This window comes from Sarcophilus harrisii, chromosome 2, assembly GCF_902635505.1.
Source record: "Sarcophilus harrisii chromosome 2, mSarHar1.11, whole genome shotgun sequence".
Lineage (NCBI taxonomy): Eukaryota > Metazoa > Chordata > Mammalia > Dasyuromorphia > Dasyuridae > Sarcophilus > Sarcophilus harrisii.
The window spans coordinates 392,997,772-393,069,860 of record NC_045427.1 but is presented as its reverse complement, the minus strand read 5'-3'; positions in this window follow the sequence as shown (position 1 = coordinate 393,069,860).

The window sequence follows — 72,089 nt, the reverse complement described above, 5'->3', positions numbered from 1 at the left end:
AAGAGCTGCTACAAATATTTTTACATATGTGGGTCATTTTCCTCTCCTTTATGATTTCCAGAAATGGCACTTCTGGATCAAAAGGTATGCCCAGTTTTATAGCCCTTTGGGCATAGTTCCAAATTGTTCTCCAGACTGGTTGGATCATCTCACAACTCCACTCATAATGTATTAATGTCCTACTTTTCCCAAATCCCCTCCAACATTTATTATTATCCTTTTCTGTCATCTTAAGCAATGTGAGACGTGTGAGATGGTATTTCACAGTTGTTTTAATTTGCATTTCTCTAATCAATATATTGTAGGATTTATTGAGGACCATCCAGGCTTATTTGTGGTAGTCACATGACTAAAACTCCACCACTAGGGAGATTCTTTTGAGTTGAGGCATCAGAGTTCCAGAAGCTCCCTTTTAAAAATGCAAATCCATTCACACTACTATGAAAAAAAAAATGTGTGATGACCAGGGAAAATGGAGTTTGTTTCCTAATCTATAAAATGAGGTGTTTGGACTAGATGACTTTTAAAGTCCCTTTTAAATAAAATCTAGTGATACTATGTTAATTCAACATTGATCACTAGTCCTTCATACTATTACATTGGGAGAGAAAAATCAGAACAAATGGGGAAAAACCATGAAAGAAAAAAAAAAAAACAGAAGAAAAAGAAAAAAAAAAAATGAACATAGCATGTGTTGATTTATATTGAATTTCCAAGATACTTGGGTTGGTACATGAGATAATGCAAGTAAAGGATTTTGCAGGCCTTAATCTATATAATTATTTTTATTATTACTAGAAAACTAGTAGATATAAATGAGTTTTGATGAGGAGAAAGATCTATAAACAAGAATGGAAAGCAGACTTGGATTAAGATCCCTAATGTTGGTCTTTCATTTCTAAGAGAACTGGTGGGATCATGTGGTGATGACTGGAATTGAACTTAAGTGAAGCAGAATTCCACAGTCAGCAGCCTCATTCTTTCTTCCAGAATCTTTGGCAAGATAAAAGTCAAGATGACTGGAGATGGATGACCTTTGCATTTTTGATGTCTGACCAAGCTCTCAGTGCTCCACAGCACCTGCTTCAGCCACCTTTATGGCTGTTGGAACAAATTGTTCTTATCTATCCATTCTATAGAGCAAACTTTTCACATGCTTGGGGTGGATATATCCCTAAGTCACTGAGAGGTTTGAAACCTATTGGCTACCCTTAACCTGGTTTAGCCTATATATCTAGACAGGTTTACTAGGTTATTGCCTATAATACAGCTTCTTGGAGCCACAGGTGAGGGTTGGGGGTAGGTAGACACCAAAAGTGGATGAGCATCCCTGAAAAGGGCTTAGCAAGCTTTCATAAAAGAGGTGTTAGTCCTCTCCAAATACTCTGTATGAAGGAGCAATGGATGTTATTTTGGAGTTGCTTAGGAACATAATATCATAACAATGATATTACAATGAAAATTATCTTTTCTCTAAATACTTGTTCTTTTGCCACCTAGGTTTACAGGGACCATAGGACCAGATACAGATAATTTCCTGATTCCCAACATGAGTGACATCTACTCTTGCCTCTAAGGCCAGATAGAAAGGGTTCACAACCTAGCACAAATTTAGCTTTAAAACCAATTAGAGATGTTTTGTCTTCTGTTGTTTACTTCTTGTTTTTTGAGGATGAAACTTCAGAGGCTTCAAGAATTCTTATATTGGAATTAGATAAATTCTCACTTATCTAGGAAGGAAAGGGTGAAAGAATGGGGACAGAAGAAAGAGAGAAAATATCCACAAGAGAATTGGAGAAAAGATCAGGAAGAAGGAATATATGATGAAGGTGAAAAAAAGCATGAAGGGATATTGAAGAAGAAACAGATCAGGAGAATGGAGGTGCAAAGGCAAAACTAGTGAGAAAAATGGAAAGGAAATGGATGTCCTAGGAGAATAGAGGACTGAGAGCCTTTACTAAGGAATTCAGGATATGGGTCAAATCACACAGTACCTGTGGCATACAATCAATAATTAATAAACCCTTGCTGATTTGACTTGACTTCACTGTACACTTGGTATCCTCTACTACCTCCACTTCATTCCCCACCCTATTCCCATTGTCAGTCTTAGCCTCCTCATCCAACACCATTTTCATGCAGATTAAATCAAGTTAAAATAATATCAAGGGTATACTTAAGAGAGGGAGGAAAAGGTAGAACAACTTTTAATTTGTGGAATGTATATAGAAGGAGCATAGAGCTGGAGCATCTAAATCCCAAACCTCTTATTTTACCAATGAGGAAACTGAGACCCAAGTAGGCAAACTGGAACTTGTCTAATTTTATAAAGGTTTAATGCATCAGAAGAAAGATTTGAATCCAAGTCCACTGACTTGGGAAAGTTCCTGGGAAAGGTATTCCCTTCAATTTTGTTATTGTTCAATCATTTCAGACTAACTAGTCTGTAATTCCATTTGGGGTTTTCTTGGCAAAAATACTGGAATGGTTTGCTATTTCTTTTTTCCAGCTTATTAGACAGATGAGGAAACAGAGGCAAAGAGAGTTAAATGACTTGTTCAGAGTCATACAACTAGTAAGCATGTGAGGTCAGATTTGAGTTCAGGTCCTTCTGACTCCAGGGCTGGTGTTCTATCCACTGCCCCACTGCACTGCCTTGTTCAAATCTGCCTGGAGGTTAATCATGAGCAGATTGTATCTATTTATTTGTTTTTGTGAAGCATTGATTACTGGAGCCAAGACTATAAAGTGCAGATAAAGCACTCCTTCCCCCTACACTGGTAGAAGAAGTTCTTACTTGGAACCTCTACCCTGGTGGGTATTAAGCTCAAATAGAAATAGGGGAAGGGGTATGAATCCAAACATAAAGATCACTGTGAGCTATATATTGATTTATTTGAAAAATATTATCTAGGTTTCATTGCATTTTTATTTGTTTTGTTAAATATTTTTCAATTACATTTTAATTTCATTGAGGTTATACTCAAAAGCATCCCTGAAAAGGGCTTAACAAGCCTTCATAAAAGAGATGTTAGTCCTCTCCAAACACTCCAAAAACTTTGTGTTTGACACTTTTACTCTTTTGACCAAGGAAACCTCAGAATAAGGCACCTCTTCTTCAGTCTTCTGTCTTCCCAAATCACTGCTAAGTTTTCCCCTGAAGTGGTGGCATAGGGCAATGATTGTCCTAATTTATTTTACTTTGAAGAAGGTTCTGGGAAAACGGAATAAAAGAAAGAACAAGGAGAGGAGGGAGAATTTCATACATGGAAAGATAATGGATAAGATTCAAGGCAAGGTGGGGTGAGAAAAGCAATAGGTGAAGGATAAAGGGGAGTTGAGTGTCAGACCTTATTTGGTCTCTTAGCTCCTTCAGTTGCTTTGAACAAGTCACATAATGTTTTGGGGCCTGGCACTATCCTTATTAGTAAAAAGTCCTATGAACAGTCACATCATCAAATAAGGAACTTTCCACAAGGCTGCTCTGAGATTAAATCAGATTGAGATTCTTAAAAGAATTAATCAAAGGCCTCTCCCTATCCCATCCCATTTATATTAGCTTTCCTGACTGATTGGTTTAATATTTATTGAACCAAGATATGCATTAACATACAAAAGATATCATATCTCTCTTCTTCCTGCTCATAATAATCTTGTGAAAGAAGGGGGATGTACTTGCAGTAAGAGTTTTTATTTTGAAGCTTTATTAGAACCTTAAGGAGAACATCAACAAAAGTTTACATAAACATGACAACAGATCTTATTCCTTTTATGTAAGAGTAGGCCGATAAATGTTTTAACAGTTGACTCTCCAAATATGTGTATTTATATACACATACATATATGTGTTTATATATATATACTTATAACTATATATATATATACCTGTGTGTATACATATACCCATATATATATGTATGTGTATTTACATATAAATATGCATATATTGCATACATTTATATATATGAATATGAAGGCATAAGATACTTTTAAATGTAATCTGAATTATGAACATTTTCATCACTTTTTAAAACTCCAACAAGATAAAAAAACAAGTTCAAATCTGTAGTATTTGATAATTATTGAAATGTTCATGCTGAATATTTAACAACCCATTTCTTAATAACCACTTTGAGGTGTCTCTAGCCCCCTGCTTATAACCTAATACTGTTGGTTTTGAATAATATTTTGTTTCCAAAAGGCATTCTCTTACTATAGAAATTTCAGGATTAAATAAGCTGTTTTCCCCCCAATATTTTGCAAGGAATCAATCTAAAGCTTTTTCTTCCTCATTCTCTTATTGGTAGGCAGTTTGACCAGTAAAAATATGGAATACTGTAAAAGAAGTTCAGTTTTATTACTTTCATATATGTATACTAAATGGAAGTAATCTAAGGAAATGCTATTTTAGGAGCCTACTTTCATGAATAAGATTTTTTTTTGTAATTAGCACACTATTTGGATATAGAAGTATTTTCAAAATGCATCTGTGAGGAGTTCATTCTTTTTGAATAGTCTCAATGTTTCCACTTTGATTTTTTTTTTGTAAATTGCTTAAAAATCATAAAGTATATATAATCAATTTTCTTATAATTGCTACTAAACTGATTATGGAAGAGGGATAAGGATTTTGTCTGGATTTAGGTATAAGACAAGTGGGACTCCTAGATCTAAGGTTCTAGTTCTACTGTTTCTATTTTGCATGACTGAAATTTGCTTGTAGGGGTGTGTGTGTGTGTGTGTGTGTGTGTGTTTGGGAAGCTTGATGAGGACTGAAAGGATTAAGAGAAAAGGGTGTGTTTACTCCCAACTTCAGAGACAATGGTCAAATGCTTCCTATTACCCAAAATAAAGGAAAGGTAAAGATGAAAGGAATTCACTTAGGAGAATTTCCCTTGGAAGGTGGGGATGGGAGGGTGGGGATCAGTAATCTAGGCTACCTAAGTGTCAACTAGGTGGAGATTCTGAGACTATTTATCCAGCATATCAGAATGAAGAGTAACTAGTTAGAAGTATGCATTAAAAATTGGTAACACTTTCTAGAATGTTAGTGTATGGCAGCTGAGAAGCCTGAAGAACCAGCCAAATAATGGTGAAGGGTGGAGAATAGCAGAAAGGCAGAACTTCCTTCAGCAGATGACACTTGCCTAGGAAGAAATTTACCAGTAGAGCGGGAAGCTTGTGACCCATGGTAGTAGAATGGTGCCATAAAGAGAGCTTCAGAACCCCCAGCAGAGCTGCAAGAGATGGAGCTGACCAGACCATTTTGAGGGGGTGGGTGGGAGGGTGGGGGGAGAAACAACCTGGAGATGGAATTATGAGAACTGGAGGCAGCTGTAATCCCTTCCTGGACACAAGTCAAAATGAAAGAAGCTCCCCACCCCCCCACCCCCTTTTTTTAACCTCAGAATAGATGTTTTCCAGGGATTTTTTTCCCTACCCACATGGGCACACACATTTTCAGAGAGATTGTACCTATTCATGGTTGGAGACTGAGGATCTGTTGCTGAATTTTTTTTTTTTATCTTTATCAATTAAATAACTTGCCTTTCCATATTGTTTTATTGGTACATAAAGTATATTGAACCCAAGTAACTGGAATGGAATTTCAGCATTCATGAATTCCTTCAAAAATTTTTATTGTATTTATATATCATGTTTATATAATATAAAATCTCTCTCCCATATGTGTGCTATAGATTATAGTTCCAATTTACAATAGTATATGTAGAATATATTATATTGTACATATTATATAAGGTATATGTATATATTTTATTATATTATACATACATATGCCAAAATATTACATTATATACAGCATATATATTGTACTATATATTATATTTATATTTACATAGTATATATACACAGTATATGTTCTTGTATATTATTAAATTATAATATAATATAATATAATATATTAATTACTATGTGCAAAGAATTATGGTAGGCATTGAAAGCAAAGGAGTTCCTGATCTCAAGGAGGATTTCTTTCTCATTCTTATTGGGACATTTGTTAAAGATAGCAAACCTTTTCTTCATTCATTCAGCAAAAATTTATCGAACACATCCCATATTGTGCAAAGTTAATAGTACAGATTCTGTCGTAATTATCACGTACTTCTGAATTTATAGAGTTAGAACTTAATGCATATTTTCAATTTCTGAGTTCACCAGCTTTTATCTATTTTAAAAATGATTTGTTTCCCTAAAGAGGAAGCACTGTTGTATATATGGAATCAAGAAAGCTATATAATAATGATAATAACTACAACAATATGTTTGCAAAGTTCTTTGATACATTATTTCATTTGATAAGAAACAATCTCAAATATGTGCTTTATAGATACTATGTATTTGGGATTAGTATTAATAGGTATAGATACTATTATTATCTTCAAATGTACAGGTATGTAAAATAAGGTTGACACATGTTAAGAGGCTTGCTGGGATCACACAGCTAGAAAGTATTTGGGATAGGATTTGCAATCAGAGTTTCTTGACTCTAGATTCAACACTCTATCCACTATACAAACTATCTACTATTTGTCTTTGGTCTCAGTTTAAAGTTCAAAGGACCATAGATTTAGAGTTGGCCAAGTTCAGTGCTTTAACTTTAAAGATCAGGATTCTGAGGCTCAGGGAGTTTATATGGGTTAAATGGGTGTCAAACAAATGGTGACAGAGCTAAGGATTGAATGGAGATCTTTTGACTTCAGATCCAACACTTTTCCCTCATCCACATTTTAGTATCTGTAAAAATGAGTCTGATAGTGCCCATAGCTTGGGGATGTTGTGAAGCATAATGATTTATAACTGTTATAGGGATAGCACTGAACTGATGATTTCTTTTATATAAATATCATCCCAAATGAGAAAACTCTCACTCTCAACACTGATTGACATACACTGGCTCAGATTCACGGCCCATAAAACTTCCCAGCTTAAAATGTAATTGGGAAATATTTAACAAAATAAAAATATAACACAGAAAAATATAACCACAGATGTGGTTTTCTAAGCCACTATGCAAGCAGCAAGGATCCATTTCTGTGTGAGTTTTATACCACTGGCTTAGAGGGTCTTACCCGGAGTCACAGGTCAGAAGCAGACTTCCACCCTGGCTCCAAGACCAGCTCTCTCTCTGTTCTGCTACATTCCTTGATTAAAATAACAAGAACAAGACCAATATCATAAACAGGTTATTTCTGAGCTCCTCAAAGGTCCTCAAATTTTCTAATTTTAGAAATTGTGACTTATCTTTTTGTTTTTCCTTTCTCTCCCTCCTCTTCCTCTCCTGCACTATCAGCATTACAGCTCTTGGAAGCAATAGGCAGAGCTGTACCAACATCCTGTCATCATTCTTGCCTGAATCCTCTCAATGTTCCCAGATTATCTAATAGCACAAGTAAGGGCAGTGACTGGGCTGCTCCAAACAGCACCGGGCCCCAGGAATTCTGTCCCCTGATGTATCTGCCTACATGTAGGTCATCAAGGCAACATGTTCTCTTCTGAAACAAGATCCATAGCATCTGTCACCGAGTGGAATAGCCAACCCTATCAGAAAGGCCTTTTTCTGCAGCCTTGACCTCAAGTGCAGGAGAGAAAAATTATTTTGGCCAAAACCAGGGGCAAAATGTCAAGACCTCACATTGCATTCTCTGGACATTGTTCAAGCTGGGAAGCAGGATAGGGGACAAAAGTTTACTCAAGCAGTTTACAACCAGGATGTTTTTGTAGTGGGACGAACATTTGGGTCTCTGGAATTTGGACATCTAACACATATATTGGGACAGTCAGGTGGTGCAATGGATAGAGCACCAGACCTGGAGTTAGGAAGAGCTCAGACATTTAATAGCCATATGATCCTGGGTGACAAACTTAATCTTGTTTGTCTCAACTTCCTCATCTGCAAAATGAGCTGGAAAAGGAAATGACACACTCTTCCAGTATCTTTACCAAGAAAACCCCAAAGGAGGTCATGAAGAGCTGGACACGACTGAACAACCACTACTATCACCACTACCACCACCACATATATTTATTTTGCTCTACTTGTTTGGGATGTCATCCTATGTACTTAAGGGAATAGAGAGAAGAGGGCAAAGATCTCATTGTCTGTTTTTGTAGCTCAGGAGATATGCCCCTTGGTGACTAGGCCCTTTTTTAAGACTTTTCGCCAATGAAATTCTCAAGGGTACATATGGAACACAAAGGAAAGGAAACAGTGAGCTGGTCAGACATCTTACATGGCATATGCTACAGCATACTCCGCATCAAGACTCTGGCAACTGGTCACTGTCTTAAATAGAGGTAACTAGCTTTTTTTGCACCTAAGTCAAGGATCACCAGATGCATCAAAGACAATCGGTAGAAAGCATGCTATCAAGTAAACTATTTTTCTTTATCAACACAAAGTATTTTTCTTTAAAAATAATTTAGTATCTTCTTACCTCCAATTACATATGAAAACAATTTTTAACATCAAATAAACTTTTAGAGATAACTTAGGTTGATGGAGGAAGCAGGGGAGTGTGAGGTCAAGGAGCAGATCACCTGGGTTGTAACCAATATAGCAAAGATATGTGGGAGAGAAGAGATGAAAAAGGGAAAAAAATATAAGGTACTATAGTTACAAGGAACCTTATAGATCTCTTGCAAATACAATTTAGACTTCCTTTATATTATATCCCTGAAAAATGTGCATCCATTCTCTGTTTAAACATCTCCAGTGATAGGGAATTGACTATCTCACAAAGTAACTCACTATTACTTTCTACTCTTAGATCTAATGGTTAGAAAATTCTTCCTTTGAATTGAAATATGTCCCTCTATAATATTTTCCCATCAATCTTGCCTTTTAGAGTCACACAATACTAGTTTACTTCTTTTATTTAGTCATCTCCTAGGTATTTAAAAGTAACTCCTAAGGCAATCATAAGTCTCAACTTTATACCTAATAAGAAAATAGTCTAAAAGTCACCTGTATAAATTATAAGCCAAATTACAACTTTACAAAAGTGATTCATTAGCTCTGGGATGAAAGATAATGTAATCTGAGGACAAAGTGATATCCTTTGGCTTCGATTCAAGTCCTGTATCTGGCACATAATTGTGTGATTGGTTAAGAAGATACTTAATTTCTTAGTACCTTAAGCATCTCTCTATACTTAACACTACATCAGTAGAGGAAGTTTGCACACTGGGAGTTCCCAATGCAGGTGAAATCACAGACCATCAGCAGCAGCAACAACAACAAATAAACAAACAAGCCCCAATTCTCCACCTGCATATAGGTCATCCAGGCAATATGTTCCCATCTGAAACAAAATCAGCAGCATCTGTTGCTGAGTAGAAGTTATTATTATTATGAGGTTAATAATGCCTTACATTTTATATAGCCACTCAAGGATTATAAAACATTTTCCTCATTACTTTTCCATGAGGGAATGTAAACATTACTTTCTGTATCTTATGAATGGAGACAATTTGTTAAGTGGTAAATATCAAGGCTAGGAGTTAAAGTCAGGTTTCCCAGATGCCGGTCCTCTGTACTTCCCATTAAGTCACCATGCTTTGAGTAGGATTCCAGAGTAAGAGAAACTAGGAAAATCATAAGCACTGAACTTAAAAATTATAGAATCTGAGTTTGAATCTCATCTCTGCTTATTTACTGTCTGTGAGATATTAAGTAAATGACTTAACCTCTCTGAACTTTGGTTTCCTTATCTGTAAAATGGAGTTGGTGTAACTACTATTAGTTAGAAGATCTGCTGTTAAAAGTCCAGTCCAATTATAAAACTACAATCCCTCCATAAATGGAGCAAAAGAAAAAAAATGTAACAATAGTTACTTAATGACACAGAATTGAAAGGAGTAGAATTTCTATTCTTCAAGGACTTGAAATGAACTGTGAACCTAAAACATGAATGCACCATGCTAATTTTCTGAAATGATTGAACCGGAACAAAACCCTCACATCCAAATAGTCTCCCAAATGACCCTTAACTACCCTAATATTTCATTTGGTTCAAGTCCCTGCTTTTTTCTGCCCTAAAGGTACCAAACTAATTTAGTGGGCAGCATGTCTTTGCACCAAGGGCCCTCAGAAACAGAAAGGGAAATATAAAACACATCATTTTTTTTTTTTTTTTTTACAAAGTCTCCATTTTCAAAGTTGTAAAACATTTCAGTCAGGTTCGTTACTTTCTCAGTGTTTAGCAAAATGATTTCATGGGCTTTGGGGACTTTTTGGTTGTTATTTTGGTTAGAAAAACCAGCCCAGCTGCTGAGGACCCTCCCATACAATAAGCTGAGATGGATCTTGTCAGTTGAGTTCCCAGATAAAAGAAAAACAAAATGAGTGTGCGGCAGTTTATCTTTTTTGAAATAGGATACATTTTTCCCATGTTCAGATCCTAAAATACACAACTGTAATTGAATCTACCTTTATTAGATTATCCAGCTATGTCCACAAAATTGTGGAAACCGTCTTAAATTAGCAAGGTCAGTATGGGAGCAGACTGGATGTGAGAACTCTGAATACTGAGGTCTAAAATGCCTTCCAATGGAAACCTAAGCTGCCATGCACAGGTTGGAATTCAGGGTTCTCTCTGCAAGCAACAGGAAGTTCTCATATTACTCTGAATGCCAACAGGGGAACTTTATGGAATCATTAACTCATAGAATTTGAGATTTGGAAAGAAAAAAATATTCATTTTTTTTGTCTCCTCAGTTTTTTATATTATGCCTGATATTTGGTAGGTCATCCATGAATATTTATTCAATTTAACTTAATTAAAACCCATAACGGGTTTTAGGAAGATATGGTTTAAAATCCTACCGCTGACTATTTTCTGGGAAAGTCATGAAGCTCTCTAAAACTCAGTTCTCTCAAATACATTACATTCTTCAAAAGAAGGAGGTGAATTAGATGATCTCTAAAGTCCTTTCCAACTCTGTGATCTTATGATGCAGGAATCATTTCTATAACATTCTTGACAGACTATTTGAATGCTTCCCACCAATCTACCTTTAGGTGTCATCCTCTTGGAAACCATCTCTGACTTGATTCACATGACAATGATTCTGTCCTTTCTTAAAACATATAGCACAAATAGTCTGTGCCACACAATTTCATACTTGATTGTATTTGTTTTTATGTTATTTTCCCGAGGGTAGGAGTAGTTATCTTTTATATCTTTGTGTCTCCAATACTTAATTTGTCGCTCCATATATAATAGTCACCCAAAATATTTGTGTAATGGCATATTTTGCATTTTAATATCCCCTAGTTGATAAATATGCAAAATGTGACTATAAAATTCATTGGGGCTCATTTTTAACAAATAGGCTACTTCACAATAACCATAATTATGTAACAGTTTCAGGAAATTGAAAGACTTCAGAACTTTGATCAATGCAGTAATCAATCATTCCTGCAGAAGATTGATAGTGAAAGCTATTTCCCATCTCTTGACAGAAATGTGAGGAACTAGAGGTACAAAATGAAGCATATTTTTCAGACAAGGCAAATGTGTTGATTTACTTTACTTGAGTAAAGTTATTTATCACAAGCAAAGGAAAGGGAATGGATTCTATTGACAGGCCAAGAAGAAGGAGGCGATAAGAAATGATGGGATGTAAAACAATAAAAGAACATCAACAGAATGTAAAAAAAACATACCTACCAATAAGTAGAAAGGATTCTAGGAAGGTTACAAAGTAGGTCAGAAAATTTCAAGTACTTTAGATTTCTCCAAACCAAAAAAAAAATTGCTCCTTAGGGTAATTCAGACTAGTATAAAACAAATAAGAATTAGGGCAGAATAGTGGTCCTCCTAGGACAACGGGAGAAGCAAGAAAGATCCCAAGATTAAGGTTTTCCCAGTGTGAAGTATAAATACCTTTAGGCTAACTCTGCAGAAGCAGCAAGCTGGGAGCCTGGAACCAGTTGGACTCAGAGTCCCAACTACAGGAACTTTTACTCCTGGTCAGTGTGGGGATTTGGGAGTCTGAGTCCAGGAAGTTTGAACAAACCCCTGCTAGTAAGGAACTTCAGGTCCAATTGTGTGGTTGAGATGCCACCATGGGTAAGATAGAACCAGAGTAAGTGCATGAGTGCAGAAGCAATGGGGCAGGGATGCTGCTAGCATCCAGGAGGGTGGGAGTCCATGATATGAGGTTTCAGATTAGAAGGGAAAACTGAAGGAAGACCTGAAACCAGAAGCTCCTCCTTGCCTTAAGGACTAAGGGCGATTACATCAGCAATCTCTTATTTTTTAAAAAATGACTCAGGCAATGGAGGATAAACCCAACTATAGAAAGTTACTGTAGGAATAGGGAAAATTAAATTTCATCTTTGGAGAATACTGAAGTAAAAAAGAAAGCCTCTCCTACCCCAAAGAGTATCATTAGATGGTTACTTTCTTCAAAAGAATTTATAGAACTCAAAAATGACTTTAAAAATCAAATAAATTGAGAAAAAACTTTTTAAAAAGAACAATACAAGAAAAACAAAAAGATTATAAAAAGAAAGTCAACTATATAAAGGAGAGCCAGTCTTTTAAAAAATAATAGCTTTTTTATTTTCAAAATATATGCAAAGATATTTTTCAACATTCCCCTTGCAAAAACTTGTGTTCCAAATTTCCTCCTTTCCTTCCCTCCCCCCTTTCCCATGACAACAAATAATCCAATATATGTTAAACATATGCAATTCTTCTAAAAATAACTCCACATTTACCATTTTGCACAAGAAAAATCAGATCAAAGGGGGAAAAATGAGAAGAAAAACAAAAAGCAAACAAACAACAAAGGAGAAAATACTACATTGTGATCCACATTCAGTCCCCTCATTCCTTTTTCTGGATGTAGATGGCTCTCTCCATCATAAGTCTATTGGAATTGACCTGAATTGCCTCATTGGTGAAAAGAGTTACATCCATCAGAAATGGAGATCCAGTCTTTTTTTTTTTTTTTTTTTTTTAATAGCTTTTTATTTTCAAGATATATGCATGGGTAATTTTTCATCATTGATAATTGCAAAACCTTTTGTTCCAATTTTTCCCCTTTTCCCCCTACCCCTCCCCCAGAAGGCAGGTAGACCAATACATATTAAATATGTTAAAGTATATGTTAAATACTATATATATATATATATATATATATATATATATATACATGTCTATACAGTTATTTTTCTGTACAAGAAGAATTCGACTTTGAAATAATGTACAATTAACCTGTGAAGGAAATAAAAAATGCAGGCAGACAAAAATAGAGGGATTGGGAATGCTATATAATATTTCACACTCATTTCCCAGAGTTCTTTTACTGGGTGTAGCTGGTTCTATTCATTATTGAACAAATGGAACTGATTTGGTTCATCTCATCGTTGAAAAGAGTTACGTCTATCAGAATTGATCACCATATAGTATTGTTGTTGAAGTATATAATGATCTTTTGGTCCTGCTTATTTCACTCAGCATCGGTTCATGTAAGTCTCTCCAGGCCTTTCTGAAATCATCCTGCTGGTCATTTCTTACGGAATAATAATATTCCATAACATTCATATACCACAATTTATTCAGCCATTCTCCAATTGATGGGCATCCACTCAGTTTCCAGTTTCTGGCCACTACACAGAGGGCTGCCACAAACATTCTTGCATATACAGGTCCCTTTCCCTTCTTTAAGATCTCTTTGAGATATCAGCCCAGTAGTAACACTGCTGGAGATCCATAGTCTTAAAGAAGATATTGACTCTTTGAAAATTAGAATTGGGCAAGAGGAAGTCAGTGAAATTATGAGTCTAAGAAATAATAAAGCATAATAGAAAGAATGGAAAAAAATGGAAGATAATGTGAGACATCTCATAAAAAGCCCCAACATATCTGGAGACCAGATCAAGAAGAGAAAACATAAGAATAATTGGAGTACCAGAAAACCATGGCAAAATAATACAATATTATAAGAAGTAATTAAAGCAAAATGTCTAAAAGTAATAGAAGAGGGAAAAGTAGAAATAGAAAAAAATCCATCTATTACCACTTGAAAGAGATCTTACAAAAAAAAAAATACAAGAATATTATTGTTAAATTTCAAAACTCCCATATCAAAGAGGAAATTTTACAATGAGGATGATGAGGACGACGACGACAACAACAACCACCCAATTTAAATATGCTGGCGCTACAAAAGCAATCACACAAGATGTATCAGCAGCTACATTGTAAGCCTACAGGTCATAGAATACTATAAATTGACAAAAAACCAAGAGTTGTGGACAAAAATATTATATCCAGGAAAATTAAGTATTAAAAACTGAATGGAAAAAAGTAGACATTCAATGAACTGTCAGATTTTCAAGATTTCATGGCAAACAAGCCTGAGATCAATAGAAAATTTGACATATCAAAACTAACATTAAATATTAATTTTAAGGAACTCAATAAGGACAAACTTTATATTGTATATGTAGAAATATAAATTATATGACAAAGATTGTCATTAATAATTGGGTCCAAAATAAAGATTGAGGTAGAGCTGAATATGATGTGACTCTACAGAGCACAACCATGTAGGAAAGGGTAAGAACAGTAATTCTGCTATACAAATGAGGCATGAGAACAAGAATTGACACAGAGGAATTAGATGGGGGAAAAGGGGTGGTAGTTCTGAATCTACTCACATTGGAAATGACTTAAAGCGGGAACAATACTACACACACGCACACACACACACACACAAACACCTAAAAGAGAATAGTACCTTTCAAAATCTATAAAGAAATAAGAGAGGAAGGAAATAGGATAATGTAGGGTAGGGAAGGGTGTATAGATTATTAGGAAAAGGATAGAGAGGGAGGGAAAGGAAAGGAGAGAGAATAAGAAAAAAGAACATTGGTTGGGGGAAAGATGTTACATTACAGCAAGGCAGTAGAGTAGAAGTAAAGTGTAAGAGCAGGGATAGGAAACAAGATATACATAAAACTCAATAACTATGATTAGGAGTAAAACTTATCAGAAAAAAAAAGAGAGGTATCACTGATCTCAAAGTTAAAGTTTAAAAAAATATAATCAAAAGTAAGAAATCAACATTATGTCACCCATATTAATATTGATTTAGATGTATGTGTATGTATGGATATAGGCATATATATATTTATATGTATATGTATACATGTAAGTATATATGTGTATATGTGTGTATATATGCATAAATATATTTATGTTTAACCCTAACTTATTTGAGAGAAGTGGGAAGGAAGAAAGGGGAAAAAAAGAATAACATAAAAAAATGCACAGCAGAGAACAAAAGAAAACCTACAAAGAAGCAACGATATCTCATCAATACAATTTCTTTTATTATTATATATCCTTTCTTGAAATGAAAATTTATTGTTACATATTTTGAATCTTCTTATGTTTTGCTGTGTACATGGTATTTTTTATGTCTGTTTTCTTTTTCTATTTTGCATTTGTTTTAATAAATATGTTTAAAAATAAATTAAATTATATTTAAAAATAAAAAACCCATACAAATTTATTCATTCCATCTAGTATTATCTCCTTCAAAAGAGCCACTTATGGAAGTTGCTCATCCTTTCATTTGTGTCCAATTCTTCATGATTTTTGAGGTTTTCTTGGCAAAGATACTAGAATGTTTTGCCATTTCTTTCTCCAGCTCATTTTTACAGATGAGAAAACTGAAACAGAGTGAAGTGACTTGCACAGGATCACATGGATAGTAAATGTCTAAGACCAGAATTGAATTCAGGAAAAGGAATCATCCTGATTCCAGGCCCAGAATTCTATCTAATGCCTCCTAGGTTATTTACTTAATCCAAGGATGCTGGCATTGCTCCACACACATTTGGAAGACCTTAGGGGCAAATTCTCTCTTTAATTTAATTTGAATCAGCAAGACCTAGTAAGGTATCTTTTTAGCATCTCACCAAGTGCTTAGCATAGTGAACATGTGATGTGATATATACTCAATAAATATTGTTGAATGAATAATCTAAGGGTTCAGACTAAAAGATATTTGAGGTTTTTCATCACTCTCCAGTTCTAAGCTATAACTACACACAGTATTGCCAAGTTGGATTTATTGGGAAAAAAAGGCCATTTTCAGCAGTATCTTGTGTCTAAACAATGAACATACTCATTATAAATTGTAGTTAGGTTTCTGAAAACAGCTTGATTTATTAGATAAGGTAAGCATTTCCCTTGCAATCTTTTAAGACTATTGGTTCAATTAGAAAATCCCTCACTCTCCATTTTTATTCCTCTTCACCCTGATGCTACCAGGATATTGCCATATATTGCATAGAATAACATATCTCTATTCTCAATCATGGATTACAACATAATTGAATTAAGAATTTTGCTTTGTACATCATGAATTAATGTGGTAAGTCAAGTCAACAATCGTGTATGAAGTGCCCACTATATGCAAACATATTATGGACTATGATAATGATTTTAATATTTACATAGTATTTTATAATTACAAATTGTTTTCATATATATTGTTTCATTTGATCCTCACCACAAATTTCTGGTGGTATGTCATATTACCACTTCATAGATTAGAAAATTGATAATCAGGGATTGATATGTCCATAGTCACAGGTGTAGTCTGTATTATAGTTCTATTGCATATTTTCTTAACCTTATATTCTACTTCTTTGAAAATTAGGTATCCACATGTGTATGAGAATTTTCAATAAATCAGATTTCCAATTCTCAACTGTTATTGAATAACAGAATATGCTTTAATGAATATTCATGACAAACAAAACACACTCATGCATGTATACTACTTATGGTGTCTTGAAAGTCTTAAGAGTAGCGTTAAGTTTTAAAGCCCTCTGTGTACATAAGTACACAATAGTTACTTAACTAATATAGATCTTCTTGACTCCTAAGTTAGCTCTTGAACACAATATACATTTACATACAAATGTAAACACCTACATGTATATACATATGTGCATGTATATATGTATTATATAACCCAGACACACAGATATGAATTTTATAGTTGTTATATTTGCAAGGTATAACTATAAAAATTATTGGTACTCATTTTTTAATCAAACAGGCCAGAATTTTGAGGAACTATCATTACTAGATTGAGACTATATATTTCAGAAGAGATTCAGATCTGTATTGGTAGAGTGAATTTTCTCATCCTATCAATGAAGCAGCAGGTTTAAATCAAATGCATACAAATCCTGAATGTAGTTAATATATACAAGTGGTCTTCCTTATTAGAATAAAAATTCCTTGAAGGCAGGGACTGTTTCCCTTTTTTCTTTGTACCTCAGTGCTTGGCACATAGAACTTTTATGAAGTTTATTTATTGATTGATATTGTCAATTATGCTGTAATGATATAAACATGACAATGAACATCGAATACATCACTATTAAGGTTTTTTTTTTCAGTTTTACAAAATTTATCTCCATAAAACATCTTGGACAATGACATATATTCACAAACGTGTATACATGTGGGCATACACACATATGTATATACACATATGAAGATTTGAATGTACATATATGAAGGCAAGTCTCTAAAATTCTGGTAGAATATTTACTGATTTGAATTAAAAGAGGGAGTTTTTCCCAAAGAGGAATGTTAATGAAATAATAGATCTAAGCTTAATACATACACACCCACCCACATACATACACACACAAGACATGTAGTATCTATGAAACATAAATGTCCATATATATAAAATACTGTCCTAAAAATATGTTATGGCTATAAATTTTATAAAAAATAAAAGCATAAATAGTTAAAGATTCATTATTTGTGAAGGATAATATTGACCAAATTAATTTGCAGGTTTAATGCTATGAAAAAGAAATTATCAAAGCAGCACTACAAAGAATTAAGACAAAATAATAACAAAATTAACACAAAGGCACAAATAGTTAAGAACCTGAAATAATAGGAAAAAAAGAAATACAATGGTATCACAGTACCGTATCTCAAATAACATTACAAAGCAATAACCCTCTTTTTGAGTTATCTGGTATCCAAATATTCAAATATTCAGATTTGCAGTTACATTTATTGGGAAGTTCTCTCTAGTTATGTACATCACAGTCACCCATGGTGGCCAATCCTGTGTAACTCTTACGCATGTCCTCAAAAAGTTCACCCAAGGGGATCAATCCAATGTGCTGGTTACTGTCTTTCTTTTGATATCATAAGGTTACCAGTGGAATGTTATCCTTCACTCCCTCTCATCATATTTTTTGTCCATACATTTCCTTGATGGTGTTCTTTACTCTAATTCTTTCTCCAAAGTTCCTGATTTGTTAGTTATCATCATTATTGTCATCATATTGTTTTTTGTTGTTGTTATGTGAATGCAATTATTAATAAGGTATTAGGTTGAAGACAGTAGTGGCTGATTGCAGAAGATGACTGAGTTGAATCAGGGACAGGATCTTGAGATGTTCATTGAATGGAACTCTAGGTACATTTTAAGGGCTTAGAATATCTCAGAATTTTTTTTTTTTTTTTTTTTTTTTTTTTGCTAAAAGCCAGAACTGAAATTTCTTTTCTCTTCTGTCCACTTGGATTTTAAGTTAAAAAGCAAATGAGGCATATTGAAAAATCTCTATGGCCACCATCTACTGCTGTGCTACATAGGGACAGGTATTCTATATGACTATACTTGTTTCCACTGTTTTATTCCTTCTTCTTTTGGCTATTTATATAATAGTAAAGGAATAACAGTTAATAAAGATTTTAAAAATAAATTTAATTAATTAATTAAAAATTAAAATGACTTTTTCTACTGTGAAGTCCTCCTTCTGTTATCCCTTGCCCTCCAGGGACCTTTTTTGGATGAGTTCAGTAGCACAAAAGTAATTCCCTAAATAACGAAAGACACTACAAATCTATATTCCAGATCCATGGAAAAGAGGCAATGCTTCTAGCTTGGGAAGAGAGCTTGGAATGAATGGAGATCTGTCTCAAGCAGGCAGAATAACAGAACAGAATCTAACTCATGTAGCCTCGTAGGAGAGTGGAGAGAAAGCTGGATTTAATGCTATCTTGCAAACAGATGGTACTTAATAAATGCTTAAAACAATTTGGAATCAGAGGACCTGACTTTGACTTCCAGTTCTTCAATTTACTACCAATGGGATCTCGGGCCTCAATTTCCTCATCCATAAAATAAAGGTGTTAAATTAGATTGCAGAAGGTGGCTCAGTTTAACTAGAGACCAGTTCCTAAAGTGGTGAGAAAGTGTAATTCCAGGTACATTTAAAGGTCCAATCTCACTCAAAATCTATGTTCCTACTACACCTGCAGGGTGAGGCACTTTGTGGTTTTCACTGGCAGTGCCAACTATGGTTCCTGTCACCACATCATCCAAGGAAACTCAAAGCTCTTAGCCCTCTGTTACTACTGAGCATACTCATGGGAGGGCACCAGGTAGGTGGCCATAGGTGACCTCATGGGGAAGTAGAACCTCATCAGCCTTATGCTTGTTGTTATTACCTGAGAAACCACAGGGCACACAGATAGAGCAAAGTCATTGCTAACAACCAGGCTTTAATTTCATCTCCTATCCTTCCCTTTATCATCATTGGACATAGGTGAGTAGGATTTCCCTCTCAAGGACTTGGTCTGGAAGCCTTGTCCTGAAACATATTTCCACGTGTAGAAACAAAACATACTGTGCTGAGATTTACCAAATTATTTTTTGAGAAAAAAAACATCTCAACTTTACCTCAATGTTCCATTACCATTTAGATCTAACATCATGCCTCTCCCTATTAGGATTCCAGCCAACGGCAGGACCTCAGACAGCAGGTCTAACCACAAACCAAATACATATTTTCCATATCATAGTTCTGGGTGTATCACTATGAGTGTCTTGGAACAAGGCAAAGGAATCAGCATTGTGTGAGTCGAGTCAGGCACTGGAGCCATTCTCATATATTTACTGATCCAGGTTACTGACTGTCACTACAGAACAGCATTTCTTACCTTTTTCCCTTGAGCTCTACTCAAATGGCCACCACCCTGGTCCAGGTCCTAACTTCTCACCTAGACTGTTTGAATGACCTTTTTGTAATTGCTCTCCTTGACTCAAGTCTCTTTTTACTCTAAAGCATCTTCTTTTTGGCTGCCAAAGTGATTTTCCTACACGGGCAGGTCTGATCATGACACTCCTTTACTTAATGAACTCCTGTGCTTTCCTATTATTTCTAAGATCAGATACAAATTCCTATTTTTTTATATATATTTAAAGGCTTTTATAACCTACTTCATTCTTCTCATTGTATTCTCTGTGGCTCAGATCAATTGGTTTTCTTTCTGTGCCTGACACCTGATCCTCTACCTCCTACCTCCCTCTATTTCCTTTTTTTTTTTTTTTTTTTTTTTTTGGTGTTTTGAACATTTTATTTATTTTTAAAAATTTAATACTATTTTTCCAATTACATATTTCAACATTCATCTTTGTTTTATTTTTGAGCTCCAAATTTTTCTTCTTTTTTCCCCCCTTTCCTAAGACAGCAAGCAATCTGTTACAGGCTATACATGTGCAATCATGTTAAATATATTTCCACATTAGTCATGTTGTGAAAGGAGTTTTAGAATGAAAGGGAAAAGCCACATAATTCTCTTTTTCACTGGATGTTCTTCAAGCCTGGAGTGAACTCCCCCTTCATTTAGAATCCTTACTTTCTTTAATTACTCAAATCAAACTTCTGCATAAAGCCTTTCCTGATCCTCTCAGCTTCTATTCTTCTTCCCACCAAATGACCTTGGATAATTGGACCTGCCCAAGAAATGAGCAAAAACTGAAAATTGCAGGGTTAGGAGTGAGGAATAAAAGCCAGAAACACTGAAATGTAAATTGAAGGTCATTAGCTACAAAATTCACATTACTTATCCTAGAAAGGGTCTGAAGCTTGAACAGATCAGGAAGAAAATGAAGAGGTCAAAAAAAATGAATTGACCTTTAAAATATGACTTCATAACTTAGTCCCTTATGTGAGATACTCAAAGGTTATGGAAGATGGAACTAAGTAAAGTAAAAACTGAGAAGCTTAAGTTAAGGTAGAGTGCCTTACTGAGGAAAAAGGCTTTTGAGCCAAGAAGGATTCTCAGACAGCAAAGGTTATACTTCTCCTTTATCCTGCCTGAAGATGACAAGCAATCTCAGGTAGAGCCTGTCAGTGAACCAAAGGGAAGACACTTATGGAGATCCCAGTCTAAAGCTTGTTACTCTAACAGAAACAGGATTGTGACATTGTAGCTGAAAAGAGCATTGTATCATCCAGCGGAAGGTGGCTGGCAAGCAACAAGCATTTATTAGGCACTAACTCTGTGCCAGATACTGTGCAAAGTTTAATGTGTCAGGCACTGTGTTAAAACATAAAAAGACCACAGCTGTCCATTAAAGAGCAGAAATACCATAACCTCAGAAGAGGAGAGAGTCCAAGATACTTGTTTGGCTCAGCCTGAAAGTTACAGGCCAGCAGCAGTGGCCTGCCCAGCCTGACCCAGCGAGTGTCAAGCATGGTTAGTTGGCAGCAAGTTGCCAAGTGCTTGACTCATCTCAGGAGTAGTTTGGTTGATCCAGCCAAGAAGCCATGTCCTACAAGGAGCAAACCCAACTGAGCCTTGAGTGCCATGCCCAACAATAAACATTACAGCAAATTGCCTCGGGACCCTCTGCAGAGAGAGCCCTGCATTGACTATGATTTTCCTTGGCCATGTGGGTACCTTGTCTGTAGGTTTCACTATCACTGTTTTTTAAGCTCTGCCCACATTTCCCTCTCCCTCCTCCAATGTTCACTCTCCTCCCTTCATGAACACTATGAGTATTTGTGGAAAAGTACATTCATAATATTGGGGCAAATGCATTCTAAGAATTTTCTTCCTATCTTTTTTTTTTGAATAAATGCCTTTGCTTAAGAACTGAGTCTAAAACTCTGGGGTACCACCACACACCTCTCAGATTGGCTAAGATGACAGGGAAAGATAATGATGAATGTTGGAGGGGATGCGGGAAAACTGGGACACTGATACATTGTTGGGGGAATTGTGAACAAATCCAACTATTCTGGAGAGCAATCTGGAATTATGGTCAAAAAAATTATCAAACTGTGCATGCCCTTTGTTCCAGCAGTGTCCCTACTGGATCTATATGCCAAAGAGAACATAAAAAAGGAAAAAGGACCCACATATGCAAAAATGTTTGTGGCAGCCCTTTTGGTAATGGTATGAAATTAGAAACTGAATGGATGCCCATCAGTTGGAGAACTGCTGAATAAGTTATGGGATATGCATGTAATAGAATATTATTGTTCTGTAAGAAACGATCAGAAGGATGATTTCAGAAATACCTGGAGAGGCTCACATGAACTAATGCTTAGTGAAATGAGTAGAATCAAGAGAACATTGTACACAGAAACAAGATTATACAATGATCAATTCTGACAGAGCTCTTTTCAATAGCGAGGTGATTCAGGCCAGTTTCAATGGTCTTGACGTGGAGAGAACCATCCAGAGAGAGGAATGTGAAGACTGAGTATGGATCACAATGTAGTATTTTCACCATTTTTATTGTTGTTTGCATTTTGTTTTCTTTTCTCATTTTTTTCCTTTTTTTGATTTGATTTTTCTTATTTGGCATTATAATTGTGGAAATATGTATAGAAAAATTGCACATATTTAACATATATTGGATCACCTGCCATCTAGGGAAGAAGGTTGGGAGGAAGGGAGGGAAACATTTTTGGAACACAAGCTTTTGCAAGGGTGAATGATTAAGATTATCTATCAAAATGCTTTGAAAATAAAGAGCTTTAACAATAATAAAAAAAGAAAAGAACGGAGTCTACCAAATGATTGTTAATGGGAAACACATTGGTAGGGACTCGTTAGAAAAGTGTTAAAAAGATTTGTTGTTGTCATCTCCGTTTGTTGTCATTGCCCCCATTCAGAAGATAGCCACTGACATAATTACCCCCTAGAATCCTAGAAGTACTAGCAGCCACTCTTCTGGGGACTTGGCCTCACAGTTTCAGTTTGTGAAGCCTGAGGAAGGGAAAAGTTACATTAGTATTTATTCTGCATAAATTTAGTATATACTTATATTTGCAAACATCTAAAAACAGTTGGGCCTAGAGACAGGAAGATCTGAGTTCAAATATAGCCTAAGACAATGAGTAACTGTGTGACCCTGGGCAATGTCTGCCTAAGTTTTCTCAATTATGAAACAGGAACCTTAAAACATCTACCTCTCAGGACTTTTTGAGGATTAAATGCACTTGGTATAGTGCCTGACACATAGTAGGTGCTTAATAAATGCTTGTTCTCTTCCCTCTCCCTCATCAAAATGGAAGCACTTTGAAGACAGAACTTGTGTTTTGTTTTGTTTTGTTTTTGTCTTTCTATCCCTGTCATCTAACATTCATGAGGAAAATAAATATTTTTTAATTTAGTGATTGATGATAGAGGGTAAGAGTCATAGTCAACTGATACTTCTACTTCTTGCCTAGAAAACTTCCACTTTCACTTCTCTTAATTTTTGTGATTCAGAGACATCTGCTAAAGAAAACATTTCCTTGTCCTACTACCACTCACTATTTTAATATTCCCATTTCCCAAAGTCAGTATCTATTTTTCTCTTCCTTGGCTATCATTCATGCTTATAATTCTCTTCATCCTCATCTCCATCTCCTGCCTTCCCGTCTTCCTTCACATCTTAAAATTCTACCTTCTCCTTCCAAGAAGAGAAAAATATTTTTCTCAATCCCCCTAATGCTAATACTTTCCCTCTATTGATTATCTCCCATTTACCCTATATATACTTTGTACATTACTGTTTCCAGGTTTTCTCTACCATTAGACTGTGAGGTCTTTGAAAGCAAGGATTTTTTTGCTTTTCTTGCTTATCATGCATCATTGTGCCTGGCACATAATGGGTGCTTAATAAATGCTTGTTAATTGATTGTTCTTTCATTTTATTGTGCCCTTCTATTATTATCAAATTATCATTAACAAACTTTTCTTCTTTTTAGACCTCTTATTCTTTCCTTTTTTTAAGATTTGCTGACCTGAAGTCAGGAAGACCATAATTCAAATCCTCCTTGGGCATTCATTAGCTATAGGATGTGGGATAAGACATTTAACCACTCTCAGCCTCATTTTCCTTGTATGTATAATGATAGCACCCACATCCTCATAGAACAGAGGCAAGATTATAGCTCCTTAAGGAGCTATATAGATACTAGTTATTGCTAGAGAAATTTGAGTCTTTCTTCTTTGCTCTCTTTTCCAAACCTCAAAAAGTCACAAAATCTCACATTTTTTTCCTACTACTCTGATTCAGTTTTTGAAGAAGTTGTAGTCCTTTTCTTTGTCAAGGCCAACCACTTGATCCCATCCTCTCTCATCCCTTCTGGAACTTTTAACTTTGATCACTTCTTTTCTGTCTCTGGTTTTTTCTCTCCTCTCTCTTTTTTCTCTCTATTGATCTCAGTCTCTCTCTCTGTGTGTGTCTGTGTCTCTGTTTTTCTCTGTATGTCTCTTTCATCTTCAATCTATTCTTGCCTATTTCCTTCTTCCCTTCTGCTTACAAAAATGCTCTGATCTCTCACATATCAAAAACCAAAAAGCAAGCTTCACTTGACTCTGTTGTGTCCAAGTCAGAGCCCAAGGCACACTCCAATAATTTCCTCTCTCTATATTCCCCTGGTTGCCTTGGGGGTTTGACAGTTGGACCAGCTCTGGATTTACCTAACTGGACAGTCTTCTGACCCAGATATCCCCATCTTGACCTTAAAAAGGATACGAGAGATATTGCCAAATTCTTCACTAAAATCCAGTCTTATGAGGAAGTTTATTGAATTTTCAGTTTTTTTCCCCTAATTGTTCGAAACTTCTTTCATAAACTGAGCCCAAGTCTGCTTATGTTTGCTTAAAAAAAAGAAATTCAAAACCCATCTGAGGCTGCCCTGAAACATTAGCGTTCAGACTCTTCTATCCACAACATATCACTAAGACCCCCTGGGCCCTTGCAGAACAGAAGCACAGATTGCTTGCTCTTCTTGTTTTGGAAAAAAGTTGGCACTTGTGCCCCCAAACTGTTGTCACTTAGCCATGCTGAAACCTAATGGAATTTTGATAATGAATCAAGTCCAAAGGAAAACCTGGTGTCAATACCTCCCTAGGATCATCTCCCAGGAATGTCACAGAGTCATATCTCTGTGGTCATTCATCAGCATTATTTCATACGCTAAAGTTCTGTGGCTCCACTGCAGTACAAGAATCTACCACATCAGAAAGGAAGTTATTACTTCCTACTTTTAAAGTGATATCCCTTCTATGCTCAAAAAGTTATCAAACTGTGCATACCCTTTGATCCAGCAGTGTTACTACTGGGATTATATCCCAAAGAGATTATAAAGAAGGGAAAGGGACCTGTATGTGCACGAATGTTTGTGGCAGCCCTTTTTGTAGTGGCTAGAAAGTGGAAACTGAATGGATGTCCATCAGTTGGAGAATGGCTGAATAAATTGTGGTATATGAAAATTATGGAATATTACTGTTCTGTAAGAAATGACCAACAGGATGATTTCAGAAAGGCCTGGAGAGACTTACACGAACTGATGCTGAGTGAAATGAGCAGGACCAGGAGATCATTATATACTTCAACAACAATACTAGATGATGACCAGTTCTGATGGATCAGGCCATCCTCAGCAACGAGATCAACCAAATCATTTCTAATGGAGCAGTAATGAACTGAACTAGCTATACCCAGAAAAAGAACTCTGGGAGATGACTAAAAACCATTACATTGAATTCCCAATCCCTATAGTTATGCACACCTGCATTTTTGATTTCCTTCACAAGCTAATTGTACAATAATTCAGAGTCTGATTCTTTTTGTACAGCAAAATAATGTTTTGGTCATGTATACTTATTGTGTATCTAAGTTATATTTTAATATATTTTAACATCTACTGGTCATCCTGACATTTAGGGGAGGGGGTGGGGGGGTAAGAGGTGAAAAATTGGAACAAGAGGTTTGGCAATTGTTAATGCTGTAAAGTTACCTATGTATATATCCTGTAAATAAAAGGCTATTAAATTAAAAAAAAAAAATAAAGTGATATCCTTAAAGTGATATCTAATTGTAGAATATGTTCAAGAATCAAATCAGATCTCTATTCTTAGGCTTTTTGATCCCTTCCCAGCAACAGAATTCACACGACATCCCAGACAAACTAGGTAATTCTTGCATCACCCAAATTATGGGAACTTGTCCTTTGAGGTCTAAATCAGTCTATAATCTGGTGATATATAAAAAAGATCATTTGAATCTGGTGAAAACTTAATGAAAGGGATTATTGATGGGTTGGCAATAATAGTTTTTACAACTGTCACATTACAAAAGAAGCAACTCCAAAGCATACATTTTAAAATCCAAACAAAAGAGATAGAATATGTCCATAAATAACATTAATGGTATGTGATTTCACTTGGAGGCAACCAGAAAAACTTGTGCAACTTCACCAAAAGCTTCAGAGAAATAAATTTCTATAGCCCCTTAAGTAGAAGTAGCTAGAAAGAGAATGTAATTTTGTACAATGAAAAGAATTTTGGCTTAGGAGTTAGAGAACTTGGGTTGAAATCCTGGCTTTGTCACTAACTAGGTATGTGACTTTGGGTAGTTAACTTTTCTTTCCTGACTTTCTTATCTGTAAAAGAGGTGATGATGATGAGAGGATGGATTAAATGGGCTCTAAGTTCCTTTTTAGCTTTATATTTGAGATTATATTTTTCTCTGGAAATTAGAAGAGCACTTGAAAGACTTGCATCATTTTAAAGCAAGGAGGGAAAAAGGTAAAATGGTATTAGTTTGTTGTAACTTAGTAACACGGTAGTTGTGTCATTTATAGACTTGAATTGTCCTCCTGCCCATATGTGTGTGTGTGTGTGTGTGTGTGCACGCGTGCGCGCATATGTGTGTGTGTGTCTATATATATATTATGTGGACTATTATGTGAACTAAATGAAATTGTGAGGTCTTACAATTAATTACACGACACCATCATCACCCACCTGACATCCCATAAATGCATTGTATATCAGTCATGTTGTAGATTATAGAGTATGTCTCCTTCTATAAAATGTGAGCTTCTTGAGGGCAGATGTTCCATTTTTATCTTAGTATTTTTACTATTTAGCACAATTAATAATAAGATATTGTGGACAATGTTTGTCATTTGACTAATTAATTATGGAGATGGTGTCTATGTCCCTGGCAGAAGCAGGATATTCAGCATGATTTGTAAGCATAATGTAAAGGGAAAAATCAAATAATCTATTAATTAAAAAAAGTCAAGTGAATGCTATGTTTTAGGCTTACAACAAGGCACTGGGGATACAGAGATAAAAATCAAACACAGAGATACATATTTGTTAAAAATAAATTATACACACACGTGCATAATTAATACAAAGAAATTTTGGGAAGGGGACACTAGCATCTGGAGTAATCAGGAAAGGCCTCCCGGAGAAGGTAGTTTTTTGAGTTAAGCTTTGAAGAAAACTTAGTGCAAATTCTGGACAAGGAATTAGACTTGGGTTCTAGGTGAGACATAGTAACTCACTGGATAACTCTGGTCTTCTGTTTCCTCATCTGATAGGGAATAGAGGAGTGGCTTAGATTTGTTTCAATTTGGAAAGACCTTATTGCCACAGAAATGGTGATTTAGATTTGATTACTAAAGGCAAATTTTATTACTTGACAAAAGTAAAGAAGGGACACAGAAAGAGGGAAAGATGGATTAAGAAAAAAGCAGAATGAAAAATAAAATATCTGTATTCAATCAATATCAGTCCTTTCCTTGGAGATGAATAATATGCTTTATCATTACTCTTTTGGGATTGCCTTGTATCATATTGCTGAGAGGAGCAAAATCATTCCTGGTCCTTCATTGTACAATATTGCTATTACTAAGTACAATGTTCTCTAGTTTCTGCTCACTTTACGCAGCATCAGTTCATGTAAATCTTTCCAGGTCTTTCCGGAAAGACCTGGAAATCATCCTGCCTGTCATTTCTTTACCATAATAGTATTCTATCATAATCATATACAACATCTTGTTTAGCTATTCCCCAATTTATGAGCATCTCCTCAATTTCTGATTGTTAGCCATCATAAAAGAGCTGTTACAAATATTTTTGTACAAGTAGGTCCTTTCCCCATTTTTGATGTTTTTGGGATATAGACCTAGCAGTGGTATTGCTGGATCAAAGAGTATGTACAGTATTATAACTCCTTAGACACAGTTCCATATTGCTCTCCAAAGCAGAGATTGGATCTGTTCAGTATCCCACCAACAGTACATTAGTGTTCCAGTTTTCCCACATCCTCTCTAACATTTATCATTTTCCTTTTTTGCCATATTAGCTAATCAGACAGTACAAACAAACTAGTACCAACAAACAGTGATATTAAGTAGACCTTAGGTCAGAGATACCCAAGCTTTCCCAAAATCATGGTGTCCTTTGTGTCTCAGTAATTTTTTTCAAGGTGTCCCTAAGTCAAAAGAATAACAATTCCATTTAATCAGTGTTTCGGTCCAAGCAACTTATTTGCTTGTTTTGGGGTTTTTTGTTAGATCAATTGGGGTTAAGTGACTTGCACAGGGTTACAGCTAGTAAGTGTTAAACGTTTGAGTCTGGATTTGAATTCAACTGATTCTAGAGCCAGTGCTCTATCCACTGCATCATCTATCTGTCCCAGGTCCAAATGATTTAATAAGTATTTGTGCTTTATGTATTAGTAGCTATTTGAAAAAAATAATATAAATTGAAGGGAAAAATATTCTTTTTTTCATTCTTAAATAACCACAATTACTTTTTAATGAGATGCATGTGCCTATTGGGCATTGTACAGCTTTCCAGACCTTGGAATCAGATTGAACATTGCCACCTTCATTTCCTGCTCTACATTAATTTTCACACGATATTTGCTTTTTATTACAGCACGCATTGAGAACCCAGCTTTGCAAAGATATGCCATTGAAAATGAGAAAGTTTAAGAAGCTACTGGTGAAGGAGAAAGAAAAAATAAACAAAAATATATCTCAAACATTCAAGAGCATCATTGAAAGGGATGTTGTTTGATTTAGCCTTGAAGCTTTTTTTTTTTTTTTTTTTTTTTTTTTTTTTAGTAAAGAAACCCATTTATCTGAATTGACAACATACACATGTTAGAGAAAATATACATATAATAAAGAGTGGAGGAGTTTTCCCATTGAGAGCAAAGTAACTTAGATCAACTATAAGAGAGAATGTCTCAGGTCCCACCCAAGGGGAAATTCTGCACTGTCTCTAGGGTAGCAAACTGGGGATAGGGATGTGATGGAGACTGCTAGCTCCTTGAGTTACTGTGAGCTACCTGGAAATGCTTTGAGCTAAAACATTTCTCTGTGTAAAACAGATATTTGTTTCCCTTAAAATGAAAAATATACACTCATACTCTTATAAACTCACTCTATTCCCTGGAGGGCATAGGTTGAGATCTATAATCTTAGGTGGGATCAAGATAAGGTGGGAAGGAAAATGAAATGAAATTCCTAATTTTCCTCTAGGATATATGAACCTATTTTTGTTTTAAAGGAATGACAGATTTTGATGCATTTCAAGCAGAATACCACCTATATGATTGAACTCTTGCCATATGAGAGGATCATATCAGCAAAAGGACCTGGAGATGTTTAGCTTGGAAAAGAGAAAACTTGGGGTGTTCATGACAAGCATGTTGGAAGTATTTGAAGATCTATTCTTAAATAGAGAAATTAGCATTTTTCTCTTTGATCATAATGATCCTAAAAATAAAAATTTAGACTTGATATAGGGAATAATTTCTTAATACTTATCATGTATATGGAAGTTTGTGGAGGGGGGTGAATTGGAGTAGCTATTACCTAAAGTCCTTTCTAAAACCAAAATTCTGCTATATTCTGATGTGACTTGAGATGCCTTTTTTATATACCAAAAATTTCCCTCTTACCCACTTAGACCACCAACCAGTCAGCAATTATACTATTAATCAAATCTCTTGGTTGAAGCATTGAAGGCACTCATTAAAATGCAAAGATGTTATTTAGAATGAACACATTCAAACATATTAAACTATAAACTAATTGCAGCTTAGATAATTTGGGGGTTATTTAGAAGAAGAAACAGAATTCTAGAATCTCAAAGTTAAAGAAGACAGTAAAGATTATCCAATCCCAGCCTCTTCAGGAATTTCCACTGCTCCATCATCAGCAGTTGACCATCTAACCTCTTTTTATAATCTTCCAGGGATAGAGACCAAGGTATCTCATGAGGCAGTCCATTTTATTTGCAGTCTAATTGGTAAGGTCATCTTTATGAGAGTGATGATATTGCTGCTGCTGATGATGAATCAGGATAATTTCTATTGACACGGTGCTTCCCAGTTTACAAAGTGCTTTCTTTATAATGACACTGTGATATATTGAGCCAAAAAGCTGAACCCTCCTCCTACTTTCCCTAGTAACTATCACCAAGTTCTGCCAGTGGGGTTACATTGAATAAGTATAATCCCTCATTTATTGGTGGGTGCTCTAACTATTAATACATTAATAAGTAAGAAGTAGATAACATGACTTAATAGATAAAATGCTAGTTTTGGAATCAGAAAGATTTTAAAAGTGCTGTCTGTATGAGCAAGTCACTTAATCTGTAAGTGCCTCCAGGCAATTCTGTAAGATTATAAATTGAAAAAAAAAAAAAAAAAAGATGCTGACCTCCCAAGGCTAATAGGGGACACAGGAAAACTTTTGAGGAAAAGAAGGAAGAAAGAAGACCAAATGCAGAGAAGGGAGGTAGGACTAAGGCAACCATAAGACAACTTTGCCTATCATACAATTTAAAGTAAACAATTTATATGCTAGCCCTTTTGGTGCCCTCCAAAGACAAGGCCTTTATTCTTCTGTTCCTTGTGACATGCTTTATTTCACTATGAAACCCCCTTGATTCTTTTTGAGTCCCCTCAAAATGAGTGGAAGGGCTGAAGAGTTACCTACCTAATCTGCCATGTTAATAGTGGGAATGCCCTCTAACATGATTGCACGAGCTCAGAAATAACAGTTTCAAAACTTATCTCCTCCACTAGCTACCTGATTCCCCAAGTTATGCAATTAGACTTATTTATCTGGCTTAATGTTTCTGTGATCTATTAAAATGCAACTGATACAATATATTAGGCCTTATTTGTCATCAGTACTTTAGTATGAATTTTTAAAATCATATCATTTTCAGAGATTAGGTTACCATAGGGAGGTGTAGAGAGCATAAAGTTCCTAGGTGTCTGAGATTTGGGGGTACTAAGGTGGCAGAATATACCAGAAGGAGAGAATAGAAGCACTGAAAACAAAATTACCCTAATTCACAATTCTATACTTCTTGGATTTTTGGGCCAATGACCTGAGTAAATAACTTGTGAATGTTAGTCAGTCAATAAATATTTATTGAGCCCCTATGATGTGCCTGTCTCTGGCAATTCCCCCATATATAACTGAGTTAGGTATGATTGCTCTCTTAAGAAGTTAAGTGATGTAGGCTACCCTAGTGTTAGAGGGAGAATTTAAAGTAGGTTTTCCTGACACCATGTCCTGTACTCTGTTCACTAACACCTATGTCACACTGCTTCTCTCCTTTCTTTAAGGGAAAATTTGAAGACTTAACTCATTTCACGTTGCCTAGTGTCATTTTTCTTGTTATTCATCTAACTGTAAAAAAAATCTGAACATGTGTATTGAAGAAAAATTAATCATTCAAATAACATAATTATGTTCAAGTTCAAGAATTGTGTCTTTTCAAGATGGAATAAGCTAATTAATTTCTCCCCCTCCCAGGGAACCTGTTCTCAGATTTGAGCTAATTAGCAAACAGCACATGAAAAGGCGTGAAGTGGATCTTGTAAATAGAATTTCATTTTAAAAAGATCAAAGGAAGATTTACTCAAATTCCCCCTCCCTACATATCTTATTTCTTCATTATTTGAGGTAAAGGTGAATAGGGAAATAAGAATTATAAAAGTAGCAAGTAAATAGTGAGACCTAACTATACACATTTAAGAATTTAAGTTCAAATTAAATGATATAATTAAAAGTGATTGTGTTTGGAAGTAGAATTTTAATTTTAAGAATCTTTGTAGAAGATCAGGATTATGTTGCAATATAGAAAGATTCAGAGTCATATCTAAGGCAGGACTACTGGGGTTTTGATTCAGATCACTGATACAAGGAGTCAGTTCATTTCCCAGAGCACTAATATTTGGGGAAGGCAAATTTCTGCTCCCCCCACCTCCCAGTATTTACACTGTGAAGCGCGGAGATAGAAATCCAAGTCATGAAAAGCTGCCATGAGGATAGTGCTCTGCTTCCTTCAACACTCAGGACCTTCCTTCTCCACTGCCATACCAACATTGCTATACTCCACTGCCTATAGTCTGGGGACCATACAATGCAGGACATCTGGAGTCAGTGGCAGAATTGATAATAATGGAGATGGGACATGGGAATCCCCAAAATATCTGTTTTGCAAAATTCCTTACTCTACCCCACTGCATTCAATCAGAGTGAACCATTTGGACCAAATCCTTTGGTTTGGGGACCCATGTTACCCAGTATTAGCATTCACAAAATGTCTTGCTACTTCAGTTGTATTTATTCCAAGTGTGAGAATCATCTATTACAGATCTAGATCCCTAACCTCCTCCTACTCCTTGAGAAAACAAAACAAAACTCCTTGAAACAAATATGCATAGTTAAGTAAAACTTACATTGGCTAGAAAAAAAAATTCCTCTTTTTTTTTTTACTTGAGACTATTATTTCTCCATCAGAAGGCAGGTATCATTTTTCATCATCAGACCTTTAGAATCATAGTTAGTCATTGCATTTATCAGAATTCTATAAGCTAAGTGTGCAGTAAATAAAGCACTGGTCCTGGAGGCAGGAACACTTGAGGATTTAGGTACTTACTTAAATGTGTGATCTTGGGCAAATCACTTAATCTCAGTCTATTTCAATTCCTTCATTTGTAAAATGGAGACAATATTATTACCTATTTCTCAGGATTGTTGAGAGGATCAAATGAGATAATATTTCAAAAGCACTTTGCACACTGTAGTCATTTAATAAATGCTTTTTTCTTTCCTTCCTGAAGTCTTTCAAAGTTTGTTTTAATAGTGTCATTGCATCAAGAGACCTACTTTCAAATAGGATAGATAGAGGAAAGTATTGACTAAGCACTTATTCTGTGCCAAGTAATTTGCTAAACTTTGGTGAAACAAAAAAAAGTCAGTAAGACTGATGCTTGCTCTACGGAACTTATATTCTAAGCTCTGGAAATGGGGAAAGATGAAGAGGCGATAACACATAATGACTTAAGACAACAAATAGTAGAAGACTGGAACTAAATTAGATGAAGCCAAAGCTGATCCATCAAAGGTCAAGGTTTTGGGGGCAGAGTCCCATTTTTAAGTAGGATGAAAATGGGAGGTGATGGCTTCAGTATAATATGATTGGGCATAGCTGGAGATATCTAGGAAAAGTTCTAACTCTATCAAGTATTACAATTGGTTTTATAATGTTAGGCCTATCACCTAACCTCTGACCTAACCTCCATTGACATTTCTTTGTCTCTAAAATGGGGTTCTTTACTCTTCCTCCCAAGATATTTGTGATGAATAAACTAAATAATAAGTAGGACAGTGCTTTGAATAAGTAAACAATATTATTGATAGAAAACATTTGAGGGTATTATTGACTAGGTCTTGAGAGTCAAACTAAGATTTTAAATGGAGATAAGTTTCCAAATATTTTTTGCAAAAGTACCTGTTCCTCAGGATAAGTTATCTAAATAAACTCTTTGTGCATCTGATTCATTTATTAGCTTTCTCTTCCACCTTGTGTGTGTGTGTATATAGAGCCAGAGATGATTTTCAAAGAATCTTAGAATGTCTGAATAATAGAATATCAGTATAGTTTAGTGTTGGAAACATAAGATGTCAAAATTAGAGAACAATGGAATTTTATAACCATCCTCAGAGGGTCTTCTGCTCCAGCTTTCTCATTTGACAGATGAAGACCTCCGACTGAGCAAGGTAATGAGAATATCTTCCTTTGAAAACCTAAGCTTTTGAATGGAATCAGCTCTGTGAGAACTATGACAATTGCTTTAGGGAACATTTTTAGTCCTATCTTCATTATACTTGGAAGGTGAGTATGATTAGAACAGTTAGTGATTAATAAATCAGTCAGTGCATACATCAACATGCATTTATTGAACACTTATTGAAAGCAAATTGTTACTTATATTTGTTATCTTTTTCCTAATTATTGAAAATTGAGAATTTCAAATTATGAGAGAAAGGGATAGAAGGAACAGTTGCCTAAAGAAAAGTCATCTAGCGAAAGCCAATCAAGAGTTAACTGCACATGATTTTTAGATAGTGGAACCAGGGAAATTTCCTTGGGTTCCTTGTGTTTTGAGGAATTTCTTGCTCTGGGTGGATGAACAGTGGTAGATAAGAAGAAGTGACTTTGCTAGCTAGGGCTAACTGCACATGATTTTTAGATAGCAGAACTAGGGCAATCTTCTTGGGTCCCTTGTGCTTCAAGGAATTTCTTGCTATAAGTGCTTGAGCAGTGGCAGGTGAGAAAAGGTGACTTTGCAAGCTTGGGTCAAAAAATGATCACAGTCTCTTATATATAATGATTCCAAATTTCATCTTCTTTCCTCAGATACCCACCCCCAATTCTAACCATTATCACCAGTGTTTATAATCACTTTTTCATTCAAAGTGATACAGTAAAAAGTGATACAGTAAAAAGACTTACTCTTTAAAATTTAGGTACAATGTATAAATTCTATTAGATGGCTGATTGTCTTCAGAAGAGGAGAGGTTAAGAAAGGAGAGAGAGAAAATTTAGAACTCAAAATCTTAGAAAAATAAAATTTGAAAACTATCTTTACATATAATTGGAAAAATAAAATGCAATTTAGGAAAAACTTTTTAATAGTTTAGGTACAAATTGGCTTAAAATCAAAACAAACCAACAAAACTTGATTATCTCTACAAATTGTGGCTTGAAGAGGTCAATTGAATGAGCACTTTCCTCTGTCATCCAAATAAACTTTGAGAACTTTGTTCTCTGTTCTGACACATGAGAATACATAGGCTAAACTCATTACTTTCCCCACAAACCCACTTTCCAGAGAACATAGTTATTTGTCCTTAGTTCTCATAAAGGACTCTAGCATTAGGGAGGTGATGCTATGACATGCAAGTGAGTTGGATTTAAGGGAGGTTAGCCTATGCACCTTTACACAGGAGGCCTGGTATGAATGCTTATGCCTCCCCCAGTTACACCTTTCTAAAATTCCCTAAAACTGTCAAGGATTTCCCATTTATCCATAATCACATACTCCTAACCTAAGTGCCCTTAACTTTCTTTCACCTTTCATGTTCAGTCTGTTCCTAAGACCTATTACTTTTCTGTTCTTTCTTTTTTGGAGGCTCTCTTCTCTCCTTTGATCCTGCCCCCATTATGGTTTAGGCCTTCATCATCTGATCCTTGGACAACTGAAGTAGTCAGCTGGATCAACCAAATGCAACAACACTCTGTCCCCAATCTAGTGCATCCTTCACTCAGCTGGCAAGTCACACCATTCCTCCCACACCCATAAACTCCATTGACTCACTATAACCACTAGGATCAAATATGAAATTCTCTGTCATCTAAAGCCCTTTGTAACTCACTTCTCATTATTTTTCCAGTCTTCCTACATATTACTCACTCTCATGTACCTGGAAATCCAGAGACACCGGCCTCCTTGTATAGAACACTCCATCTCCTAACTTTGACTTTTCCTCATACCTGGGATGGTCTTCTCATCTCTGCCTTTTAGGTTCCCAGCCTTTCTTCAAGTCTCAGTTAAAATCTGATCTTCATTAAGAAACTTTTTAAACTGATTCATATTATCCCCTATTTATCATGTATATAGTTCCTTTTGCACACAGTTATTCACACAATTTCTCCTCCATTACACTGTAAGCTCTTTTGACAATAAGGACTTTTTATATATTAATTATACATGTGAAGTGATGCAAAACATATTTTCATATTAGCCTTGTTGCAAAATATCAAAAGAAAATAGAGTAAAAAAAGTATTCTTTAATCTGCACTCAGAGTTTACCAGTTCTCTCTCTGGAGGTGGTTGCATGATTTGTTATGAGTCAATGGAGTTGTGGATCATTGTATTGATCATAGTTAAGTCTTTCATAGTTGATCATAGCTACAACTTTACTGTTACTATCTGAATGCTCATATTTAGAGCGCAGGAAGAGGGCAATAATCCAGAAAAAAAAATCTGAGAGAGAATTATGTCATAGTCACTAAAGAAAATGTTGAGAAGGAAAAGGTGGTTAACAGAGTCTTGGAAGAGAGAGGGAGGTGAGATAATGGAAGCAGTGATTGTATTCTAGAGGATTAGTGAAAATGAGAAGGACTGCAATTGAAAAGTTTTTGATTTTATTTTTTTTAATGATGGGGGACATGGGCCTAGTTGCCAATAGTAGGGAAAAACCAATAGACATGAGGTATTAAAGATGAGAGAAAGCAAATATAGAGACATATGAATGTACATGTGTATATGTGTCTTATATAAATGCATATAATGCATATTTGTATATGTGTATACATACATACATAAATGCATATGTGTGTATATATATGTGTATGTATTTCTATCTATGCTTAATTGGAAACTTCTTAGCGGTAGAAAGGAGGAGGGAAAAGAATAATGAAAAAAGTATACAACAGAGAACAAGAGATAATTTACAAGGAAGTAAAGAAAAAATGGAGAGCTCTGAACACAATGTATATAGTATTTATCTTATAGGCTTTCTTGAAATGGAAATTTATTGCTTAACATTTTAAATTCTCTCATGTTCTGCTGTGTACATTACAATTCCCCTCCCCCATTTTCTATTTGTTTAAAATAGACAATTTTTTTCAATAAAAGAGAAAAAGTGAGGGATGTATTAAAAGGGACAAGCTCCTCAAAGGATATGAGATGGGAAAAGGTCAAGATAACAAGCAAAGGGTTTAACCTAGCAAGGAGAGACTGGTTTCTTCATGAGAGAATGGAGCAAGCAAAGAAGGAGAGAAGGGGTAGTGCCAGAGTGGGGTTTGAGCTATGTACTAAAGGAAAAAAGGGACTCATTGTAGCTGATCTTTATTTTTTTCATCAAAATAGGAAGCAAAGTCTTTTGCTGAGAGGGAATAGGGAGAAAGCAGTATGGGATATGTAAAGAGAAAAAGGAAAATTTGGAATCATTCCCTAGAGAATATGAAAGGAAAGGAAAATAAGAGTATTGCTGTATATGACAAAAGGCTTATGGATCTCTTCAAGAGGTCTGCTATTTGTTGATTACAGAATAAAGTTCATTCACACGATCAATGACTGCTTCCATTTGTGTTGGAAATGAACTTACTCAGGTAACATTCTAAAATCAGACTCAGTGAGTAGTCTCTGGCAGTATAACTAACTGAAGTTACCCGTGAACGTGAATTGCCCATATTAAGCAAGGGGAGTCAGGTTTTTGAAGCCAGGGATACACCCTTAATAAGATGTAATTTTTTCCCTCTGCATGTTTATATTTCCATTTAGCAGTAACATATTTGTCTCAGTATGTGTGATCTATTGCAAATTGTTCTTGCATCAAATCCAGAATGGACTTTATTATATTGAACTAATTTTTTTTTTTACTTCTCCCAGGGAAATCATGTTCATGGGCACTAGGGCTCACAACAGTTCACTATTCTGAGGGAAGAAAAATATTTACATTGGAAACATGATGGGCTTAGACAAGGCAAATCTTTTTTTTGCTCTTGGGAAAACTGTCATTTTGGAAATGAATATTTGAAATTTGTCTCTAGTGCCGATTTGATAGGCTGTCACAGCAAGAGTCCTTCATTTGAGTATGTTAGAATTGATGTTTAAAAACTGATTAATGTTCAGTGTCATAAAACTGATGGCATCATGTTCAGTGTCAGTATAAACTGAAACATAATCAAGTTATCCATTTTCAGGTAATAATCTTTTAATTTACTAAGCTAACACCTCAAAAACATAATTATGGAATCAAAAATTAATTACCATTTTAATTTTTTGTTTTAATTTATACTAAAATTTGAACATTGATACATTCTAGAATAGGGCCGTGAAGTAGTGCAGTGCATGGAAGTTCCAGGCCTGGAGTCAGGAGGACTCATTCAAATCTGGCCTCAAACACTTACTATCTGTATGACCCTGTTCTAATCACTCACCCTGATTGCCTCAGTTTTCTCATCCAAAACTCCCTTTTATCCTGTCCCTTCTCAAAAATCGATTTTGCTTCTAACCACATCATTCCACCCCTCATTTTCCTTATTCCCTTACTTTCTTATATGCATTTTTCCATGTGAGTGATTGTGTGTGTGTGTGTGTGCATTCTTCCCTCTTTCAAGCACTGCTTGCCATTTCCCAGTTTTTCTTTTCCTTCTATAAGCTCTTTCGAACTGCTGTTATGTGAGAAAAAGTTCCATATTCTATCTTTCCCCTTTCCCCTTTTCCCAGCTTATCCCTTTTCCTCACCCCTTCATTTTTAGGTACATCATTCCAACACATTTGACTCACATGTCTTCTGTCCACTTAAACTCCTTTTAACTGCCCTAATAATAATACAGTTGTTAGTAGTCATCTTCTTCTTTAGAAATTATCATCTTCCCATATAGGAATATAGACTAACTTTATTGACTCCCTTATGATTACTCTTTCATGTTTATCTTTTTATTCTCTTAATTATTGTGTTTGAATATCAAATTTTCTATTTAGCTAGGTTTTTTCATCAGAATGCTTGAAAGTTCTCTACTTCATTGAATATGAAGTTTTTTTCCCTCTAAAGGATTGTATTCAGTTTTGCTGGGTAGATTATTCTTGGTTGTGATCCCCTGGGTCTTTTGCCTTCCAGAATATCATATTTCATGTTATCTGCTCCTTACATAGAAGCTGCTATCTTAACTTGATTGTAGTGCCACAATATTTGAATTGTTTCTTTTTGGTGCTTGTAGTACTTTCTCTTTGACCTAGAAATTCTGGAATTTGACTATATTTCTGGGAGTTTTAGTTTTAGGATCCCTTTCAGAAGATAATCAATGGATTCTTTCAATTTCTATTTTACTATCTTGATCTAAGATCTTAGGGCAGTGTTCCTTGATAACTTCTTGAAATATGGTGTCCAAGTGCTTTCTTTATCATGGCTTTCAAATAATCTAATAATTCTTAAATTTTCTTGATTAATTTTCCAGGTCAATTGTTTTTCTGATAAGATGTTTCACATTTTCTTCTATTTTTCACTATTTTAACTTTGTTTATATTGTTTCTTGATGTCTGATAGAATCATTAGCTTATGTCCAATTCTAATTTTTAAGGAATTATTTTCTTCAGTGACACTTTGTACTTCTTTTTTTCCTTTTTAGCCAATTCTGCTTGTAAGGAGTTCTTTTCTTCTTTGATTTTTTTGTTCCTCTTTTACCAATAGGCCAATTCTGTTTTTTAAGGTGTTATTTTTTCCAGTATTTTTGGTACCTTTTTTTTTAAACCAAAAATTCTCTTTTCACATTTTTCTTGGATTTTTCTCATTTCTTTTCCCAATTTCCCCATTCTTTCTTTATGTGTCTCTTTTCACTCTTATTTCTTTCATTATCTCTTCCAGGATTCCAAATAAGCTTGGGTCCAATTAACATTTTACTTTCTTTGTTAATAGCTATTTTTACATTGTTGTCTTCTGAATTTATTTCTTGATCTTCCCTGTTATAGTACTATTTTTTTTATGGTCAAGTTCCTTTTTTTTTTTTCTTTTTTTTTGGCTCATTTTTTCCAGCCAATTGATTGACTGAACTTTATATTAAAATTGAGCTCTGTTAACTTTGATTTAAGGAGGCATTGCCCCAAGATTCAGGCTTTCTCATGCTATAAGTTCAGAGCTAGTTTGGAGATCTGCAAGTTTTTTAGTCCTTTCAAGATGGTGTAAGCCATAGAATAGTGTAGTCTTTGCTTCTTTGCTCAGTTTTCTGGTCATTCTGACTCCCATTCTCCCTTAGCCACAAGCTCTAGCGTGCCTCTTGTCCCTGGAACTGTGACCAGGTCATGAAGCCACAAGTACTATTGCTTCTTTTGCCTCTGAAACTATAACCAAGGCTCCTGGTCTCTTGCAGTTATAAGTGCTAGTACTACTTTTGGCCTTGGAATTATTCCTAGGGTCCCTGCTCTCTTGTGACCAATCACTAGTGCTCTTCTCTGTCCTGGAACTACAACCTGGAACTGCTTATGGGCAATAGCATTGACAAAGAGATCCTGGTTCTGTGCCTGTTGACAACACAGGGTCCTACTCCAATCTATTTCTCGCCAGTTATCTAATCTCTTTAGTGTTTTTGGGATGATAGCTCCAAGTATCTGATTCTGCCATTGTTATGACTTGCTCAAGGGCCCATAGCTGGTGCTACTGCCCTGGTCTGGTGTTACAGAGCTATCTTACAAATCTTCTAACTTGTATTATTTGGGAAAAGCCCCCATCCTGACTTTTGTTGGCTCTGTCACTCCAAAATTTGATTTGAGGTATTATTTTAAAATTGGTTAATGGGAAATGTTGAGAAATTTCAAGTAGATTACGGCCTTTTATCTGCCATCTTGGCTCTCAGACTTATTTTGAGTTTCAAAATCCTGTTAACTAGTTTTGTCTAGACTTTTCAGGACAAAGATCGGATCCCCTCACTATCATATTCCCATTTACTCTGAGCAGCTGCTCTAATCCTTATTTAACCTCCTCTTGTTTTCAACTAAATATTTATATCCTCTTACCTACAACTTAGCATATATACATACATATATAGAATATCTATTTATACATCTATCAGTATGTGTCTATCTACCTATTTATATTTCCTTCCTTCCTTCCTTCCTGCCTTCCTTTCTTCCTTCCTTCCTTCCTTTCCTTCCTTCCTTCCTTCCTTCCTTCCTTCCTTCCTTCCTTCCTTCTTTCTTTCCATCCTTCCTTCCTTCCTTCCTTCCTTCCTTCCTTCTTTCTTTCCTTCCTTCCTTCCTTCCTTCCTTCTTTCCTTCCTTCCTTCTTTCTTTCCATCCTTCTTTCCTTCCTTCCTTCCTTCCTTTCCTTCCTTCCTTCCTTCCTTCCTTCCTTCCTTCCTTCCTTCCTTCCATCCTTTCTCCCTCCATCTCTCTCTCTCCCTTCCTTTCTCCCTCCCTCTCTGTCTCTCTCTTTCTCTCATTCTGTTTCTATCTCTGTCTCTCTGTCTTTGTCTTTCTTTCTGTCTATCTGTCTCTCAGCAGTAATTTCCAGTCTCAATTCATTTTCAACTTGTTATCCTGGCACAGTTCTTGCAGGATTCTGCCACTATTTTGTATTCAACTTAGCTTACCTGCCCTTTTCTCCATTTCCAAAACTTGTCATTTAAAAATCTAGGTTAATCAATGAGTTCCCTGTGGAGCCACATTGATTTGTTTAGACAGCTTATAAAATCAGAATTGGGAAGAAACTTTGAGATCATCTAATTTAACTCCTTTATTTTACAAATGGGGAAATTGAGGTCTAAAAAGGTTAAGTGACTTTCCCAAAACTATACAGCTACTCTCAGAGACAGGATTGAATTCAAGTTTTTTCTGTGACTCTAAGTCTATTACTATTTTCCACTGTATCATATTATCTTTGCTTGTTTTTCTATCTTCAGAATTTGTTTCTTTCCATGCTTTTGGGATTGACCTCCTCTAGAATTTTAGGTCATAGGATTTTACCTATGAGTTTTTTGAATCCTTTGAAATCTATTCTTTCTAAATCTAGAAGGAAAATCATACTAAGGCTGAAAGTTATAAGAACTTTGAAAGAAAGTGATGATATTATTTTATAATTCATAAAAGTGAGAGAGAAGGGGCAGCTAGTTGGTGTGGTAGATAGAGCACCATTCCTGAAGTCAGGAGGACCTGAGTTCAAATTTGGCCTTAGACACTTAACACTTCCTAGCTTTGTAACCCTGGGAAAGTCACTTAATCCCAATTGCCTCAACAACAAAAAAAAAGTGAGAGAGGAGATTAATGGGCACAGTAAGACATAGAACCTAAGTTTTTAGGGGGAAAAAAGATCTGAAAATGTTTAGAGAAAATGTAGGTTTCTTTCAACAAAAGCTCAATGAAAAGATGACACAAGAAAAGTGAAAAGTGTTTAAGAATGAGAATTTTTTTTTTTTAATAATCCCCTATGAGTCTGAGGAGAAATAATTCAAAGTTACATGCGTAGTAGGTTCTGTAGTGTATCTAGTTTCTCTGAGATGGCATTTTTCCATGTGATGTAATATAAGGGAAATGCCTTGGAAAGACATGCATAGACATTCTCTAATTGATTCTGGTGGACAAATTATATGTATTTACAAAGTTCTATTAGTTTCGGTTAATGGCTTCTTTGGCTTCAATGCTCTTGGTTAAAGCTGACATCCAGTGAAAAAAGTAGAGCCTATGACCTTCTGAGTTTAAGAGATCCAGAGAACTTCTTGATATACTGTCTTTCCAATTCAAGTTTGCAACTAGACCAGCATTGATGCCCTGAGGAGCAAGGGGTGACTTTTAAGAAAGAAACTTTTGGAAATCTCAAATGTAGCTGAGATGCTGTCTTGTCTGGAAGTCATGTCATATCTGAAAATAAAGTTGGTGGGGCTAATATTATGTTGGAACTGACCTAAGTTTTGAGTCTAATCTCCACCTCTCTGCCTCCCTTAGCAGTGGTGTAAAGGGGAGATAAAGTCCCCAGAGTATTAGGGAAAATGTACATTTATGTTTTGCTTTATCTGTGGAATTAATATTTCTTTGTAAAAATACCTACTGTTAAGTGACTAAATGGATTTGAAGTCATTAGTCTCTAAAAATGAGGGCTCAAGCTGATGGCAATAGAGAAAAGATCTTACACAAGCTGAAAAGCTGAATTCTGGAAGGATGGAATGAGAAGGAGCTTCCTCTATCTGACTACACCTTCTCAGTCTCCTTTGCAGAATTATCATTCTTCATGTCTCCCTCCCTCATCTCCCTTGGGGGGAGTTCACCCCAAGATACTGGGCTGAATCCTCTTTTCTTCTTTCTTTACACTTTTTCAGTGAACTAATCTGCTTATATTGAATTAATCTTTACCTCTATGCTGATGATTCTTAGATCTGTATTTTTAACCCTAATCTTGCTCTTGAAATCCAGTCCTACATACTGGATATTGAAAATAGATGTCTCAATGTGCAGTCAAGCTCAACATATATAAAATGGAAGCTATTACCTTTTTAAAGTATGGAATGACTTTTATTTTCCTCCCTTAACTCATTTATTGGTTAATTTACCTTATTTTACCCTCTGTGATGTGAATCAAGTACATTCAAGAATTCAAGACTCTAGAGTGGACTTATCTAGCTGATGGAAAGGGCTAAGGTTGAACATTTTTGGTCCCTGCTTCTTTAACCTTGTATGTGAGTGGTTGGAAACATACCTTGTGATGAATGATTCTTTAAATTTTATTACTCTTTTACAGAAATACATATTGTATTCTTACCATTTTTATTTCAGATTTTTATTTTTATTTATATATGAAACAGAATATGAGGAGAGGTGTATACCTGTAATATAGTTAAGGCACCTATTATTTAATTTTGTTAATAGGCATCATATTACATTTCATTTATACATATGTGAATGTTATTTTATTGTCTACCCTATTTATTATCCAAACCACCAAATTAATCAATTAATCTACTTCTATATATTTATCAACTATTTTAGAGCACTAAATGGCCTTTTTGTTTTAGAGTAAAGAAAATGCATACTTAATATAAATTCAGGAAGTAGGTATTTAATTGAAAGGATCTGGTTCATCATTATGAAAAATGAAATATAAATAAACACAATTTTCTTTCACTTCCTATCCAATTTATAATGTGTTTAAATTTTCATTAAAATTATTAGAATTCATATTTTTAATCCCTGAGGCCTAATTTAGCAAACTGAATGGAGAAATATGTATATTTTTGTTACTCTCTATTTTTTTGAAAATTTTGTTATTCAAAAAGAGCAAACAAAATATTTTTCAAATTTTTATACCATTTTCATTTCAAAGGGGGGAAATAAGTTTAATTAAATTCGATAAAAGTGTTTAATTTTCTACCATATATACTAGGGATACAAAGAAAAAAATGTCACACTATGAAGGCTGCAGTAGGAGTAAGGGTAGAGAGAGTACATCATAGCGAGCTTAGTACTGGAAAGGATTTAGCAAAGATCTTCATCTTAGCACATCTTTTATAGGGGAAATACAACTTTGGGGGTTTCTCAGGAAAGAAGGGGAAGTACCAGGGAAGAATTGGGTAGTTCAGAGGGAAGGATAAAGAAGGGACCAGATGGAATGTACCTGGCAGACCAGGTCCCAGACCTGTGTAAAGATAAGTTAATCAATATCTCAAAGGTTATTTAAAGATGCCCAGAGGTATGAAGCATAGAAAATAGAGGCTGATAAAGGGTTCCATTTTTACAAATCTCTTTATACAAACAGGATCATCTGGCACTTATTTATGCCTGAAAATAGCCAGATGGGCTTCTTCTTGAAAAGGGAAAAGAGCAAGGTCAAAGTCCACATCACAATCACATTAAACATCTCCACATCAGTCATATTGTGAAAAAAGAATCAGAACAAAAGGGAAAACCACAAAAAATAAAAACAACAAAATAAATGAAAATAGTATGCTTCAATCTGTATTCAGACTGTATAGTTCTTTCTCTGGCTGTGGATACATTTTCCATGAATCTTTTGGAATTGTCTTGGATCACCACATTGCTGAGAAGAGCCAAGTCTATCATAATTGATCATTACACAATATTGCTATTACTGTGTACAATGTTCTTCTGGTTCTGCTCACTTCACTAAACATCAGTTCATGTAAGTCTTTCCAGGAAGTGCTGTAATTTTTCTGAAATTTCTGCTCATCATTTCTTATAGCACAATAGTATTCCATTATATTCACATATCATGCCATTCCCCCATTGATGGACATCCTCTCAGCTTCCAATTTCTCGCTATCACAAAAAGAATTGCTATAGCTGTTTTTATACCTGTAGGTCATTTTTTTCCATTTTTATGATCTCGTTGGGATACAGACCTAATATAGGTATTATACTAGATCAAAGGGCATGCAGAGTTTTTTTTAACCCTTTGGGGACAATTCCAAATTGCTCTCCAGAGTAGTTGGATCAGTTCAGAACTCCACTAATAATTAGTGTTGGTGGGGGTTTGTGTCAGCATTAGTGTTGTAATTTTCTCATAACCTTTCCAACATTTATCATTTTTATTTTCTTTCATTTTAGCCAATATGATAGGTATGAGTCAGTACCTCAGAGTTGTTTTAATTCTCATTCTGTTAATCAATATTGATTTAGAACATTTTTTCAGATAAAGGTAGGTGACTTTTAATTTTTCATCTGAAAATTGCCTGTTCATATCTTTTTGCCATTTATCAATTGAGGAATGATTTGAATTCTTATAAATTTGACTTAATTCTCTATATATTTGAGAAATGAGACCTTTCTCAAAAACACTGATGGTAAAAATTGTTTCTGAGATTTCTGCTTTCTTTCTAATCTTGGTTGAATTGGTTTTGTTTGTGCAAAACTTTTTAAATTTAATGTAATCAAAATTATCCATTTTGCATTTATTAATGTTCTTTATGTCTTGTATAGTCATAAATTCTTCCCTTCTCTATAGTTCTGAGGGGTAAATAATTCCTTGCTGTCCTGATTTCCTTATGGATTATCCTTATGTCTAAATTATGTACATTTTGACCTTATCTTGGTATGTGGCATGAAATGTTGATCTAAGCCTAGTTTCTGTCATACTACTTTTTCAATTTTCTCAGCAGGTTTTGTCAAGTTCTTTTCTTTTCCTTTGTCTGAGATCAGGATTTATACCTCTGAATTTTTTTTAACCTCAGCTGAAGGAAGTACAATATATTCTGCTCTAGACTTTTACCTTTACTTCATGTGTATTTCTCTGCTTCAAATATGTTTTTTGTAAACAGTAATTGTAGGATTTTAGTTTTTAACCCACTCTGTTATTCATTTTCTTTTTATGGGAGAGTTCATCCCATTCACATTCACAGTTACAATTATTGTGTATTTTCTACCCTGTACCTCCATTTATATTTTATTTTCTCCTTTCACCCTGTCCCTTCTCACAAGTGTTTTATTTCTGACTACTGCTTATCAGAATCTACCCTCCTTTTTTATCATTCTCTCCTTCCTTCCCTTTTCCCTTTCCCCTCCTATTTCTCCATAGGGTAAAATAAATGTTGATACCTTAATGAGTGTGTATGTTATTCTCTCTTTGAGCAATCTCTGATGAAGGTAAGATTCAAACAATGCTCACAACTCCATTTCTTTTTCCTCCTGCATTTTTTTTTTTTGTGTTTCTTCATGTGATATAATTTACTTTCTTTCTTTCTTTCTTTCTTTTTTTTTTTTTTTTTTGCTTCCCCTTTTCTTCTTACAGGACTTTGTTTTACATCACTGTACAAAATTCAATTTACAACCACACCCTCTGTCTATTTATATTCCTTCCAACTTCCCTCATAGAGATACAGTTCTAAAGAGTTACAAGTATTATTTTCTCATGTGGGTAAGTAAATAGTTTAACCTTATTGAATAACATTTTTTTCCTTTTATGTTTATCTTCATCAGGAAAGTTTGAAAGTTCCTTATTTCATTGAATATCCCTGTCTTCCCCTGAAAGATTATGCTGAATTTTGCTAGACAGTTGATTCTTGATTGTAATACAAACTTCTGTGCCTTCCAGAATACTATATTCCAAGACCTCTTATCCTTTAATATAGAAAGTTTCTTGATATCTGAATTGTTCCATTCTGGCTTCTTACAATATTTTTTTTTTCTCAACCTGATGATTCTGGAATTTTGCTTTAATATTCCTTGGAATTTTCATTTTGGGATCTCTTTTAAGAAGTGATTGTTGGATCTTTCTGATGACTATTTTGCCCTCTGCTTCTAGAATATCAAGGTAGTTTTTCTTGGTAATTTCTCAAAAGATACTGTCAAGGCTCTTTTTTTTGATTATGGCTTTCAGGTAGTCCAATAATTTTTAAATTATCTCTTCTGGATTTATTTTCCAGGTCAGTTGTTTTTTCAATGAGAGGTTTCATTTTCTTCCATTTTTTTCCTTCTTTTCATTTTGGTTGACTGGTTCTTGATATTTTATAGAGACATTGATTTCCATTTGCCCAATTCTAATTTTTAAGGAATTATTTTTTTCAGTTACCTTTGTAACTCCCTTTTCTATTTAACTAATTCTATTTTTTAAGGAGTTGTTTTCTTCAGTGGTTTTTCTTTTTCCATAGGCTAATTGAAGTTTTTTAAAGGAATTGTTTTCTTTGGTCAATTTTTGTCCTTTCTTTTTCAAGTTGTTGACTCTCCCTTGCATAATTAATTTCTCCTCACATTTTTTCTGCTTCTCTTATTTGATTTAAAAATCTGTTTTGAGTTCTTCTAAGCACGCTTTTTGGGCTTGAGGACATTTCATCTTCCCAGGTTTCTCATATAGGCATTTTGACATTGTTGTTCTTTTCTGAATTTGTGCTTTGTTCTTCCCTATCACCAGAGTAACTTTCTATAATCAGGGTTCTTTTCTGTTTTTTGCTCATTTTAATGACCATTTTGCTACTTTTTAAAGTTGAGCTCTGCTTCAGGGAACAGAGAGCATTGACCCAAGCTTCTTTTTGCTGGGGACCAGGAGAATGATCTCTGGTTTTTTGCACTAGGGCTTCTGGAATTCATAGCTTGTTCAATACACTGCAGTGTCCTGACCTTCATTCCTCTTGTGCTGGAGTTCTGGAACTGATAACTTCCCTTCTGATGTAGGGCTAGAGGCTTCACAGCTGGCCTGCTGTGCCACCAGCCTGCTGACTTAGGACTGAGGGACTTCAGTTGCTGATATGTGCAGTGGCCTCCCACTGATTTATCCAGACACTGTATGCTTTGCTTCCAAGTGAGACAGAGCTTTCTTGAAGTTCTTCTAACTTATCTTGCATTAGAAAATTGGTTCACTCCATCTTTTTTGGATTCTGTCACTCCAAAAAATTTTAGAGACTTGATTAAATATTGTTTCCAAGGAAAACTGGGGAGAGCTCAGGCAACTTCCTAGCTTCTCTCAGCCATTTTGGCTCTACCCCCTAAACAGTCTTTAAAAGACATGCTATGAGGGCATTTCAGTATAACAACAACTTTATTTAAAAACAAACAAAATTTTTAAAAATGATTAATTTTTTGACCTATTAGACACTTCTCAACAAATACCTAAACAATGCCACCTCTACCCTGCAAATTCACATCCTGGGAGAAGAATACAGTAAAACTTCCTAGAAGAATGATAGCCAATGATTGTAAATGTCACTTTCCACTTTTGTAGTTTATTGATTGCTAATAAAAAAAAAGCATATGTGCTTTAATTTTAAGTTTGGTATCAACTGTGTTGATATAATCTGGGTTTTATTGTACTTTTTAATATGATTGTTACTTACAACATTGTAATCATTTTGTATTTTTTCCTTTGGCTCTATATCAATTTATGCAATGCTTCCTCTGTTTTGATGAATTCTTCATAGTAATTTTTCCTTTTATTACAATCACTTGTCACCATTAATTCAATCATCATCCAATCATTGAGCACATATTTTATTTACAGGTTTTTGTGATTGCAAAAAATAATAACAGTAGATTACTCTATTCTGCACTATTGACAAATGTTGAAACATGGGGTGCTTCCTCTTTCCAATATTTAATTTAATTTAATTCCATCAAGCTCAATAAATATTTATTAAGCACTCATTATTAATAGCACACTGTGGTAGGTATAAGGATGAATAGATGTAAAAGATAAATAATACACATTTTTTACACTCAAGAAGTTAGTGTAAAGGAGAGGGGAAAAAATTGTGATTCAGCTGTATTCACCTATTTGGAGTTTTCTTGGCAAAGATACTGGAGTGATTTGCCATTTCCTTCCCCAGCTCATTTTTAAAGATGAAGAAACCAATGCAAATATGTTTAAGTGACTTGCCTAGGGTCATGTACCTAGTAATTGTTGGAGGTCAGATTTGAATTTAGGAAGATGAATCTTCCTGACTCAAGGCATAAATCAAATCCACTGTGTCACCTAGCTTCCCCACCACATACAGCAATGCTATAATATAAAGTGGAATAAAATTGCTTACAAAGGTTACAAATGGACTTCTGTGACTAATATTCAGAAAGAGATATCAATTTCAAGTAGAAGGATTATAAAGACTTCTTGGAAAGGCAGCATTAGAGCTAGACCTTAAAAGATGGTTAAGACATGGTTAAGGGCAGAAGAACATTCCAGACATGCATGAACAAAGAAATAAGATGGTAGATGAGAGTAAAATAAGCTACAGACTAACAATCATTAAAACTGGATGAGAATTAAATTTAACCCCATCATTTTACAGTAGAGGAAACTGAGGTTCAAAGAGGTGAACTAATTAGCTCAAAGTTATGCTAATTAGTGATAGACTGAATTAAAAAACTAAGTTCTCCACATTTCCAATGTCATTCCTTCCTTTAATTTTGTTTAAAATTAAAATATCCAATTCTCCAGTATTTTGAAATGTATTAACCATATTTCAGTTTATCTGCAATCTGATATTTAGTTCTGCATTAGCTTCCATCTTCAGGTTCCTTATGCTGCTTTCTTCTTACTCCATAGTATTGGAAGGACAATATGTTTTTTTGGAAAGGCATTGACAAGCTGGAATATATCCAAAGTACATTCTGTTGATAAGTGTCCAGGTACACAGTTAGGATGGGGAAAAGATTTGTGACTGTAATATGTAAGGATTATAGAAGAAAACTAGGAATATTAAGCCTCAAGGAGTGGAAAGTAGGTTATGAAGCATAAAGTATATATATGCATAAAGTATTTATATATATATATATATATATGTATGTATGTGTGTGTTAAGCATCTTAATGCTCATTACATACATTCTATTCCTAGAATGCATGTAACAATTAGATATTAAACTTAGTCATTTGAAAAACTCTATCCAGTAGCTTGTCCCACACCTCCATCTCTATCTCCCCTTTCCTTATCCCCAACTGAATTCCAAGTATAACTTCCAAAATTTAGTAAGTTATTTGGCTAGCAGTTGCCTAATAAGGATCAGGAAGGAAGAGTGAGGCTGGCACCTTTGGGTATCTTAACCTCACCTAAGAGGGGAGAGAAAGAGAGAGAGAGAGAGAGAGAGAGAGAGAGAGAGAGAGAAGAGGGGTCGAGGGACAAAGGGTGAAAGAGGAAGAGGAGGAGGAGGAGAAGAGAAAGAGGAGGAGGAGAAGAACAAGAAGAAAGAAAGAAAGAAAGAGAAAGAAGAGGAGGAGATGGAGAAGGGAGGAGGAGAAGGAAAGAAGAGAGGAGAGAAATAGAGATTGGTGGGAGGGGTGGGGGGGTAGACAGACACACATACAGAGAGAGAGAGGAGAGAGAGAGAGAGACAGACAGAGAGAGAGAGAGAGAGAGAGAGAGAGAGAGAGATCTTATCTATCAGCATAGACACAAAAGCATTAATCTTGGCAATACTTCATGACTCACTTTTTGAAAACACCACATAAGCTCCATTAGACCTCTATGTACTGATAGCTTTTCAGTACAACAGAAGTCATAAACACTGTAGAATTGTTTTACTATTGGTTCCTATTTAGTTGCTATGTTCCCAACACCACACAAATGGCATGTTAGTCTTATTGTATACAATGATCTTTTTAGGCTTATAATTAAAACTGTATAAAAGCAGAATGTACTGTTTTGGAATCCCTAAATTCTCCTCCATCCCTTTTCCATTAATTTTTTCAAATAAAATATGATTATCCACTTCTTGGAAGCATTATAGTAGGGATTTATATACGGGCACAGTTTGGAGTCGATGGCCATTGAGGGAACATTCAATACAGATTATATGATTCATCATTTTTGATTCTGCTCAATACTTCATTCAGTTTTTCTGATTATTTCTTGGCTCCCAAATTGTGACCTTTGACTTCTGTTTTCTCCTTAGATCATAACTTCTGAATTTGTTCTGTTCTATTCTTTGCTTTGACTCCCAGTTCTTACTTATGTCTTGCCTATCTACTGGTGCTCACAATGTGATATGATACTCAAAGGTTTGCTAGGAAAAAAAGCTACATCTGTGTTATCTGCTTCTGTATTTTTTAAAATCATTTTTTTTTATAGCTTTCAGCTTTCCATCCGCACTTAACACTACATAAAGGCTACCAGCCTTTACACAGTTATAATGGCAGAGGGTAGGTGGAAGAGAGTGGAGGAGTCAATGTGATATTTCAAACCTATTTTCTCAGTATATTTTATACAGTTCCCCCTGCCACTCCCCCACCAGTTGTTTCCATATCTTAGTCTAGCATCCAACATATATCCAGACAAATAAATATTGATGTGTTGAGTTTAAAAAGTAGGAACAAGATTTTTTGACTGTGTTAACCAGCAACTCTGCCTTGTCTCAGAATAAATCTGGTCAGGACCTACCTAGCTGTTTCACTTGTTATTGCTGTTTATTTGGGGCTGAGAGATTTTGACCTTTTCCCAAGAGCCACTTCTCAGTTTCCATTGGTTTCCCTAAAGCTAGAGAGAAGGATAACATGTGAAACTATTTTCATAGCCTTTTGAGGCAGTCATATTCTTGTCATCTATCATTCTGAACTATGGCCCATGGTAAAAGCCAAGATGGAAGTCAAAAATAAAAGACAAAGACAAGGTTCTGGATGAGGAAGAGTAAAAAACCCAACCAAACCAAACCAAAAAACAAAAAAAACCTAATGGTCAAAGATGAAGCTGCAGGTCAAACCATGTGAACAGGCTAGATACAGAGGTCAAAAGAATGGTGGGAGCAAAGGGTAGTTAAGCATCCTAAAAGTCAGGCCAGTCATGGGGAAAAAACAAACAGGATTAGCCAGAAATAATAGGACTTTGAATTGTGGTAAATAATAAACAAGCAGAATGCCAGGAGGCTTTTAATTGTTCTGCCACCAAAGAAGACAAGTACTTGCCATGATGACCTTCTAAGAAAAGAATTTGTGATAGCATCTCTTCTTCAGCATACATTTGTAGATGTTTTACTGAAAAAATATTGAGCCTCAGCTTTAACAGATTCTATTGGTTAACTGGAAAGATTGAAAATTAGTTTTTTTCCCCAAACATCTTTATTCTTGCTCTAATGGAGATGCTTGATCATTTCTTAAAATACATTTGCATGCCCTTGAGTCAGAGGTAAAGACACTAAGATTCATAACACATTTGCAATATTTTCAAGGCAAGGAGAAGACGTGTGTTGTGTGTCCTAATGATCATTATTCTTAGCTCAAGCAATCCATCTGTCATGGAACAATCAGTTTACTGCTGGGTCTGTTTTCTATCATGTGTATAGGTTAGCAAAAATGATATTCTTCTATTATTTAATCCATTTGGCTGCAAAAGGTTGGGTTTTTTTAACAGTAATTTGATATAGTAAATACTAGCTTCTAAGAAATGAATACCTTCTCACCCCATCTTGATTTAGATATTAAAACAATGAATGAAGAAATCTATTATGATAGGCTTTTGGTTTGAAGTTTTTAGAGAGGATTTGAGAATGTGAGCTTTGGCAAGTAATATTGTATATAATCTTTCAGATGCCCAGGGTTTTTTTAGTTATTGAGTGGTAAGTTGTGAATATATAAATATATATATATATACATATATATATGCTTATATACCTATCTTTAAATAAACATGATTATGAATATGTGTATATGCCATATAACTGCATTTCTTAAATGTAGGTATATACATAAAAATATATCTTAATTAAAGCTTTTCACTAATTAAATTCCTAGTTGACATTTTGATAAAGAGCAATGAGTAAGATGTTTGCTAAGCTGTGTATCTATGTACATATGTATGCATGTATGTGTAGACATATGTGTAAGTATATATGCACATAAATACATACATACGTTTATACGTCTGACTATATAGAATTGTACATGCCCAACCATATAACATATGTAGATATTTGTTGCTATTTATGCTTTTTCTGTCTCTATCATCTATCACCTTGTTCATTGTGTCATTGTTATATTTTCAGTGTTCTCCTAAATCCTTAGGAAGGAATCCATAATGAATACAAACAGCATTTATGTGTGTTTAAACAGAAGCCCATAAATTCAGATTTTGAGAACAATGGCCAGACTAGTTTGCCTTTACATTATGCAGAGTTAGAGGAAAGAGGCAAATGGGTAATGAATTATACTAAACAAGTGAATTATATGCATGAACTGGGGGAATAGGAGAGATGTTTAAACTAGTTAGAAATACTGTTCAAACTCTTTAAAACTATTTATTTATGTATAGGAAAGATAATGTGGTAAAGAGAACATTCTCTTGATGCCATCCCTCTCCTATCCCTCATGATTTAAAACTATTTGTCAGATGCAGAACAGTTGTTGCTCAACACTGGTGGAGGGAATTTTCTTACTAAGAATTCTCTTTAACAACAGAATCACAGATCCAAACTAATAATAATAATTTATTAATGTTCTAATTACAAAGCACACTAACTTGTTGACTTCTTAGAAACCTCCACTTGAATACTTTTTGAATACTTTTGATATTTGAAAGTCATATAAGTACATTTCTTAAAAATATATATGTAAGATACTTACAAATTAACATACTCCATTTGGGAGCTAGGTTCAGGCTCTTTGGCATGCAGATCATAGTCTGGCTCTACTATACTTCCCTACTCCGTCTCCAAGATGTAGGACTCATCAATTTACTGAAAGCCCTTCTAAATCTTTTTTCCAGAAGACCTCACTTCCTGCCCATCAATAGGAAGTTGAAAGCAAAACAGTAGATTTTATCACCAACAGTTGAGTTGAAAGGCAAGAAGCAATTAGCAGAAGAAACACAAAACTCCTCTCCACTAGCAAGAAGCCTAACCCATTCTTTTAAAGACCTGGAGGGTCAATGTTGACTTTCTCTTTGGTAGGTGCTGAGAAAATAATCCCCCCCCCCCAACTTAATATTCTTTAAAACACAAATCCATGGGCACACACAGATGCCCAAGCACACACAGATGCCCAAGCTCACACACACACACACACACACACACACACACACACACACTTTTACCTTCCTAACCCGTTCCAATTTCTAAAGCTGGCATTAGCACCCAGCTACGAATATAAGAGCCAGACAAATCATTAAAGATCATCAGGCACTATGCAGGATTGAGTTTAATAGATACCAGGAATATTCCTGCCAGCTCCCCTTAACTTTCATCAAAATTGTGCCTAATTAAAATCTTCAATTTAATTATGCTCTTCTGCATTACAAATTTTGATCAAATTGGTTTAATTTGGTGCAGGGACAGACACTACTTTCATATGCAAAATATGGTGGTTGGTCCTTATAGCTCAGTCATATGAAGTCCCTCTGAGGTGGAAGGGCACCTTCTCCATACCAGTCTGTTTTGAACAGCCTTCTTGCCTCTACTCATCTCCTGCTACACCTCCAGTGCAATGATTGTTATTTTCCCCACATCTGCAAGATTAGGGAAGCTGAACAGCTGTCCCCTACACCCACCTCTCATTGGAGGCTCTGTATTTTCTTCTAATTTTGAAATATTTCTGATTACAAAAAAAATCACATGCAATCTGTCATTGAAATATACACCCATACTGAAGCATGTGCTAACAACCAGATCTCACCAGAAGAAAGAGACCTGTTACTTAGGCCTGCTTTCAGACTCCTTCAAAATTCCTAGGAATTTGAAAAGTCTACCCAGGCCTATGGCAAAACATTAGTATTCTACTATTCTCACCTCCATTACCCTGTACCCTCCCAGATCACTCCTTTCCCGAATTTAGTCATTCCCCTTCAATCCAGTGTTACCAGAAATCAACTCTATACTGATTCTTTCTGTACAGCAAAATAACGTTTTGGTCATGTATACTTATTGTGTATCTAATTTATATTTTAATGTACTTAACATCTACTGGTCATCCTGCCATCTGGGGGAGGGGATGGGGGGTAAGAGGTGAAAAATTGGAACAAGAGGTTTGGCAATTGTTAATGATGTAAAGTTACCCATGCATATATCCTGTAAATAAAAGGCTATTAAATAAAAATAAAAAAAATTAACATTAAAAACAAAAACAAAAACAAAAAACAAAACAAAAAAACAAACAAATATACTATGAGAAGTTTGGGGGTAAAGTGGATAGAGTATTTGGTCTGGAGTCAGCTGCTCTTCCAAAGTTCAAATCTGGGCTCAAATACTTACTAGCTGGGTGTTCCTGGGCAAGGCTCCTAACCCTGTTTGCCTTAATTTTCTCAGCTGTAAAATGAGCTGGAGAAGGATACTCCAGAATCTCTGCTAAGAAAACCCAACAAGCAAAATTATTGTGGAGCTATCAATTTCAGTTTCCTCTTTTAACACCATGGATTACCTCCTGCTAAAATGGTATGCTGCTGCACCTGAGCTGGCCTTCCTTTGAACCACTTTCTCCTACTTTCCATCCCTCCTTACTACTCCACCTAGTCCAATAATCCCTTCTATTCCCTCAGGATCTTGCACAGAGATTTAGCTAAGAGTCTGTAAAAAATTAATTCAATCTAATATTGGTAATGGCTTAAGGCTTCACAGATAACACATTTGCATAAAATGTCCTTTAAGCCAGAAGGACTACCTCTTGCTTTGTTTGGATTATTGTATCACTCAATATGCATTTAATAAATACGCATTATGTGCCAGGTTGTACTAGACACAAAGACACAAAGACAGACTTGAAGCAGTATATGCAAAAAAAAAAAATAGAGATTACATAGCATTTAACATTTATGTCAATAAACAAGTACATAAAAATAAATGCAAGGTAATTAGAAGATGGTCACTAATTGCAGGTGGAGGAACTTGGGAGTGAAAATCAGTAGTCTCATAGAAGAGGTGGCATTTCATCTGAGCATTTGAGACTAGGAAGAGAAATTCTACTCTAACCCTGGAGAAGGGAAAGAGGGGAAGGAATACAATGCCTATGATATACAATAGGGCAAATAGTGGTAAGGTGAATAGAGTACTGGGCCTGGAATCAGAAAGGCTCATTTTCCTGAATTCAAATATTGTCTCAGACACTTATTAACTGTGGCTGAGCAAGTCACTTAATTCATTTTCTTATCTGTTAAGATAATCTGGAGAAGGAAATGGCAAACCATTCCAGTATTTTGGCCAAGAAAACCCCAAGTTATGAAAAGTCTGAAAAAAGTGAACAATAACAATATGCCAGGCACAGTACTAAGTCTTAGCTTATTTGATCCTCACAACAATTCTGGGAGGTAGGTACTATTATTATTCTTATTTTACATTTGAAGAAACTGAGGCAGACAGAAATCCTGTGACTTGCTCAGAGTAACACAGTGAGAACAAATTTGAATTCAGATCTTTTCTGACTTTAGATTGTTTCACCAGGCTATGCAAAGGCACTGAAAAGACCATTATTTTGTGTGAAGGAAAAAGGAAAAAAAAACTGATTTGCCTGGATTGAAGATTGACTGAAGAAGAATTAAATTGTCTGGAAATGTAGTTTAGAGACAGGTTGCATATAGATTCTAATGACAAACAGTATAATTTATATTCTGTCCTAAAGATACTAGGGAGCCCCTGGAGTTAATTGAGCAGAAGCATGGCAGGATCAGACCTGAGTTTTAGGTGTAATGCTGGAGAAACTGAGGCAAGATAGAAAAAAAGCCCTCTCCCTTTTGTCAATAACTGGTGAGCAGCCTGGATGACTGGGGTTGGGAGATTTTAAGTAGTTCATTACATAAGAGTGCTCTCATTTCTCTTTGTTGTTGGGACACTTTAAGTGGGTCTAGATTATAAAAGTATATCTATTTCCCTTTGGTAAAATTGAATGAGTCCTTCATCAAAGGAGAGAAGATACTGTGAACCATGGAAAAGGAACAATCTAAGGCAGTTAGTTCTAAAAACTTATTTAGTGTCTGGGAAGATAGTCCTTTAAGAAATAGGTTTAAGAATTGGGATCAAGTACCAAAATATATAGGGAAGGACAAAAAGAAAATGATTAAATATTATTGTTTTATTTGGGCAGGCACCCTGTTCAAAGGAAATGTCTTCTGGCCAAAGTACAGATTCCCCAAAGGGTGAATGTTCCAACAATTGAATCTATATGTAAATTCAAAAGAGCCATTTAATATTAAGAGGACTAAGTATGCAGCCCTGTGGTTGTTGTCAGGCTCACTAAATGTGGATTTATCACAAGGTACTATAGTAGGACTTCTCTTTTCTCTCTATTCTCTCTCACATGGTGACCTTAACAGCTTCTTTGAGTACAATTTCCATCTGTCATAGGAGCAATATCCTAAAACCTTATGCAAGCTATATTAGTTTTCCTTGAAAAGGTATTGATATCCATCAGTTGAGGTTGATTAAATTGTAGTATATAATTGTGATGGAATACGATTGTGTTACAAGAAATGATGAGCAGGATAATTCCAGAAAAACCTGGAAAGACTTACATGAACTGATACAAAGAAGCAAGCTGAAGCAGGAGAACAATGTACACAGTAACATCAACATTGCATGATGATCAACAGTGAATGACTTAGCTATTCTCAGCAGTGCAATGATTCAAGAAAAATCCAAAGATGTCGTGATAAAAAATGCTAACCACCTCCGGAGAAAGAATTTTTGGAGTCTAAATGCAGATTGAAGCATACTTTTTTTCATTTTCTTACATTTTTTTTCACAGTAGATTTTTTTTTTTGTCTTTATTTTCTTTCACAACATGACCAATATGGAAATATGTTTTATATGATTGTGTATGTGTAACCCATATCAAATTACTTCCCATATCAGAAAGAAGACAGGAGAAGGAGAGAGGAAGAGAATTCAGAACTCAAAAAATTTTTAAAAGTATATTAAAAATTATTTTTGTGCACAATTAAGAAAATATTATTTAAAATATATTGAAATAATTTTGGAGATTTCATTGGCCCAGACACTAAGGCTTGAAGCATTAGGTCCCTGATGGCCTAAATATAAAGCAGATGAATAGCCATCAATTCCTCTTTTGAAACAGCACTGAACAAAATTGATGCTGACCCTTTTTTTTGGACCCTTCTTCTTCTCCATGAATACTCCCTCTCATAATCTCCTATGAACTCCTTCTCATTACCCCCCTATTTCTTTTTTGGAACCATTCTGTTCTCCAGTGCTCCAACTTTGAAACTTTGTACCATATTTGATCTCTGTTTTTCCCTTAACCTCTATATCCAATCAGTTGCCAACTTCTTTTAAAACTCCCTTCCCTCCTTCCTTCCTTCCCTCCCTCCCTCCCTCCCTCCCTCCCTCCCTCCCTCCTTTCCTTCCTTCCTTCCTTCCTTCCTTCCTTCCTTCCTTCCTTCCTTCTTTCCTTCTTTCCTTCCTTCCTTCCTTCCTTCCTTCCTTCCTTCCTTCCTTCCTTCCTTCCTTCCTTCCTTCCTTCCTTCCTTCCTTCCTTCCTTCTTTCCTCTGTCTACATAAGGTATCATACTCTTACCTATAAATGCCCTTAAAAGCATATTTTCCCTCTATTGCACCTTTAAGCCCTCCCAGGATAACTTGAAGTTTACTGGCTAGATTTGTTTCTTAAGAACCAGGCTTCAAACCAAAACTAATCTGATTCTAATTGGCTACCAACTAGGTCAAGCCCCATTGGTCATTGTTTGGGTCCTGATTGACTCAGATTGAGTGTAAAGAGAAATCATTTCTACTTTGACCAGAAACCCTCAGGGTCTTCACCTTCTAGATCCATTTATCTATCTATCTATCTATCTATCTATCTATCTGCTTATTTTTAGACAAGGTAAAAGAGGAGATTCTTTACCTCAATTGCTACCTACCCTTAATCACCGAATGGGTGTGGCCTCAGTCAAACTGAGACCTGTTGAAGATTTTGGCTTAAAAAAGCCAAGATCTCCCATTTTATCCAGAGTCATCTCCAATTGTCTTAATCTGTATCTTGCCAGTGGATCCAGATGGCTCTGGAGGGGAAAGTGAGGTAGGTGATCTTTCACAGCCCTCCCTCACTTAAATCCAATTCACTTGCATGTCACAACATCATCTTCCTGATGTCATAGTGCTCTTCAAGAATTAAGGACAAACAACAAAAATAACCTTAACCATCTCTCCAGCCTAGTCTCCCTTCATTCTCAAATACAAATATGGTTTAGTCAAATTGGGTTGCTCATTGAATCTGGAAGACCATTATCCCTTTCTATCTTCCTAAATTATACATACTCTTCAAGAACCATTTCAAGTTCCATTTGTTTCATAAAATCTCCCTTGTACACTCCAGTCCAAAATGATCTCACCCTTGCCTGAAGTCTTATGTTATCTGTCCCTCCCAATTAGCAATTAATCATGCACTGCCTTGTAACATATTGTATGAGCCAGAACTTTGTTTTGTGAATTTTTGTATTCCCTATAGTACATAGCACATAACAGGTGTTCAATAATTACTTGTTGATTGATTGAAATATTTGCTGATTGACAACAAAAACAGATGTAGAGAGGTTTTAGAGAGCTGGCTGAATCCATAGAGCTCACCAAATAGCAGATGGCAGATTGGGGTTTTGAATCCCCCATCCTGTGCTCATGTCAGCAACTTTATTGGGGTTGTCTTCTCAGTGCCACTTGAAATTTTAATAAAGAATTAACAAAATATGTGAGCAAAACTCTGCTAGGTCACTAAAGAAGGCAGAGGCTTGGAAGCAAAAGCAGAATTTGACTGGCAAACTTTCAAGCCAGCGTAATTGACCATGAGAATGATATGAACTATTCAGGCATGGGCAAGGACCAAAGGACCTATGTAGCTGCCAGCTAGCATTTTATTTTTAAAGCCCCTAATCTCTAACTCAGCACCATTTCTCTCTAGCTCAGCACCTTTCCAAATCAGTACACATGGTAAAAAATTAAAATGAAGTTATTAAGTGTCATAAAATGAAGAAACCAATGACATTTCTCAAATTAAACTGAGCCATTAAGACTTTTATGATAAGAGAGGGTGAACAATGTTTCCTCATTTTTTAGGCTGTGAACAGATGAGAATATACTACATGAGCAACAGATGAAGGCTTAGCATATATGAATGAAGTTTACTGTTACAATCAAGTGAAAAAATCATATATGTATGAAAGATATAATTGTTTTGTGCTTTATTATATGTAATTGGGAATTAATGCATTTAAAACTTTGTGTAAATTATTGTAATTTTCACAATTTCTTCATTATCATACCTATTTTTTTTTTTTACAGTTTTTCTCTTTATACTTTATTAGTTCTCTATTCCAGTGCCTATGCCAAGGTTTTCCCTGACATTTTGTGCAGTTTATTTTCATTTCACAAAGACAAGCATTGATTCACAGATATATTGACTAATGGTGGGACAGAGTTCCTAAATTTGACTGCTAATAGCTAGAATTTTTCCATACCACTGACCCTTGTCCTTTTGGGGGTAGGACTAAAACTTCCTGTGTTTCCACCTACTATTGCTAGCACCCTAACATTTTATGTGTGTGTGTGTGGGGGAGATATGTCTTTTTTTAAATTCTGGAAAAGAACAAGGGGATGGTTCTTAAGCATCATTTATTTCTGCTTAAGCAAGTGGAGAACTGGAACAGAGCAAAGATCATGATATGCCATTAAGAAAGTCAGCTTCAACCTCAAACCATATTATAAAGCCTCCATCATCAAAACCATCTGACAGTACAGATTAACTAATAGAGAGATATGTCAATGGAGTAGACTACTATACAAGGGAAGTAGATAGAGTTTGGGGCTGAAATCAGGAAGACCTGAGTTCAAATGTGATTTATCTTCCAGGGCTGTTGTAAGGATCATCGAGAAAAAAATTGTAAAATGTGCAGTGCATATAAATGCATATAATAAACATTACATTTAGCTATTATTATTCAGTGTTCAATAAATTAGAAAATGCAAATTACTTAAGAAAGAACCCTCTATTTGATAAAAATTGCTGGGAAAATGGAAAGCAGTCTGATAAAATTAGATTCAGACCAATACTACATACCACATTCCATATGTGACCTTAATATTAAATGCTATACTATAAAAATATTAAGATCATAGCTCACAGCTGTAGATGGGAAATAATTTTAACCAAATAAGGGATAGAGGCAATTACAAGATATAAACTATATAATTTTATTACATAAAACTGAAAAGCTTCTGTACAAACAAAATTAATGAATATAGGATATGAGTTGAATTGGAAAAAATCTTTGTAATAAATTTCTCTAATAAGGAGTTGGTATCCAAAACATATAAGCAACTAAATCACATGTATGTGTTTGTATGTATAAATACATATGCATGTGTGTATATACTGTATATATAGTAGATATATTTTATCTAAAAACCATTCTCTATTAATAAATGATCAAAGGATATGAATAGTCCTCATAAGAACTGAAAACTATTAACAAACATAAAAAAAAGTATGTCGAACCACTAATAATTAAATCAATCAAAACAACTCTAAGATTTCATCTCTGTGGTAGGCAGCACTTTCCTGATGTAGCTCCTCCTACCCTGATCTCACTTTCTCCCCCATTTTTTCCACATTCCCCATACAACTTTGTCCCCATTTGCCTAGAGCCTTCCTTGGAGAAGCTTTCTCACCTTACCAAACCTGATCGACTCCCAGCTTTCCTGACAGAAGCTTCCTGGTCCAGGACCAATAAAAATTCCCAGACATGTGGACTCTAGTTATCTCAGACTTGCTGGGTATCTGAGACCACACAATTCATTATATCTCAATCACTGACTGACCAGAAGATAAGGGAGACACATTTCCAGAGAAGCTAAGAGTTGCTATATTCTTGCTGTATATTCTTGTGTAACTTGTGACATATGTGCAAATGTTCATTATTAAATGTTAAATTTTGGGGACAGTTAGTTGGTGTAGTAGATAGAGCACTAGTCCTGAAGTCAGGAGGACCTGAGTTCAAATTTGACTCCGGACACTTAACACTTCCTGGCTGTGTGACCCTGGGCAAGTCACTTAATCCCAATTGCTTCAGGGGAAAAAAGAAAAAAAATGTTAAATTTTGTTAAATATTCATTGCATTGAGAGAGCATCATTTTGTTCTGACATTGAATGTGAACTAAGAGAATACTGGCTTTAGAGGTATGCATAAGACAATCTCCCACCTGTAAATGGACAAAGATGGCAAAATATGGAAATAGTCAATGTTGGAGGGATTGTGGGAATATAGGCACATTAATATTTTTTTTGGTGGAGTTCTGAATCAGTACAACCATCTTGGAAAGCAATTTAAAATTTTTACCCAGAGATTCCATTTCTGTGCTTATATTCAAAGAGGACTTTAATAAGCAAGTCTCCATAAATACTTGTAGCAATACTTTTGTGATAGGAAAGAATTAAAAACAACATAGGTACTCATTGGAGAAGAGCTAAACAAATTGTGATAAATGAATATAATGGGATATTATTCTGCTGTAAGAAATGATGAATGAGATGAATATAGAGAATCAGGCAAAGGGCTACATGAACTGATGAAGAATTAAGTAACTAGAGTCCAGAAAACAGGGAGAAGGAGGAGTTAGTTGCAGAAGACCTCTGAGAAATTTGAGATGAAGAAGAAAGAAGAGGGAATTCATAGAGAATGGCCTCAATTTTTCTCTAAAATATGAGGCAAGATTTTCAGCTGATGGAGTAAGGAGAGAAGGATAGTTAATTAATAAAGGAGAACTGTCCATCAAAAATGAGTTAAAGTTGTATTATATAAATTGTTAAATGACTTTCTTCAGCAGCATACATGCTGGTGGTAAAAGTGGTCAAGTAGTGAAAGACAGGAGTGCTCCAAAGCTGAGACTTGAGCCAGTGCAATTGAAGAGAACAGTGTAGAGTTCAGGTGGTTCACCACAGGGTCAAGATGGGGAAGGAGGAGATAGTGATTAGTACATGAGGCCTAGAGTCAAGGCATTGTAAATCAAAGAAAAACTAAAAAAATTAAGATTTGGTAAAGTAAGGGAAAGGGAGAGGTAAAAAAAAAATCAATATAGCTATGAAGATGGGGGATTTCAGTATTCTTGAACATGGAGGTGACACATTGGTGGGTGATGGGAAGATTAAAGGAGTGACCATCTTTATGTGGGGCTGAGGTGGGGTAGAAGAATAGGTCAGAGGAAGTACATTGATGAATTGAATATTTCACAATGAACTGTGTGTTCAAGAGAGTATCAACATGAATGTTGGAATCCCTTAGTATGAATACAAGAATTGAGAAGAGAGAAAAATTGTTAGGAGATCTTATTTCAGATCATTTTGACCAAAATGATTACTGAGTTAATAATGGCTTCAAGTGAGCACTAGAAAATTGGTTTTCTGATCTCAGAATTTTTTTGTCTTCAAGACTGATTCAGTCACTTATATTTCTAGGTAACTAGTAAGTCACTTGCATGTTCATTATCTAAGGGCAAGCAACATCATGGATAAGTTAAGCCCACAGTTGATTCAAAAAACCTTCAGAAAAAAGTGTTGACCTGTTTCCAAAATCTGGACCCATGATGAATTCTTTAGAAAATGAATAGCCATTCAAAACCCCTTTTGGCTAGACCTCTTTAGTTGAACAGATGATGAACCATATTTTTTTAGTTCTGTGATCTTATAAGGGCATTTCTATATAGCAATTGTGTTATAATGCTTCTTATCTTGATTGCAGGAAGTAGCATAGAGTAGAAAGGGCTTTTCCTTAGATGATGCAGCTTAGAAACAATAAAGATCTCCAGTTGGTTATCAAGAATAATTAGCTAAAATGAAGTGCTACCAGATGGCAAGGTAGAATAAGCTCTTCCTCCCAACTGCCTTCTTTTACCATTCTCCTTGACATGTGATGGTCTCCCCACCAGTATCCTGAATTTTGTCATTTCTCCTCCATGGGATGGTTTGCTCCTTTACAAACTGAAGGTACTTTTCATGCCTCTTGTTCTAAGTAGTTTGTGGAATTTGCCCCAGGCACAAAAGTTCCCAGTTATAATTCTGCTTGAAAGAACTATTTTATCCCAATAGCTGTCTCATGATGAAGTCTCTCAAACCCTAAGAAATAGCCAGGTTTTCTTTCCTCTCATAGCAAAGAGAAAAGGTCTAGTCTCTCATCAATAGCTGATAAATACAAAACCCTTCTATTTTTCCGCTTAACCTGCTCAACATTTAACTTCTCTCACATCCTGAAAGGAAATCCCCCTCCCACACCCCACTCCCTCTGCTTTCTTAAAAGCAAGTAATAACAAGCAAAAAAATTGGCTGAAGACACAGGGCCCTCTTCAAAACATAGTTCAAATGAAATGACCTTTCTTTAATGTTACTATGGGGAAAAATCGTCCTTGAGAATGCTGATACAATGAGCACACTGTCACATCAGAAACCAAGAAATAGAAAAACAAGGCTGGGTGGCTCAAGCACAGCTTTAAGAGAGGCTGCCAGCTCATTGGAGAATGAACTGAAGACATTAGGAAATCTATAGTAACCATTTCAGGTCACAGCCAAATTGAAACCTCATTTTGAGTGGGGTAATAAAAATGATGAGAAGCCTGTGGAGGAAGACCTTCGGTATTCAGAGAAAGGAAACACCCTCAATATTAGCTTGTTTTGAAGAAATAAGAAAGAAAAAGAGGAGGGGGGGGGGAAGAGAATGGGTTAGAGCAGTGGGTTGGAGGTCATGGTTCTAAAGAACTGGCCTCAGGATACTTTTTCAGGACTTATAGGTAGAGGGGGATTATTCTTTTGAGAGGTTCTGGATAGTCTCTTATCTGGAGACCTGGAGACATTGTACATATTATATCAGCAACATTGTACAATGACCTTCCTCCATTGGGCTGATCCCCTGAATCCCACTTTTGAAATTACATTCCTTTGGCTTGTTTTATCTTTCTATGAATCCCTTATTAAAATAAAAGGAAGGTTTAATATACTAAAGCCTTATCAGTCATGTATACATGAGCCTAAATTCACTTACTGAGTTCTCCAGAAAACTGAGCAAAGGGCAGAACTGGGAGCAGACTCTTGGATTTGAAGTCAGAGAACTTGGATTTGAATCTATTTCTGCCACTGAGTACTTGTATCATCTTGAAGCAATCTCTTTCAGCCTCAGTATCTTCATCTGTAAAAATGAGGAGTTAGTTTAGGTGACCTATAACATAATCATGGCTCTAAATCAATGTTCCTAAGTTAAAAGAGAAAGAAGGAAGAAAAGGAAAATGGGAAGACATAAATAATCAATAAACATTTATTAATTGCTTAATGTATACCAGGTACTATAACTAAAATAATGTTATTTAGAGATGACCCCACTCCTGTTGAGTCAGAAAAATAGACAATAGGCACCCTGAAACTCAAAAGCAAGGCTTCTCAAAATTCTGCTAATTTGAAGTATGAGTGGTATTGGACATGGTATTGGAACTGAGGAATAACTGAATTAGAATTCAGTCCCAGCTTTGTTTTTTTACCTTATCTTCATGAATTTGCTAGATTTCTTGGCCCAGCAAGATAAAAAGACTATTCCTTTTAAAGGTAATTTAATAACCATAGCAGGTGGGGTGTGATTGATGATGATTTTTAGACTAATATGAACTGATGCAAAGTGAAATGAGCAGAAGAACCTGGAGACATTGTACATATTATCAGCAACATTGTACAATGATCAACTATGAAGGACTTAGCTGGTCTCAACAATACTGTGCTCCAAGACATTTTAAAAGACCTATGATGAAAATGCTATTCACATCCATAGGAAAAACTGATGGAATCTGAATGCAGATTAGAGCATACATTTTCCACATTTTTGATAGATTTTCCTCTTTGGTTCTGTTTCTTCTTTCACAACATTATTAATATGGAAATATATTTTACATGATTGCACATATATAACTTATAACAAATTGATTAGCATCTTAGGGATGAGAGAAAGAGAAAATTTGGAACTCAAAATTTTATTTAAAAAATGAATGCTAAAATATTTTATATGTAACTGGAAAAAATAAAATATTTAAAAGATAAATGACCTAACATGAAAGGTAATATCTGAGTCAAGGACCCCAAAAAACCATCATAGTCTGTAACTGGAATGGACCTTAGAGATCATCAGATCTAACCCTTTATGGAAACTTAAGAGTTAACCAGAATCTGGTTGCTGAGTTTGGAATTAAGTAGTTCAATTAATTTGAGGGTGGAGAGTTAAGTTAAAGAGTACCAACCAATCTTTAATTTTTGTGGGGTAACATTTTTAGAAAATGGTAAATTTTTTTTTGAAAAGTGAATGTTAATCCATTGTACCCATGACCACTAAAAACCATAATTTTTTTGCTAGATTGCTGAAAATATACTTTTTGGGGGCATATAATTCTTTATAACAGAACACTGATTCTGATAATATACATATTTACCTAACAATATGGTAACCATGAAATAACTCATATAATACAATGCATAAAATAAAATTGGTAACATAATTATCTAGATTTCTATGACATTAATGCTAACATTTTAATAAAAAAATTCCATTGATTTCAGACAATATTCACTTTTTATAGCATGTAAAATTTACAGTAGCTCAAATACTGAGGAAGAAATAAAATTTTGTCCTTAGTCATTTTTATTTATGTATGTATTTATTTTCTTTTAATAAATTTTAGGTTATACATGTACATTTGCTTTTTTACATATTTCCATATGAGTCATGTTGGGAGAGAAAAATCAGAGCAAAGGGGAAAAACCACAAGGGAAAAAAATGGAAGAAAAAATAAAGATGAAAATAATATGAATTGATCCACATTCAATCTCCATATTTTCTTTCTGGATGTGGATGGCATTTTCCATCAAAAGTTTATTGGAATTGCCTTGGAGCACTGAATTGCTGAGAAGAACCAACTCCATCATAGATGATCATGACACAATCTTCTTGTTGTGGTGTACAGAGTTTTCTTGGTTCTCCTTGTTTCATTCAATATCAGTTCATGCAAATCTTTCCAGGCTTTTCTAAAATAAGCCTGTTCTTCATTTTTTATAGAACAATATTCCAATTATAGAACAATATAGAACTTCATATGCCATAACTTATTCAGCCATTCCTCAATTGATGGGTATCCAGTTATTTTCCAATTCTTTGCTACCACAAAAAAAGCTGCTACAAACATTTTTGCACATGTGATACTTTTCCCTTTTTTATGATTATTTTTTGGGATACAGACTTAGTAGTGGGACTTTTGAATCAAAGGATATGCACAGTTTTATAGCCCTTTAGGCATAGAAGAAATAAAATTCTTAAATATTTTAAAATTGGAATCTTACCTTTCACTGTGTTAGATGGTGGTATATACATCATATTGATATAAACTTCTCCACCTTGGCAGCTCTTTGAACACCAAGGAGAGGCTGCTGGGATATAAATCATTATTAAAAAACATTAAGATTGGCTAGATTTCAACATCAATTCTTTCACAGTGTCCTTCATGGCTAGTGAATAAAAGTTTTGGAAATCCCATGAACAAACTATGTTGTTTTTTTTTTTTTGATTTTTTTTTTATTTAATAGCCTTTTATTTACAGGATATATGCATGGGTAACTTTACAGCATTATCAATTGCCAAACCTCTTGTTCCAATTTTTCACCTCTTACTCCCCCACCCCCTCCCTTAGATGGCAGGATGACCAGTAGATGTTAAATATATTAAAATATAAATTAGATACATAATAAGTATACATGACCAAAACGTTATTTTGCTGTACAAAAAGAATCAGACTCTGAAATATTGTACAATTAGCTTGTGAAGGAAATCAAAAATGCAGGTGTGCATAAATATAGGGATTGGGAATTCAATGTAATAGTTTTTAGTCATCTCCCAGAGTTCTTTTTCTGGGCATAGCTGGTTCAGTTCATTACTGCTCCATTGGAAATGATTTGGTTGATCTCGTTGCTGAGGATGGCCTGGTCCATCAGAACTGGTCATCATATAGTATTGGAACAAACTACGTTTCATGCGCCATTTGAACTCCTTCAGGATCTTGTAGTATGGGAGCACAGCAAAGCTTAGTATAATCCCAATTGCTCCACAGAGTTGTGCTCATCTTGCCTGTTTTTTTCTCTACTTCACATAGTCATGAATGTGCATGGTTGCCAGTCTGAAAATGAGTTTCCTAATAAAATCATAAAAATATTTGAAGTATAAATTCAATGCATGAATGTTAAAGATTGATTGTATAGTTTCTTCTCTGAGAAATGGTCTTCACTGAAAGTGATTGAGAAATGAAAAAATGTCATTTACTATAAATATCTCCATCAAGCACTGTGCACTGTGCACTGTGGGTACACTGTGTCAATAGTAGCAATGGTAGATCATAGTGTCAAGAAGATGGCATACTTCTCCCAGCTCTACTCTTATTGAAGTCTAGGTTAACTCTCAAGTATTATTGGAATAATTATCCAGAGTGTGGACTATTGAGGCTTCTTTTAACTACATTCTTACATTTGATTTCCACTGAAATTAATCTAACAGCTTCACTGAAGTTAACTGCTCAGTGTAGAGATTCAAACAACCACCTTGGACCATTCAACTCATTTGCCCTCTGTTCTAAAAAACTGAGCTAACCAGCTTCAAATTCAGGAGTAAATTCTGGGCAACCTTCATCTATTGATTGACTAATATTGTAGGACATTAATTGAGACATATTATTTCTTCCTGCTAATTTATACCATTTGTCCCCTTCTTTGTATTCAGCTACCACCTTACTTCAGGTTTTCATTATGACTATTGCAATAATTTTCTAATTGGTCTTGCCACTTCAAGTCTCTTCCATTTCAATCCAACCTCCATTAGGCTGACAAGGTGATTTTGTGTGATCTGACCAAGGCACTGTCCTGCTCAATGAACTCTGGTAGCTCCTTGCTGCCTCTAAGATCTAATCTAATCTAATTATAATATAATATAATTAATATAAGTAACTACTCTATTTAAAGATATTGCTATTTAAAGCTTTTCACAACTTGGTCTCATCCTAATTTTCCAGTCTTCTTATCCTTTACTCCCCTCCATTCACATTATAACTACCCTGGCTTCCTTGGTGTTCCCCACACATGACAGTTGGTCTCCCAACTGCCTTTGGGCTGACTGTTCCCTTCCTGGATTGCTTGCTTTCCTTACCTCTAACTCTTAGTATCTCTAGATTCCTTTAAGACTTAGCTTAAATCTAACTACCTTCTGAAAGAGGCCTCCTGGAACCCTCATCTGCCAGTACTTTCCCTCTAAAATTCTATCTACTTTGTATATATCTTGATGTATCTAGTAATAAAATTGGTTTTATGCCCCCATTAGAAGGTAAACTTCTTGAGGGCAGGGATGATTTTTGAATTTTTATGCATATGACAATATCTACTACACTTAATAAATACTTGTTAACCCACTGACTTTTCATTAACTACTCCCATAGGAGAGAAAGATAAGGAGGAAGGAGGTAAGTTTAATCAGGGTTGCCATTTTTGAGCACCTTTGAGAACTAATAAAGAAAGGAAGCTGGCATAATATCCCAAAATGAAGCTTTTTATATCATCTTGGAGCAGTCATAACTAGGTTAGGTGGGGGATGCTAGGGAATAGTGCCAGACACTCTGCTAAGTACTTTACAATAGTCTCATTTGAGCTTCACAAGAACCCTGTGAAGTAGGTTCTCTTATTTTTATTTTACAGTTGGGGAAACTGAGGCAAACAAATTAGATGACTTACTCAGGGTCACCCAGCTACTAAATGTCTGAGGGCCATTTTAAACTCAGATCTTCCAGATTCCAAGCTTATAACTCTATCCACTGAGCCATTTAGGTGGACAGGACAACCAGTAATTTGTCCCAGGCCACCAACATGGGCGTTGTTTTTTTTTTTTTTTTCTCCTAAGGGTGCCAAAGTGGGATAGTTTATGCTTCTGCATAAATGAGAGGTACAATGGAGGATGTTGAGATGCAGTTTGGCTGTTTTTGTGTTGAAGTTTTTTGAGGGGAGTAAACCTCCCCTCACTTTGCCTAGGCAAGAATTACTATCTTCCCTTGTCATCAATGTCCTGCTTCCATGTTATGTGTTCTAGATATTCAGATTGTTCAGGATTCCTGGAATTAGGGGTAGACCCAGAGTCAGAATTATCACAGAGTGAATTGAGTGATTTTCCAAATGTCAATTGCCCCAAGGGCTTATTTCTTTGTAAGAGAAAGGGGGTAATCTCTGACTATACATAGGAGTGGGGCGATATCCTAAAATCTACCTTCTTCAAACCTCATTGAATTCATCCTAGGTGTCTGAATTCCTAGTTATACTGCTAGCAAGATCAAAAGCAATGACACATATACCATCTTTATCTAGCATTGGGGCCTCAGTCCACTAACCCAACTGACTTTGTCCTGTTAGTTTTCCCAGGCTTGGCTCTGATCTGAGGACTTCAATTAACCACTTGTAGTCATAGGCAACCAAAAATGAAATATTGTCTATAAATGACATAGTTCTATAGCTCTGAAAATAGATCAGATCTTGAGATGAGCAAACAAGGTCAGATATTTACAAAAAAACCCTGAAGCCTTTGCTATGAACATTCTGCAGGAAAACAACCCAAATAGCTTTCAAATGGGAATCTAGAGACACAAAGAAAACAGCAGTAAGCCTCAATACTTTTGTGTGCTATTGTTGACTACTTTATACTTTCATGACCAATCAGAAGAGATTAGTCTCAAACACAGTCAGGGGTATGTTTTTGCACATTTTTGAAAAGCCTGAAATCTAAATACATACACAAGAATAGTCATAGAATAAGAAGCCAGGCTTGGTGTCTGATGATGGCATCATGTCACAACCTTAGTCATTATATCAAAAAAAAAACAAAAAACTATTAATAAAAGTTTGGATCCTTAGAAACTATGGGATCCTCAACACTGGCAGGTGAAAACTATTATATTCACCCTGATAGAGATGTTAAATGTCTCAAAGTGTTCCTTATAGTCCCATTAAAATTATATGCTTCTTTTCCTACACCTCCCCACTGTCTTTCATCAGTCTAATATAAGCACCTGACACACAAATGCACACATGCACACACACACAGAGTGAACTGGCATGAATTTTTTTTCCCTTCGGGGAGCCAAAAGAAATCCTGAGTCAGATTACTAACCTTAAATACAAGGGTTCCTCATTTAAAAAATTTAATCAGTATCCAAAATCCTTTCACACTGGTAGGAAATTGTCTATAGCTGAGATTATCACTCAACCACCAAACTAATAAAATTCTTAATACTCTCGGTGCCTCCACGAACATGAACCAAATGAATTGGGACCAAAACAACAGGGACTTTCTGAATCAATTTCTCTCTTTCTTATACTGTGTGGAGGCAGGGCAGCAGCAATAAACATTCATATCTTAAAATAAAAGTCTTGGGAAAGAAGAATTCTTTTGGATGGAAACTCAACTAGAGTAAAAAGAAAAGTGGAGCTGATAGTTTGAACTTGTGAGCTGCCAAAGACAAAAATATGGGGAGAAATTATTTTGAGAGCTGGAAACAATGTTTTAGGACTCCAGAGAAGTCTGTTTTCAATAGGTAGGGGAAAAGACCAGTTGACAGGTTGATGACATTTGGGTGTGGCCAAAATCTTTGCACAAGTGGCTTGATGCTTGTAGAGGCAGGCACTGATCTCACAGACCC